Here is a 72,089-nt window from a genome sequence, read left to right on the forward strand (position 1 = left end):
CTGCATTACATGTTACGTTGTTTAATGTGATAATCCTTTTTCTACATTCTTATCAGCTTGTGAATTTATCGGCAGTGAATTCTGCACACAAATCTATAAAATAATAGAGAGCAAAAAGATAATAATGATTACAACTCTATTACGAAAAATACTTATAAACAATCGATTTAAGTTAGCATCTATACACATGGAAACTTCCCCAAGTTTCAGTAACACAAAATGCCAGGAAGTGTAAGAGCTTAATGCAAGCATGTCAAACTCGCGACCCACAATAAATATTTTTGCGGCCCGGCGAGCTGCGAATTTGAGACATGCTTACTAAGGCAGAGTAGGCACCTGCTCTCCTCACATTGCAGGTGCCTACTCTGCTAAAATGTACCCGGCCGGGGAGGAGAGGTCCCTGGCGTTAGCTCAGTCTTCCTGCTCCTCACTGCTCCCTCTGTAGTGATGCCGGGTGCCAGAATATGACGTTATTCCTGCACCCGGCATTACTAAACTGCGCACGTAAGGGAGCAGTGAGGAGCAGGAAGACTGTAGCCCCATGTAGCCAAAGCGCAGCTAAGCGGAAAAGGGCCTTGACAGGAGTTAGGAGGCGGGCATAGGAGGAGGAAAGGAAGTATGGAGTTATGGGTAAGTGGGATGGGATATTTAAATAGGCAGCCATTTTGAGTGAATTCACTTTTAATTTCCTATCTGACCGAGTTTGTGTGCACTTCTGTGCGCACGGATTGGGTCTGGTAGGGTCTTTTCTTTCATTTCTGCAGGGCCATGGACGATGTGGAGATGCTGCTGGAGGGGATCAGGTTGGCGGCGCGAGGTCGTGGAGCAGACTGGCTGCGTGCCCAACTCGGACCATCCCTGGCGGGGATGGCGGCCCAGGAGGGCGAACGGGACCGTCCGATTCGGGCCAGGAGGCCACCACGGAGGCTAAGCCCGGGCGCGAGGCCCGGTGAAGATGGAGCCGTTGGAAGCATGGTGGCGGCAGGAGGCCGCAGCAGACCCTGTGGCCGCGTGGTCGAGGCCCCGTCTCCCATCGCGCTACTGGTGCCTTGGGGACGTGCTGAGCGGCAGGGGGCTGCCTGGGACGGCGGCGGTCCGGCTCCCAGGTCGGAGGGGGCCGCAACAGGAGCGGGGGTTGCGGCATTGGTCGGGCCCCCTGGAGTCACGGACGGCGTGGGGTCGCGGCCCAGGAGGGCGCCCACTCGATCTGCGGATGCAGCTGGCGGAGCCGGAGCCGTGAGGCCAACGGGGAGGCCTCTGGACGGACAGGCAAGTGCAGGGGGCCCCGCAAGGGGCCCTCTTGGCGTGCAAGGGGAGGGGAGCGAGTTGCCTAGGGGTAGTGGGAATGGTGGGGCGGGGGGAACAGGCCGGGCCCTCTATAGTTACAGGGGGTGGGGAAGGGGATTCCTGGGGGGCTCTAAGTAACCCCAGCGAGGAAGAAGGGGTTGGGGTCGCCTGAGGGGTCTCTGGGCTTGATGGGAGGGGAGGGGGGTTCTCCTCTGGGATTATGGGTAGGCCTGGACCCGTGGGGCAGTCAGGGCTCCTGGGGGTGGGTGGGGAGGATACTCAGGTGGTGGCTAGGTGGGGGGGCCGGGCAGGTGAAGGTTCTGAGGGCCAGGGGGCCCGCCCTGGTGTCAGAGGGAGGTCTGTTCACACAGGCGGGCAGTTGCCGGGGCACAGTGGTAGGCAGGGGGTGTCCAGTTCGGGGTCCAGCTGTACCAGCACTTCCCCAGTTTGGGCGCAGGGGTCTGGGGGGGCGAGGGGTGGGTCTAGGCGGGACAGGTCATCCTCAGGGGGTCAGAAGGGGACGGGGTCAGAGACCCCAGGCATGGTCGGCGGGGGGGACCTCACGCTGGGACGGGAGGAGCCGTAGCCTTCGGGGCGGGGCTGTCAAGGCCTCAGGAGCACAGAGTGCAGGGGCCACACCGCGGGAGGCTTTGGAGACTAGTAGGTGCTCTCTGGGGCGGGAAGGGAGGGTAGTGGGTGGTCGGTGCACCCTACCCAGGACATCTTCTCTTCGTTACAGGTCTCGGAGCCGTTCTTCCTCTTTACTGGCTGGGCACCGGGTTGGCTCCCCAGTTGGCGAGACATTCACGGATGTCGCTCATCCCAGGCGGATGGCAGTTGACGATGCAGCCCCGAGCGCTCGTAGGACAGGGGGCTTGGCCGGTGAGTCCTGTGCATCATTGCAATCCAGTACGCTGGTTCACACACTACAAGCACTTCTCCACTCGCTGGGAGCGGGGGGTGACACTGGGGGCGGTGTAGGTCAGGTATGGGCACAGGGGACAGGGGTCACGGGTGCTGTCTCAGCGGAACCGGGCTCGAGCGGGGGGACAGGGGTCACGGGTGCGGTCTCCACGGAACCGGGCTCGAGCGGGGATCATGGAGCGGCGGGAAGTATGGTGGACACGACGAGTGAACGGGCGGAGTTGGCTGGGGGGGCCCCGATTCAACAAGGCAACACGCATATGTGTCGTTTGCGGGTCCGCTGGGGGTACACCTCAAGCAGGAGGTGAAGGAAAAGATATGGAAAGGCGAATACTGTGAAATCTTTTCCCTCCTCCCTTTGGAGGATTTTATCGACCTCAGGGAGGAGGATAAGAAGGACGAGAAAAAAGAGGAGGAGGAGAAAAAGAAGCGGTATCGTGCTTGAGGTGTCCCTGTTCCGGGCAGCATTTCTGTTGGCCTTCTTCAGGGCTTTCAGGATTGGCGAGTTGGTGAGTGACCGGGTGGCGACCGGGGGCCTACAGGTCTCGGGAGTTCGGGTTCGGGAGGGGAAATTGGTGGTTCACCTGGCCAAATCCAAGACGGATGTCCTGGGGGCGGGCCGTGATGTGACACTACGGGCCCTGCCGGGCTCCCCCCCTCAGAACCTGGTGGGGTAGGGGTATCCGGGTATACCCCTGCCATGGTTAATTTATGTTGGCACTTTAAGTTGGTATGTTGGAATAATGTTGGTATATGTTATATATATGTGTTATTTATATGGGGGTCATTGCCTTTTATATTAACAGAAGGATTCGGATGCGAGGGCGGAGTATGGGGGGCAATGGCCCATGTTTATTTGTTAAGTTATTATTGTGATTATTATTATTAATTTATAATTAATATATTGTTATTATTATTCAAGATTGTTTAATAAAGCTGTGGACAAATTTTCCCATATACTAGAGTGTCAGTGCGTTATTGGGTTAGGTATGTGGGAGGGTTGTCCTGGAGTCCGACTGCCCATATGGCCACTATACACCGGTCATGAGCTCCCGAGAGAAGATCCCCACTGGACCTGAGGAAGAGGCCCCACACCAGCTACCAAAGGTAAGGAACAATAAAGAATATTATGTTAGTGTGTGTAAGAATGTGGAAATGTGTGTGTGTCGGTCAGTGTGCGTGTGTCTGTCAGTGAGTGTGTGTCTGTCAGTGAGTGTGTGCCTTTCTGTCAGAGAGTGTTTGTGTCTGTTTTTTAGAGAGTGAGTGTGTGTGTGTCAGAGTGTGTGTGTGTCAGAGAGTGTGTGTGTGTGTGTGTGTGTGTCAGAGAGTGTGTGTGTCTGTCAGATAGTGAGAATGTGTGTCTGTCAGAGAGTGAGTGTGTGTGTGTCTGTCAGTGAATGTGTGTGTGTCTGTCAGTGAATGTGTGTGTGTCTGTCAGAGAGTGAGTGTATGTGTCTGTCAGTGAGTGAATGTGTGTATCTTTCAGTGAGTGTGTCTGTTAGTGAGTGTAACGGATCACCTGGCACCCCGACAAAAGGGGACCGTTTGTGCACATTGTAAATTTTGTATTCATTACTCTTCCAGGGTAGCCCATGTACAAGCTCTGCTAAAAAGTTTAATGCACAGTGCTGCGGCTTGTCTCTGTTGTTTCCATAAGTGGGATACCAGAGGACAAAAAGGCCAGGAGAGAATAATATGTGTGCATTTGGTGGCTTATTGTGGTATTTGAGTATGTGTAGAGTAAGCTGTTGTGTTTCAGGGATGTTCTGTGTGTGTCTGTAGTGGATCTAGCATATTCGTAATGGAGTCATAGTGTGTATATGGGATGTACTCTTTGTGTCGGAATGTTGTAGGTTGTGTGTCTGTAGGAGATCTAGTGTGTGCGTAAATAACCCATACGGTATATATGGGATGTACTGAGTATGTCAGCGATGTTGTGTGTTTGTGTATGTAGGGGATTGAGTGTGTATGTAAACAATCCATAGTGTGTATATGGGATGTACCAGGGATGAGCTGTGTGTGTCAGGGATGTGCTGTGTGTTCCAGGGATGTGGGGTATGTCAGGAATGTACTGTGTGTGCCAGGGATGTGCTGTGTGTGTCATGGGTGTGCTGTGTGTGTCAGGGATGTGCTGTGTGTGTCAGGGGTGTGCTGTGTGTGTCCGGGATATGGGGTACGTCAGGGATGTGCTGTGTGTGTCAGGAATGTACTGTGTGTGTGTCAGGAATGTACTGTGTGTGCCAGGAATGTACTGTGTGTGCCAGGGATGTGCTGTGTGCGCCACTAATGTACTGTGTGTGCCAGGAATGTGCTGTGTATGCCAGGGATGTGCTGTGTGTGTCAGGAATGTACTGTGTGTGCCAGAGATGTGTGGTGTGTGCCAGGAATGTACTGTGTGTGCCAGAGATGTGCGGTGTGTGCCAGGAATGTACTGTGTGTGTCAGGAATGTACTGTGTGTGCCAGGAATGTACTGTGTGTGCCAGGGATGTGCTGTGTGTGTCAGAAATGTGCTGTGTGTGCCACGAATGTACTGTGTGTGCCAGGGATGTTCTGTGTGTGCCAGGGATGTGTGGTGTGTGTCAGGAATGTACTGTGTGTGCCAGGGATGTGCTGTGTGTGTCAGGGATGTGCTGTGTGTGTCAGGAATGTACTGTGTGTGTCAGGGATGTGCGGTGTGTGCCAGGAATGTACTGTGTGTGCCAGGGATGTGATGTGTGTGTCAGGAATGTACTGTGTGTTCCAGGGATATGCTGTGTGTGCCAGGAATGTACTGTGTGTGCCAGGGATGTGCTGTGTGTGTCAGGAATGTACTGTGTGTGCCAGGGATGTGCTGTGTGCCAGGAATGTACTGTGTGTGCCAGGGATGTGCTGTGTGTGTCAGGAATGTACTGTGTGTGCCAGGGATGTGCTGTGTGTGCCACGAATGTACTGTGTGTGCCAGGGATGTGCTGTGTGTGTCAGGAATGTACTGTGTGTGCCAGGGATATGCTGTGTGTGTCAGGAATGTACTGTGTGTGCCAGGGATGTGCTGTGTGTGTCAGGAATGTACTGTGTGTGCCAGGGATGTGCTGTGTGTGTCAGGAATGTACTGTGTGTGCCAGGGATGTGCTGTGTGTGTCAGAAATGTACTGTGTGTGCCAGGGATGTGCTGTGTGTGCCAGGGATGTGCTGTGTGTGCCAGGGATGTGCTGTGTGTGTCAGGGATGTAGTGTGGCATTTGCCAAGTTTGCCTGAAGACCAGACTGGGCCTGCGCTTTGTATCTTTTTTTTGTGTTTTTTAAGGTGCTTGCAAGTGTACACTAAATATAGTTGACATTTCAGCAGCATCGGATCCTAGATATACAGAACCTTTTTCATAGTTATATTGGTCCTTTATGCTGTTTTTAGCAGTATTTATCCATATTGAAGGAATTTCTATGTGGTGTATGACCATATATTTTATTGTGGTAACATGTTAGTTTTGATATTAAGGGCATGATGTGTCAGGGATGTGCGGTGTGTGCCAGGAATGTACTGTGTGTGCCAGGAATGTGCTGTGTGTGCCAGGAATGTACTGTGTGTGCCAGGGATATGATGTGTGTGTCAAGAATGTACTGTGTGTGCCAGGGATGTGCTGTGTGTGTCAGGAATGTACTGTGTGTGCCAGGGATGTGCTGTGTGTGTCAGGAATGTACTGTGTGTGCCAGGGATGTGCTGTGTGTGTCAGGAATGTACTTTGTGTGCCAGGGATGTGCTGTGTGTGTCAGGAATGTACTGTGTGTGCCAGGGATGTGCTGTGTGTGTCAGGAATGTACTGTGTGTGCCAGGGATGTGCTGTTGTGTCAGGAATGTACTGTGTGTGCCAGGGATGTGCTGTGTGTGCCAGGGATGTGCTGTGTGTGCCAGGGATGTGCTGTGTGTGTCAGGGATGTAGTGTGGCATTTGCCAAGTTTGCCTGAAGACCAGACTGGGCCTGCGCTTTGTATCTTTTTTTGTGTTTTTTAAGGTGCTTGCAAGTGTACACTAAATATAGTTGACATTTCAGCAGCATCGGATCCTAGATATACAGAACCTTTTTCATAGTTTTATTGGTCCTTTATGCTGTTTTTAGCAGTATTTATCCATATTGAAGGAATTTCTATGTGGTGTATGACCATATATTTTATTGTGGTAACATGTTAGTTTTGATATTAAGGGCATCGTGCTTACACTTGCTCTCTGGCATTGCAGTGAAGTATGGGTGGTATCTTGCCTGTCAGAGAAAGTAACTGACCGTTATTCCTAGGGATGTAGTTTGGGAGGAAAGCTGCAGAATTGTGATGCAATGGGTGTGCTTGGGAAGCATGATCTTCAAAACTGGGCGTTCTCTCTAATTTCCATGTGGTAGACGTTTGTTATAGTTACCTCTGATGTGTGTTTAATCTCAGTACTCCGTATGAGTATACTCATCGTAGTAAGTGAGCATCTCTAGCTAGTTTTCATACTCTGCTCGACATATAAAGGTAATAGGACAGTTTTGTGATGTTGTGGCATGTTCACAGAGTACGTCTTTTATCACCTAGCAGCTCTTTGGATGGATCTGAATGTTGTTGCAGGACCAAGCCCCCCTCCCCCTGTCAGTCCTAATCAAATATACTTTTCCGGTGCAACAAGTTCATCTCCTGGTTGAAGCAGTGGTTACTGGGTGCTGGGCGTACTGAACAAAATCTCAATTTTGGGAAAAGTTAGTTGTCTGAGGTGAAACATCCTGCTGTGTACAACTCCAGCACACAATAATCACTGCATGCAGTAGAATGGCTTGTACTGTATAGTTCAGTAAATATTTATTTGGCCTGTTGTAGAATGCCACCTATCCATTAGGTTGCTCTGTCCAGTATCTGCCCTGCCCAGTACTAAGTGAGATAACTGTGAATTAGAACATTTGATTTTCTTGTGAAGTGGTAACACACAGAAGCTCTCAGGCTGCTGACCACCAGGTGCTCATGAGCATGACGTTAACATAGTGTGTCTTGGGTTTCAGCACTCTCTGCTGGGTTTCATACTGACTCCGGAAACACTGTGTGTGCCAGAGATGTGCGGTGTGTGCCAGGAATGTACTGTATGTGTCAGGAATGTACTGTGTGTGCCAGGAATGTACTGTGTGTGCCAGGAATGTACTGTGTGTGCCAGGGATGTACTGTGTGTGCCAGGAATGTACTGTGTGTGCCAGGGATGTACTGTGTGTGCCAGGGATGTACTGTGTGTGCCAGGGATGTGCTGTGTGTGCCACAAATGTACTGTGTGTGCCAGGGATGTGCTGTGTGTGCCAGGAATGTACTGTGTGTGCCAGGGATGTGCTGTGTGTGTCAGGGATGTGCTGTGTGTGCCAAGAAGTACTTAACCTGTACTACAAAAGCAGCATTCTATCTCTAGAACGTACATAGCACATCACACACAAACATTTCCTCACCACATTAGGTATCTCTCTTCTTCTCTTTCCCTACCTCTCACTAAAATTCGCAATCTCTCTCTCTCCTCTGGCATATTTCCATCGCCCTTCAAACATGCAACTATAACCCCAATTCTAAAGAAGCCCAACCTTAACCCTAACTCCCCATCCAACTATCGTCCTATCTCGCTACTGCCTTTTGCATCCAAAATCCTTGAAAGAGTTGTGTATGCAAGAGTGACAGATTTCCTCGAGTCCAACTCTCTGCTACACCCACTTCAGTTTCCACGCTAAGCACTCTGTAGAAACAGCACTGACCAAAGTATCCAATGATCTACTCGCTGCAAAATCTCATGGTCACTACTCTATCCTAATTCTCCTTGAATTGTCTGCGGCTTTTGACACTGTTGATCATCAACAGCTTCTTCTCATACTCCGCATAATATCGGTCTACAAGATATTGCTCTCTCCTGGTGCTCCTTCTACCTCTCCCAGCGCTCTTTCAGTGCTTCTTTCTCTGGCTCTGCTTCTTCTCCCCAACTCCTCTCTGTTGGTGTCCCCCAAGGTTCAGTCCTTGGTCCCCTACTGTCCTCCATCTATACTGCCTCCCTCGGTAAACTCATTAGTTCCTTTGGCTTACAATATCAATTCTATGCGGATGACACGCCAATCTATCTGTCCTCTCCTGATCTCTCCCCGTCCCTCTTGACTAGTGTCTCTGACTGCCTCTCTGCTATTTCTAACTGGATGGCTGCCCACTTCCTTAAACTCAACTTGACCAAAACTGAAATTCTGGTCTTTCCTCCCTCAAGTGTTGCTACTCCTGTGTCTGTCTCCCTCCAAGTCAATGGTGCTACCATCAGCTACACCACGTAGGCTCGCTGCCTAGGTGTTCTCTTTCCTGCCGCTTCCATCTCAAAAACATTGCACACATCCGACCCTACTTAAAGGACCACTATAGGCACCCAGACCACTTCAGCTCAATGAAGTGGTGTGGGTGCCAGGTCCAGCTAGGTTTAACCCTTTTTGCTGTAAACATAGCAGTTTCAGAGAAACTGCTATGTTTACCTATGGGTTAATCCAGCCTCTAGTGGCTGTCTCATTGACAGCTGCTAGAGGCGCTTCTCACTGTGATTTTCACAGTGAGAAGACGCCAGCGTCCATAGGAAAGCATTGAGGTTGCTTTCCTATGGACTGGTTGAATGCTCGCGCGGCTCTTGCCGTGCATGCGCATTCAGCCAGGGACGTCAGAAGAGGGAGGAGAGTACCAGCGCCGAGGGAGACCGGCGCTGGAAAAAAGGTAAGGGATTAACCACTTCCTCCCCCTTCAGCACCACGGGAGTGGGACCGTGAGGGTGGGGCACTACTGTAATCTGCTTCACAGTTGTCTTACGTGCTCCAAACTTGCGCCGTTACAGTCCATAATGATTGCTGCGACGAGGCTCATCTTCCTGTCCGCCCGCACCTCCTACACCTCACCCTTCTGTCAGTCCCTACCTTGGCTTCCTGTAAGATATAGAGCTCAATTTAAAATTCTGGTTCTTGCTTTCAAATCTCTACATAATGCTGCTCCCACATATCTATCCGCCTTAATACACAAGTATGTCCCGTCTAGGCCCTTACGATCTGCTGAAGACTTACGTCTATCTTCTGTCCGTACTCCCACCTCTGATGCTCGTCTTCAAGACTTCTTGAGGGCTGCACCATTTGTTGGCGCTATATAAATTATAACATAATAATAAAAAAATAAAAAAATTAACAGTGGGTAGGGAGGTTGTCTGACAGGGACTGGGGAGAATTTACTATTTGCATTACAGGGAGGGAGGGAGAGAAGCACATATGGGCTTCAGCCTTATCTCTGTAATGCAGACTGTGCTGTGAGCATTCCTTACACTAGATTAGACACGCCTCTATTTTCATTGGCTGAAAAAGGTACGTTTCTTTTAGAGACTGGGAATCAGGAACATATTGAAATGTGAGAGGGGAGTGGCTAAAGAGGCTGGGTTACACAGCTGAAAACAGCAACACATTTTACAGCACTGTAGGAAAACTACACAGAGTTGAAAGAGAAGAAACTAACCACAGGTATTTGAGCTTACTGCTTTAATTTAAAGGACCACTATAGAGTCTGGAACACAAACATGTATTTCTGACCCTATACTGTTAAAACCACCATTTAGGTGGCTTGGCCTCCCTTCCCCCTTAGAAAGAGTTAAAACGTACCTTTATCCAGTTCTCCACAGGTCTGCAGTCGCTAGCTACACCCTCGATCAGCCTCTTTGTCTGTCTGACATCAGAACTGATGATCTCAATCAATCCAATGATTGGCTGAGATCGACAAAGAGGTATGGCAGAGGCAGGGCTAAACGCCACACTGACCAATCAGCATCACCTCGTTGATTCACTGCATCTCTATGCAGAGCGTTGATATGCTAAACAGCTGTGCTGCACACTGTCCCAGGAAGCACCACCAGTGACCATCTGAGGAGTGGCTACTGGAGGTGTCCCTATGCTGTAATGTAAACACTGCCTTTTCACTGAAAAGACAGTCTTTGCATGAAAATGCATGCAAGGGCTGTCTATACTCACCAGAACAACTACAATGAGATGTAGTTGTTTTGGTGACTATAGTGTACCTTTAAGCTGAAACTGGTTTAGTTGCCTTGAGTGTCCCTTTAATTTTTGCATTTCAGATTTCTAGTAGTTACCTCCCTAATTTGGGATTATCATATTTAAGGATACAGAATTAGGGGGCTGTTTAGCAGATCCGTATATCAAATTAGGGGTCTACTTTACAGCTGAAAGATCTAAATTAAGACATAAAAAGTGTTTTTAAATTGTGAATTTTTTAACTGTGCTTAGTAGAAAGCTCACCAATTTTGTATCTTCATGCGGTTACTATATATAAGAATACCAAATTAGGGAGCTATCTGATAAGCACTCCCGCATATAGAGACTAGTGGTAATAAAGGCATCTGAATTTCAAAAGCAAACATTTTTTTCCTCGAATTTCCGAATTCATTTTCAAAAATATTTTTCTCCCATTCACAGCCTTACTAACTCTCAGTTTCCTGTGTGGGAAAAACAAGAATGCTTTGTATTAACTGGTAATGCTGCCTGCCCAACGTGGCCAAGAAAAGGCAAATACATTACAGAGAAATATTTTCTTATCAACGTTCTTATTAAAATAACAAACACTATCTATACATTTTATTTCTTAAAATGCAACACGATGGGTGAATCAGGTAATCAGGAATACGTGATTTGCAATTTTTAAAACAAAAGCTTGGGGCAGATGATATTGAATTTTTTTTTTAAATTGATCTTTCAAATTCTGTTGAAATGCTAAAAGGTGTGTGACTCTGGATATTTGCTTAGGGGCAGGGTTAGTCTAAGTTTACATGTTATATCCATGGGAAGAATGTACAGCTTGCTATAGCAATATCTTGTTGCACAGAACATAACACACAAATTAATTCAGAAATCACACTCTCTTACCTGCTAATATCGGGACAATAAAGATCTGCCTCAAGCCAGCTGTATTCAAATAATATTTTATTAAATATACTAATATTGATATTGAAAAATGACATTGGTTAAAGCCATGGAAAGCTTGGTTCTTGTCCCTCTAGACAGTAGACCACCAGTACAAAAATCACAACCGAGTGTTTTATCACTAAGCAGATTATTGTATAGGTATGCAAAGTGAATAAAACACGTAACATCAAGGTTTAACTTAATACATACCTCCAAACATTTTAAATGGACAAAGATAGACACTTTAATTGTAGGGGTGTGACCTGGTGCTGGGCTGTTCTGAGTGTGAGTGAGGGTGTGATCAGATACTGGGCTGTTCCGGATGTGAGTGGGGTGGCCCTGTTCTGAGAAATTTTACTTAATAATAACAATTTGAACAACTAAAATGTAATTTAGAAGAACAATGTATCTTATTTACACAGACTGATTTCTAAACACATTTATTGTAGTTTGAAGTCACATTACTGTGAGTATTATTGCTGTTATATGCTCAGACACACCAACAATATGGAGCTCCTAGAAAAGAGGGACAGACGAATTTAGGCATAAAATATGGACTGTCCCTCCTAAATAGGGACACTTGGGAGCTTTGCTCACCAGCGAGTAAGAGAGCAGTGTCCAGTTTACGTGAAGACATTAAGTCTTGTGGTGAAACAAATCATTTTGCTAAGTATGCAGGTCAAGCAAGATACATTCATTAGGAGGCTTCTCACATTGAAGAAAACTTCTTCAGATGAGGAAGAATCACATTTCAGATGCAATTTACAGCATTGAAAGCATTGAGGCTCTGAAATCCAAAGGAAAAAATTGTTACCTTAACTCTCCATAATAAGCCCGAACCGTTCCAACTTAATTCCACTGCTACTTGTAATGCACTTGACAGACACAATGAAATGGACACCTGGACCCTCACTACTGTCAAGTGATGTCAAACTAAACTTGCATCCAAGTGATGAAAGGGCTGGCGCTCGGTATAGGGGACTTAGGCAGTCGCCTAGGGCGCCCCTTAGGAAAGGGTGCTGCCAGGAGTGCCGGACCCTCAAATGCTGCAGCCGCCTGAGCGCTCTTTAGAGAGCGCTCCCTCCTGCTAGTCCCTCAGTGTAGCGGGCCGAGCTCCGGTCCGGTCCACGGCAGAAAGACATATTGCACTAGTGACTGGATCAACTGGACCACAGATCCCAAATGTTTAAACTAGGCACTGACACATTCTCATTACATTATGACTACACTTGAGGATGTCCTGAACAAGCTTCCTAAAGCATGGGCATTCACTCTTGCCGATGGGTACATTTTTGCTATATAAGTAGGATGATGAAAGCAGTAACTTCAAAAATCCTGGACCCAGTGGGGCAAGAAGAAGAGGCTAAAAATACCTCTGTGGCACCTAAAGTATATCAACATAAGCAACACAAACTCCTATGAGGACTCAATGGTATCAAACCAATAGCTGATGATATACTAGTAGCTGGCTGTGGAGATACAGATGCTAAAGCGGAGAATGATCATGACAGTAAGCTGTTGGTATTGATGGATCATTATAGGCAATCGATCAATGCCAGCAACTTACTGTCGTGATCATGATCTGAGTCTAAGCTTGAAAAACTTCAATATAATGCCAGAAATTAGCTTCCATGGGCACATATCATCCTCCAAGGGTTTGAGATCTGACCCAGAGTAGATCAGAGCCATAGAGGATATGCCACCATCATTCAATGTAAAATTTCTGCTGTGCTTTACTGGACTTGTTACTTACCTTGCCAAATTGCCATTGTGGAAGTTTATCATAGGCGTCAAAAGCATGACAGTACAGTGCACAATGAGGATGATTTCAATGAGGTGAATACACTATGCAGTGAATCTGAGACCCGCACACGGAGAGCTACAGCAGTCTGCTGGCAAAATCCCCTTTATCACTCGTAGAGGTCAATTTCTGGATCTCCAGCGAGTCTCTGTAACAGATTAAACAGCATTTCAGGTTATTTAAGGCATAAGACACTTCTAGTGTGATGGGATTCCAGCATGGTTAAATTTTAGTAGGCTGAAATCTCCACATGGCATAGGCTAATTAATATCTGGTTACAAACAGTTGGATGAGTCATCAGTATACTGAGCATGTGCAGGAATGCAGGAACTGAAAGGAACTGAAATTGCACTTATTTCCTTTGTCTTGGATGAGCCATGTGGTCTGACCAGATGTACAAGTCTATATTCTGCTCATTGATTGGTTAAAGGTATATGTGGGTGTAGCTATTGATGGGATGAGTTATAGTGCTATATAAGGAATGTACACCATGTGTTGGTCTCTCAGATATTTTTGGAACAGGAGTTCATCTGAGACCCGATCGGTATGTGAATAAAGGCCTTGTACTTTCTGAAGACCTGTGTCCATATTTCTACGTGTGGCTTCTGCAGTTTGTTCCTGTTACTTCCCCTGTAACACTAGTTTTCTAGTTGCAGATTTAGAAATGAATAAAATAAAGGATGTGGAGATACAAAGTGTTATTACTTTGTGTGTTCATTCTTTACGCTATACAGCCTAGTACTTCCTATTTCCTGCTTATTTCTGACCTGGTTTTTAGTCTCTGTTCCAACATGGTTCTTAATAGCTATGGGCTGGATTGTCTTCAGTTCTACATATGACACATGGTTTGTACTAACTTAGTGTCCACAATTAGAGTATAGAATTAGGCCCTGGGGAGATAGCGCAGCTAAGCGGACAAGCGCACATGTAGGAGTGTGGGGATAGATGCATGGGAGTGGTTGGGAAAGAGTCTGTGGGTGGGATTATGTTCTGTGTAAGTTAGTGTGGGGGAGGTCTTACCTCAGTGCCACTTGGGATTCGGGCCAGCAAACAGCTTCCCTCCCGCCCGCCCTATTAGTATATTTAGTCACAGCTAGCCGGGGGTATGGCCTTGCCAATTGAGTTTGAGGTTACGTTTAAGTATATGGAATAAGATGAACAAGTTTTTTAAGGTCTCAAACCTCCCCTGCTTAAAAGGTTAAACTTTAGGTTGCCTGAGGTCTCGTGCCCATCGAGCGTGGATAAGGTCGGCTGATGGCAGGCATTGGAAATATATGATTTTTATGACGAGGGGGGAGGTGAGAGAGAGTGGTGATTAGGAACCACTCCATGTTTTTATTGGCAAGGACGGTTGGGTCACTGTATAACACTATGTGTGGAGTTATATATGTATATATGTTAATTTATGCTTATTTATGTCTAACGTTTTGGTTACAGAAAAGAAGAGATTTAACAAATAAAGTTATGGATGTGTTATGCAGTAATTTGGTTTGTGATAATAAATGCTGTGGCCTGTTTTATCCATACTAAGTGGTCTGTCGTTACTGGGGGGTTGATTGGGGTTAGATTTTGTTCTAGGCTGCATCGCGATTCCCCACTACGTACATACAAGGAATGTGCAATGAATGTCCCCTCCTGTGGGCTCAGTAATTAAGGCTGTCACCAGACGGCTGTTTTTAGATCGCCCACTCATTAATCAACTATTCTGCAAACAGAGCAGTTAAAAAAAAGTACATCTTGCGTGGATCTCACTGTTAAAATAATTTCCTAGAAGTTGAATATTCATTAGAAAATATTAGCTTGTTTAGCTGCATTCATGGGGCCGCCTTGGGGTTAAAGCTGGTATTTTCCCGCAAGCCGAAACACTTAAAGCATCTAATCAGTGATCTACCATTTCTCAGCATTTACAATGCTAGCATAAACTACATGAAATGCATTCCAACTGTGTTAAAACACAACCTCTTATTCCTTTGTAGTGTAACAGGACATTAGCATTAATAATAAACACTGATAACATTCAGTGCTGACACTATTCAATGCACCACATCAGACACCCATGATCAAGGCACTAACAAATATAGAATCTGCATTCTTGTTACATTTGTCACAGCAATAGTTAGCATGCACAGCACAAGCTATGGCACCAGATTGCACCCTCAACTTCATATTGCACCCACAACAATTTTTACATCATAGCACGAGATTGCACCCACAGAACTTTTCATATCACAGCACCAGATTGCACCCAGAGCCCCAGAATGCGCACAAAGTTAATGCCACAGTACTAGGAGACACTCACATCGCCAGCCACAGCAACAGAATGTGCCCACAGAACCAGAGTGCACCCACAGCACCAGATGTTGTGCCACCAGCCCACAGCACCAGATTGCACCTACAACATGTTCCACACCACCTTAAAATACCAGTAATCATAATGCTCTCTCTAACACTCTGGTCCCTGCTCACAATATAGTAATATAACAGAGCTGTCTGATGCCCAGACCAAGTTGGCTCCTCTCACCTTAACTACTGTTGCTGGCTGCTGTGACTGGCAAGCGTCACACTGAGGCAGCTGACAGAAATGTAGGTGTGCCACACAGACACGACCGGTGCAAGAATCTTTGACTTCTAGCTGTAATTATACGTCTGTCACCTCTTTAGCCTAGAGGGACTAGTGAGATATTACAATCTTGATTTAAACATATGACATATCTCAAAGGTATTTTTTTACATGCATGGCCATTTTTATTCTACAGTAATTTTTGACTACTCAGGCGAAGATGCATTTTGCTGCCCTCCCCCCCCAAAAAAAAATTCATCTTCACTTACTTGTGTGTCTCTTAACACCCATTTTGAATTTCTTACCCCCTTTTGTGTTTTTTATATCATATCTTTTGAATGTCTTACCCCTTTTTGTGTCTTATCCACCATTTATCCCCTTTGTGTCTTATACCCCTGTTGTGTCTCTTTCTCCTTCCAGCCCCTTTGTGTGCCATTGTCCACTTCCCCAGCCCTTCTGTGTGTGTCATTTTCCCCTTCTTAGCCCCTCTGTGTGTCATTGTTCCCTTCACATGCCTCTCTGTGTTTTATTGTCCCCTTCTCAGCCCCTCAGTGTAGGTCTCTTGTTCCCCTTCCTCAACCCCTCTGTCTCTCTTTACCCAACCTCACCCCATCTGTGTGTCTCACATTTCCCTACCTTTGCACATCTGTCCCCCCCCCCAGTCCCTCTGTGTGTGTCTTCTACCCCTCCCCCCCCCCCAACCCCTGTGTGTCTTTTACTCTCCCTGAAGCTATACCAGCTTACTGGAAAATTTCAAGGTATCACAGTCGTCCAGCTACTAGCACCGTCCCTACACATGGCTGGGTAGCGGGCCATCAGAGCATGCACAACAACTCTGTCTGCCCCATGCACATAATGAATCTTTGGTAACAGAAGCAGATAAATTCATCAATACCTGTAGATTATAAGCTTGTTTGAGCCAAACCTGTTGTTCCTGCAAGATTATGTAATTGTTTCATATTCCAACAGGTGTTGACAAAATGCTGTTTTCAGATTCTTGTGGTTTCCATTTTATTATCCAGTATAACAGGAGAGCTACTGATCTATGTTAACCTCTGTGAATTATGGTAACTTTGTGTGTGCTTGTTTATTTCTTTCTTGAAGTTAGGCAGTTGTCAAGATTACCGATCGGCAACTCCCTTGGAGTCACTTCTGGGTTTTGCTGATCAGGCCTCACCTATTCATCTGGTGTTACACGCTTCCACGTTAAAGGGAAGCCATGGGTACTCCAAAATGGCTCAGTCAATTTGTTACAAATTCTTACCAAGTGCCGTCTGAGCTCCCAGTGATATCTGCCTGTACCGAACCTCTGATCTTCGGTACACCAATCAGTGGTGTACCGAACCTCTGATCTTCCAAATTGACTTTGCTGAACTTTATTGTAACAGATCCCCTACTCCAACTGAGTATATCCGTTGAAGTCTCCCAGGTCCTGAAGTGAAGCAGTGATTATAACTCTGAGCTACCCCAAACAACAACCTAGACTTGATGAAGGGTACACATTAACTAGTTTATTACGGCCAAGTTGCCTGCTTATATCCCTAGCAGGGGGTCTCCACACAATACAATGCAAGTCCCTCTCAAACATCTGTGCCTGGGAGAAAATGCGTTAAAGACCGGAAAGCTAATTATCTCCAAGGAACAGAGAGGCAAACAAACATAAAAATACCCCAAAACATAATAAAAATATATAATAACCCCACAAAATATATAATAACCCCAAATAGCCCTGATCTAAGTGCCCAAGTTCTCCAAATAGCACTCAGATCCATGCAGTGTAGGGGAAACGCCACTGTGTTAAAGTTCTGACCAGCCGCACACATGGTCCTATGCCCAAAACAGTTCCAGGGTGTTTGGTGCTTTGGCCGGTCAACTTTCGGAAGCTCCTGTGGCCGCAATATGGAGTGCTCCACCTGGGTATTGGGTAGTGTTTGTTCCTCTTAGTCGTAGGCACCTTCCCTTCAAAAAGCGCTCTCCTGGCGTGTTGCAAAGTCATTCAAAACCGCGGATCAATTTGTCCGGGAGCCGTGCGGTCACCTCATGCAGAAAACAGTTGCATAACATTCTCGGCTAAGTCCCGCTAAGGTGACCGGGAACCCACGAAGTCCTCATGACGAATTTAGTTCCATAATGATCACGGCAAAGTACCACTGATTTGTGGGTTTCTTAATGCGAATGGGAGCTAGAGTTCGGTTCCATTCAAATGAGGGGAAGTGCCGAACCAGGGGCACCCAGGGAAAGTTGCCAATGGCGGCTGGGGAGATTTAACTCCCAAACAGTGTCTTTGGACATGTCTTATAGTCCTTGGGCAGGAGGCTAGCTGTCAGGCTCCTCCAGGAGCTCATGGCATTGGCCACATATCTCCCCCCCCCCCCAAGGGAAGACTAACCAGGTACCAGACCTCCTGTTAGTCTGTACATGAGTTAGTCGAGAAGTCCACCCACAAAACACCCAGCTAACCTGGTAGCCTCCTGTGCCATGCTCTGTCCTGGCAGTTTTACGTGCTTTGTGGGTAACGTCCGTCAACCCCAGTGTCTCCTGATAACAGACACTGCCCTGTAACTCTCGCTGCTGTTGGGGAGAGGGACCGATCATCTCCTCTGTAACTCCGGCGGCCGCTGGGGAGTGAGACCAACTGTGACGCTGCTGGGCAGTGAGACTGACTATCTCCACTCCCAGTGATGCCTGCTGGTGCTGAGGAGAGGGACCGATCTTCTCCTTTCCCTGTAACTCCAGGTGTCGCTGTGGAGAGAGACCAGTTGTCTTTTCTCCCTTTAACTCATACTGCCGCTGGGGAGAGGGACCGATCATCTCCTCTCCCGTAGTTACCCAGCTCATTCCTTGCTTTGTGTTGAGGTCCTGCTGCTGCACCGATTTTCGTAGGTTCTAGTATACTTGCTCCAGTTCCCATTCAATAGCGACCGGACGGGTGATATCTGGTCCCAGGCCTGTAGTATCTCGGAGCTCCAGTGTGTCCATACGGTATTCCCAGATTTCCCAATATCTAGACTCCTCTGTGCTGACAAAGTCACTGTCCTCCCATAGCAGACCAGGGCCATTGTAGTCATCACCCTCTGGTCTTTCGTTCTCAGCCATCCATGAGCACCTTTGGACCGAGTACCACCGTAGCGCCCGGTATGCCTCGTCCAGCCACATTTCTTTCTTGATCAGACCCTAGAGTTCTATGACCCCCTTTTCCAGTGGCAGATTCTTTAGTAAAGGCATCCTCAGCACTGCTTGCTTCTGCCTGCGCTGTTTTGAACTGGGAAGGGTCTCTCTCCCTGGAGCTCGAGTTTGCTCCAGGGCCTCATGCCAGAGATCTCACCATTGTCAGGGTACCTGAAGTCTCTACCTCGGAGGAGGTTAGACTTCCCGACGGCCGTTCTCTCAGGGGGGCTGATTCATCCAATCCTCACAGCTCTTTTAGTCATTCCCACGCCGGCCGCGATAGCCCCGCTTCCTTTTATGACACAACGCTCAGGAGCCGACGTCATGACGGCAATCACATCCCGACCTGTCAATCTAGTTCGGAACAACGAATCAGGCCTCGGCAAGGGCGGAGTCATCAATTAGAGTTCCAGGGTATAAAAGAGGGATGTGTGTAATGGTTCATTGCCCTGTCGTGGTTCTAGCTTGTCTGGTTCCTCAGTGCTCTTATGTCTATTGTTCTATTTGGTTTTGACTCGGCTTGTACTATCGTTCCTGTTTACCTCTCGTGTCCTTTGACCTCGGCTTGTCTCTCGCTTACCTGTTCTCTCGGTCCCTCGACCTTGGCTTGTCTCTGACCATTCTTTGCTTTCTCCTTACGTTAGTCCGGCCATTCTAAGGTCCGGTATACGTACTCTTCTCCTGTTCGTACTCTGCGTGTTGGATCCCTGTCCCGATCCTGACATTACGACAGGGCCATGGCTCCTGCAGGTACAAACGCTCAGCTTGGTCCGCCTGACTCGAGGTTTGAAGCCATGGACCATAGAATGGACCAAATGGCCCTAGCGCTGCAAGCATTACTATCCCATCCGAGTAATCAAGCAGAGGAGATGCGTACTCCATCTATCTCTCTTGCTAACTCAGGCCTAGAGGTAGCCACAGTGGGAACTTCTTCCCGTGTTACTTCCCCTTTACGGTATGGCGGTGCTCCGGATACCTGTCGAGGTTTCCTAAACCAGATAGGAATTCATTTTGAATTACAACCCCGCGCCTACCCTACTGACAGGGCGAAGGTTGGATTCATAATCTCGCTACTCATTGACAAAGCTCTTAGATGGGCTAACCCTCTGTGGGAAAATGATAATCCAGTAGTCTATAACTATAATGTGTTTATTACTACTTTTAGGAGGACTTTTGATCCCCCAGGGAGAAAGGCCAGTGCAGCTAGATTACTATTACGTCTTAGACAGCATAATCTAACCCTTGTGGATTATGCGCTAGAGTTCAGATCCTTGGCGCAATGAGTGGAATGAACAAGCCTATATGGACGTATTTCTGAACGGATTATCTGATGCGATCTTAGACGAGGTTGCCACAAGGGATCTTCCTGAAAATTTAGAGGAATTAATTTCATTTATTTCTCGTATAGATGAACGTATGAGACAGAGGCAGAACACTCGTGATAATGGTTATAGACCTTCCTTAAGACTAACTCCCGCATTTCAGAATTCTGAATCTACTATACTAGCTCTCCCAGAACCTATGCAAATTGGTAACACTCGCCTTTCAGAGAATGAAAGACAATATAGGAGAAGGGAGGGTCGGTGTATGTATTGTGGAGTAGGCGGGCATTTACGCCTAAATTGCCCTAACCGTCCGGGAAACGCTCGCACCTAAGTTTCTCCAGAGGACAGGCCTTGGGTGTTTCTATTTTGTCCTCTACATATGATTACAGGGATCATAGGTTACTACTACAGGTTTCTTTAACTTGGGAAAAGGGAGTACTTAAAGCTATGGCATTAATAGATTCCGGAGCAGCTGAAAGCTTTATTGATCAAACTTTTGTCAAAAACCACTCTATCCCATCTCAGCTAAAGGAGACTCCATTGGCCGTTGAGGCCATAGATGGTAGACCTTTATCAGATCCTGTGATTTCTCGTGAAACTATACCAGTTAAGTTAACCATTGGTATTTTACACGAGGAGGAGATTTCTCTCATGCTTATCTCATCCCCTTCAGTTCCTATAGTTTTGGGGTATCCCTGGCTTAAAAAGCATAACCCTACTATTGATTGGGAGCAAGGTGAAATAGTCTCTTGGGGTCAGGGTTGCCAGAAAGGTTGTGTACAGAAAGTCTCACCATTGTGCGTAGTGGACACACCTAGTAACTCTAACAAGCCCACAGAATTACAGATACCTTCCCAGTACCAGGATTTAAAGGCAGTCTTTGATAAGAGGAAGGCTGATACTTTACCCCCACACAGGTCCTTTGATTGTAAGATTAATCTCCTACCTGGTACTATGCCTCCGAGGGGCAATGTATATCCTCTATCCACTAAGGAGAACTTAGTCTTAGAAGAGTACATTCAGGAGAATCTAGACAAAGGATTTATTAGAAGATCCTCTTCTCCAGCCGGAGCCGGTTTCTTTTTTGTAGATAAAAAAGACGGTACACTACGGCCTTGCATTGATTATCGGGGCTTGAATAAGATAACTATCAGAAATGCTTATCCGATTCCCCTAATTACTGAGCTATTTGATCGCCTTAAAGGCTCTATGATTTTTACCAAGTTAGATCTGAGGGGAGCTTATAACTTGGTGAGAATTCAGCAGGGCGATGAATGGAAAACGGCTTTCAATACCCGGTATGGCCACTACGAGTACACGGTAATGCCCTTCGGGCTTTGCAATGCCCCTGCTGTATTCCAGGACTTGATTAATGAGGTTCTTAGGGAATTTCAACATGAATGTGTTATAGTTTATTTGGATGATATACTAATACACTCTAAAGAGCCTGAGGTTCATCACAAACAAGTCAGAAGGGTATTGCACAAACTCCTACAGCATGGGTTGTATTGCAAATTGGAGAAGTGTAGCTTCGACCAATCTCAGGTAAACTTTCTTGGTTACGTTATTTCTGGTGAGGGGTTTAAGATGGATCCTGTTAAACTCCAATCTATCTTGGATTGGCCATTGCCCAAGGGACTCAAGGCCATTCAGAGGTTTATCGGATTCTCGAATTACTACAGGCGCTTCATTAAGGGGTACTCGTCTATTATTGCTCCTATTACCAACATGACTAAACAGGGTGCTGATACTAAGACATGGTCCCCGGAGGCGCTTGTTGCTTTCAGTACTCTCAAGGAACAGTTTGCCTCAGTACCGATATTAGTTCATCCAGACACATCTTTGCCTTTCTTACTCGAGGTAGACGCCTCAGAGACAGGTGTAGGCGCTATTCTGTCCCAAAGGTTAAGTTTGAATAAACCACTGCATCCTTGTGGTTTTTTTTCCAGGAAATTGTCTGGGCCTGAGAGCAGGTATGATATTGGTGACAGGGAACTGTTAGCGGTAATTTTGGCTTTAACCCCTTAATGACCAAACTTCTGGAATAAAAGGGAATTATGACATGTCACACATGTCATGTGTCCTTAAGGGGTTAAAGGAGTGGAGACATCTGTTGGAAGGGACTTTACACCCGGTTACTATTTTGACGGATCACAAGAATTTGTCATATATAGGGGAAGCCAAGCGATTATCTGCCAGGCAGGCTCGTTGGTCTTTGTTCCTTACTCATTTCAACTATGTTCTCACTTATAGACCTGGTTCTAAGAATTCTAAGGCCGATGCATTGTCCCGCCAACATGAACCTTCTACTATGCCTGATGTGTTTTTTTCTTCTATAGTTCCCAAGCGTAATATTATTGCCAGCACTAGCATCAAGATTCACTCTCCGTTGCTGGATGAGATCAAGAAGTTACAACATCTGGCACCCGGACCTATTCCAGGGGACCGTTACTTCGTTCCTCCTAAACTCCAACTGGAACTTATGCAGTGTTTTCATAACAGTAAATTTGCCGGACATCCTGGCATACGCAAGTCATGTTCTCTGATTTCTAAAGATTTCTGGTGGCCTTCATTACGTAAGGATCTTAAGGAATTCGTCGGGGCATGTGATGTCTGTATGAGGACTAAACAACCTCATACGCTTCCATGTGGGCTTTTGCACCCCCTAGAAATTCCTGTGAAACCATGGTCTTGTCTGGCTATGGACTTCATCGTTGATTTACCGGTTTCTAAAAAACATACGGTTATCCTCACAGTAATTGACAGGTTTACCAAAATGGCTCATTTTGTACCTCTGATCAAATTGCCCTCTTCTCCCGAATTGGCTGAAATTTTCGCGAGGGAGATTTTTCGTTTACATGGGATTCCTTCTGAAATCGTTTCTGATAGAGGTTCCCAATTTGTTTCCCGGTTTTGGAGATCCTTCTGTTCTCAGCTTGGTATCAAATTAAATTTTTCCTCTGCCTATCATCCCCAGTCCAATGGGGCTGCCGAACGCACCAACCAAAAGGTTGAACAGTTCTTGCGTTGTTTTGTTTCTGAACACCAGGACGATTGGGTCGGTCTGATTCCTTGGGCGGAGTTTGCGCACAACAACAGTGTTTGCGATTCTACTCGTTCTAGCCCCATTTTCATGAATTATGGCTTTCATCCTTCCGTTCTTCCGTCGGCCTCCCCCTCCCAGGGGATACCGTTGGTTGATATTCATGTTGCCAATCTGAGAAAGTTGTGGGATCAGACTCGACAAATTCTTATTCATAATTCCATGGTGTCCAAACGACACGCTGACAAACGCAGAAGGCTGGCTCCGGTATTCTCTCCGGGTGATAGGGTATGGTTGAGTACCAGGAACATCCGCTTGAAAGTTCCTTCCATGAAATTTGCTCCTCGTTACATAGGTCCTTACAGGGTTCTGTGTCGTATAAATCCTGTTGCATATCGTCTGGCTCTTCCGCCTGCTTTACGCATCCCGAACTCCTTTCATGTTTCTTTATTGAAGCCTTTGGTGTGTAACAGATTTTCCTCCACTGTGCCTTCCCCTCGTTCTGTCCAGGTTGAGGGTCAGGAGGAGTATGAGATCAATTCCATCCTCGATTCTCGGATTTCTCGGGGGAAGGTGCAATATCTTGTTGACTGGAAAGGATATGGTCCTGAGGAAAGATATTGGGTGGTCCAGGAGGATGTGCATGCTCCTCGCCTTCTCAGGGCTTTTCATGCTCGCTTTCCGTCTCGCCCCGGTTCCTTCCGCCCGGTGGGCGTTTCTGAGGGGGGGGGGGGTACTGTCAGGGTACCTGAAGTCTCTACCTCGGAGGAGGTTAGACTTCCCGACGGCCGTTCTCTCAGGGGGGCTGATTCATCCAATCCTCACAGCTCTCTTAGTCATTCCCACGCTGGCCGCGATAGCCCCGCTTCCTTTTATGACACGACGCTCAGGAGCCGACGTCATGACGGCAATCACATCCCGACCTGTCAATCTAGTTCGGAACAACGAATCAGGCCTCGGCAAGGGCGGAGTCATCAATTAGAGAACCAGGGTATAAAAGAGGGATGTGTGTAATGGTTCATTGCCCTGTCGTGGTTCTAGCTTGTCTGGTTCCTCAGTGCTCTTATGTCTATTGTTCTATTTGGTTTTGACTCGGCTTGTACTATCGTTCCTGTTTACCTCTCGTGTCCTTTGACCTCGGCTTGTCTCTCGCTTACCTGTTCTCTCGTTCCCTCGACCTCGGCTTGTCTCTGACCATTCTTTGCTTTCTCCTTACGTTAGTCCGGCCATTCTAAGGTCCGGTATACGTACTCTTCTCCTGTTCGTACTCTGCGTGTTGGATCCCTGTCCCGATCCTGACAACCATATACCCTCTCTCCAGGCCAGCTCTTCCTCGGCTGAAATAGGGCCATGCTTTTGGGCCAGTGCGCTTTGCAGTCTCCACTGGAACTCCTCCTCATATGGGGACGCTGCCCGAGGGCTCCATTCTCCCGAACTCCTCTTCAGACTGGAACGCTGCTGGGCTGTTCACTGCATTTCCTGGTTCAGGATATCAATTTGGGAGAAAAATCCTGCTGCTTGCCACCAATGTAATGGATCCCCTATTGTCTCACCGGTCCTGAAGTGAAGCAGTGATTATAACTCTGAGCTACCCCAAACATTAGCCTATACTTGATTAAGGGTACAAATTAACTGGTTTATTATGGCCAAGTTGCCTGCTTATATACACAATCCCTAGCAGGGGGTGTCCACACACTACTATGTAAGCCCCTCCCAAAGATCTCTGTGCCTGGGAGATAATTGCGTTAAAGACCGGTAAGCTAATTATCTCGAAGGAACATAGAGGCAAACATAAAAATATAATGCATAAAAATACCAAAATATATCATAAAAATATATAATAACTCCACAAAAAATACATCCCCAAATAGGCCTGACCTGAGTGTCCAAGTTCTCCAAATATCACTCAGATCCATGCAGTGTAAGGGTAATGCCACTGTGTTCTGACCATCCGCACACGTGGTCCTATGCCTAAAACAGTTCCAGGGCATCTGGTGCTTTGGCGGGTCACCTTTCGGTAGCTCCTGTGGCCGCTTATGGGGTGCTCCGCCTGAGACTCGGGTAATGTTTGTTCCCCTTAGTCTCAGGCACCTTCCCTCCAAAAATCACTCTCCTGCTGCGTTGCAAAGTCATTCAAAACCCCGCACGGTCACCTCATGCCGAAAAAAGTTCCATAACATTTGCGGCTAAGTCCCGCTGAGGTGACAGTCAACCCACAAAGTCCTCGTGCCGAATTTAGTTCCATAATGATCGCGGCTAAGCACTGCTGAGGACAATTTGTGGGTTTCTTCATGTGAACGGCCGCCAGGAAGCTAGTGTTTGGTTCCATTCGAATGAGGAGAAAGTGCTGAATCAGGGGCACCCAGGGAAAGCTGCTAGTGGAGGCTGGGGAAATTGTGGCATCAGCACGTTTGCCACATCTATACTCCCTGGACACGGAACGGACTCTGACTATTATTACCTCTGATCTTCCAAACCAACTTTGCTGAACTCCATATTCCCTGGACACGGAACGGACTGTGACTATTATTACCTCTGATCTTCCAAACCCACTTTGCTGAACTCCATATTCCCTGGACACGGAACGGACTGTGACTATTATTACCTCTGATCTTCCAAACCAACTTTGCTGAACTCCATATTCCCTGGACACGGAACGGACTGTGACTATTATTACCTCTGATCTTCCAAACCCACTTTGCTGAACTCCATATTCCCTGGACACGGAACGGACTGTGACTATTCTTCAACCTCCTGAAACAAGCTCTTTGATTATTGTACTACAAGGAAGTTGCTACTTTGTTTTAAAACATCAGTTACCTCCTTCCAAAGGGAGATCTCGGCCATTAATTAAGTTAGTTCACTTTGGTTTCAGTTAAACCTGCATTTCATTTGTATCCTGAATTCATCCTGCACAACTCCTGCATTAATCAGCTTGCTTAAACACCGCATCTATTCCACACTGGAACATTGTTTAAATTAATCCAAATAAGGAACTGTATTACTTCCACTGTATTTAACCTTTCTAATTGAATTGCTGTTGGAAGCTTTTTCTGGACTCTCAAGACCTGATCAACTAAGCACAATTTTTCCCCATTAAAGTGTCAGCACATTTTCATTTTAAATCTGCAATTGAGTTCCAACAAACTTTATTTTCTTGAGTATTACAGCAGTAAGGGAAGATGGTTAAGTGGATATTTACCTTTTTTTTTTTTATATATATATATAAATAAAAAGTACAAATACAATATGTACTGTTTAAAGATTTATAATAAAAGCTTCCACATTTAAAGATATAATAATAAAAGTTATCAATTAAAAGAACATGAGTCAGACTGGCAACAAAACCACATTGATTTAGAAAGCACATTTATTTTATTGCCTGATTTGCAACAGGAGTTGAAATAGATACGATCGAAAGATGCTGATAGTGTCTAAGTTTGTGATCACTAGAATGAATGTGAAATTGTGAATCATTAACATTTAATTTTGCAAAAACATGTCATATCTGTGGGCAAGGGAAAGCTGGTAGGATGGGCAGGGGAGCGATTGCTTTCTGGGCCACTGGCATAGTCAAATGTGAAACTCACTGAACCAATATTTCACTGTGAAAGCCGCGAGAGATGTGTTGGAATGTCTATTGACAGCGTAGAAGGAAGGTTGTCGGGTCTTTGATAGCCAAGCACTATGTGAGTTTGTGCCCTGCAGTCCTGGACTGGCCCAGTGAGATATTTCCCAGGAGTCTGCATTATCTAGAGCTGGCCAGGCTGCCATACTATAATGAAAATGGTGCTCCTGGAGGTGTTTGCATGTGACCGTACGTTGAGTTTAGACAGTGCTCAAGACACTCACCACACAGTCTGGTAATCATTGATGGAAATGGAACGCATTCTGAGTAGGCACCCACAGATCTCTGTGTACACTCCCCCAAACTGTATACAACATTGTGATGGAAAGTGCATGGATGTCAGAATAGTCTAATACCCAACATGCAGAACTTGAGTTAACTACTATAATATTAACCAGAAATCCTAAAACATATTACCGGACCTTAGAATGACTGGAGTTAACGTTAATAAATAGAATAGTATAGAGCAGGCCAAGGTCAGGGAATTAGAAGGTGCATAGACAAGCCAAAGATCAAGGAATACAGAAGTCAGAATAGTGAAAGTACAAGCCAAGGTCAAAATACACAAGAATCAATACAAATAACACACTCAGATAACCAGACAGGAAACCACAGTTGCTAAGGCCAGTAAGGTTTTGTCATGTATAAATAGGGGCATAAATTCTCGAGATGAAAATATAATTTTGCCTCTTTATAAATCGCTGGTAAGACCACACCTTGAATATGCAATTTTGGGCACCTGTTCTAAAGAAGGATATCATGGCACTAGAAAAAGTGCAGAGACGAGCTACAAATTTGATAAAAGGAATGGAGCATTTTAGTTACGAAGAAAGTTTAAAAAAGTTAAATCTCTTTAAAAACGGCGCCTGAGATGGTATATGATAACATTATACAAATATATTCGGGGCCAATACAAACCATTATCTGGAAATCTATTCATAAACAGGGCTATACATAGGACACGAGGTCACACATTTAGGCTGGAAGAAAGGAGATTTCCTCTAAGGCAAAGAAAAGGTTTTTTTACAGTAAGAGCAATACGGATATGGAATTCATTGCCTGAAGAGGTGGTTTTATCAGAGTCCATACAGATGTTTAAACTGCAATTGGATAAATACTTGCAAAAACATAACATACAGGGATATAATTTCTAATTAGTGGGGTAATAGCTGCTTGATACAAGGAGACATCTGACTGCTATTTTGGTGTCAAGAAGGAATTTTTTCCTAGTTTGTTGCAAAATTGGAAGAGCTTCAGACTAGGGTTTTTTTGCCTTCTTTTGGATCAACAGCAAAAACATATGTGAGGGAGGCTGAACTTGATGTATGTAACTATGTAATGCATCTTAACGTGGAATGTTCAGTGCCTCCATGCAGAGCGCGGAGATGCTGAATGTCAGAAGCACCTCTGAGGGACTGTTACAGGAGGTGTCACTAGGCAGCAATGTAAACACTGCCTTTTCATGAAAATGCCTGCAGGGACAGCCACAACAACTACATTAAGCTGTAGTTCTGGAGACTTTAGTGTCCCTTTAAGGCAGCTATGCTCTTAGTTCGGCTATTCTGGCTTGATCTAAATTAATTTTAAATTATCACCTAAATAAAACTGAACGTCTAAAATAGCCAAGTAATGACAACAGTTGAGTTGGACAATTTTTCCAAACCTGCTATTTTTTCCTAAATGTGTAAGTTTTTATTTCACTACGACCTATTGTTTCCCGTTTGATAGGGAAGCCCATTTGGGTGATGAATGTAGACTGTGGGCTCTAGTGCTGCATGAGACAGTCCTGCATCCGGGAACACCAGGGAACTCAATCAGGGAAGGCATTACAGAACCCCCAAATTTAAAACTGTTGGGTGGGCCTGCAATAACAATTCCACCTCGTTATTGTTGTTACAGTAAAAACCCCTCTCTACTGCTGGAGTCCTAATGGGTGGCTATCAATATGGTGTCATTTTTAGAAGAGCCCTTCTTTCTGACACTCAGAGAGTTAAGATTCCATTATATAAAACAGGCAATTAGTATTAAAGACCAAATATGAGAATATTTTATACAATCTGATAACAGTATTAGTAGCTGAGGCAGCGTTACCTGTGATCAGGACTTGTCTGTACGCATTGTACATCTATACTCTACAATTTAAACTGCCCCAGGGAAGTAAATACTCTCGATATCAGAGTATGCTATCCAGGGAACACATGCAGACTAGTGAGAATGAAGAGCACTAAAGTCACCAAGATCATTGCATCTCAATGATGTTGTTTTAACCCCTCAAAGTAAAATATAGCCATTTTGCAGACATGACAAGGTTTACCTTGATGGGTTAAACATGCATCTTGCATGTAAAACTCGGTCTCATGACTTGGAAGCTCATAGGAAAGCATTGGTTTCCTATGAAAATCACAAGAAGCACACATGACACTCGCCGCGCATGCATGTTAGGTTCACAATGCTCCTGTACGAGGATCTTTGGTTTGGACTATTGGCGGAGGAGACCATGCCTCGCCAATGATGTAATAATAGGTGAAGTTGTGAGCAGTGCCGGGGGTGGCTCGGTGATGGAAGAGGCAAGTAAAATATTTAAAAAAATATATATATTTTGTCAAACAGTGGGGACTACTATAGAAAAGGACTCTATAGCATTAGGAATACAGATTTGTATAACTAACATTATAGTGTTCCTTTAAGGACTAGCAATATTTTGGACAGCAATGATAGGATGCCAGAGGTGATAGGCTAAGCCACCAAGCCACGTACAAACTATCACTACTGTCCTAGTCATATATACATCAGGCTGCATGATACAATTTCAAATGGCAGTCAATGAGTTAAAAGCAAGTGTGAAATAAACTACATAGGCAAAAAAAGGGTTTGTTTTATAGACAGGAAGATAATTTTTTTATGTTGTGTTTTATTAGTTAAATGGGAATTGTGAAGAACTGACAAGGGACAGCGGGGGCTTGTCTATAGGCGCAATTGGGGCAGCACCTATGATTACAATTATATGTGTATATAGCACCAACATATTCCACAACGCTGTACATTAGAACCAGCTTTTATGTGGGGGAAAAATAATAATAAAAAATGATGTGTATATATGTAGCCAGGGAAGCCCACCGAGCAATGGAAGAAAGGTAAAATGGCAGACATTTCTGACAGTAGAATGTCAGAAAAAAAACAAGTGAACAAAGGCACTTATGAATTAAAATATACAAATTAAATCAAGCAGCACCTATCAAAGTGCCATGACCGCAAAATAAACACTCAACTGCAAAAATAAAAGGTGCGCTGTGTCTTTAAGACAAAAATGTTTCCTTCAATGTGATAATTATATTAGTATTGAAGTGCAATGTAAATACAAAAAGTGCTCATTTTCTGAGTCTAAATAAAGTTATAATAACAAAGTAGGTTGTAGCAGATGTCGTTGAAACATTTTATTCACTCAAACATTGAATTTTTTATTCAATCAAACATTGAGGCAAATGGACTCTCTTATAAACTATCCCTTTTGGTGAAGCTTTCCGATTGATTGGTCGGTAGTGTATAGCCAGGGAAGGTTCAAGATTGTTTTGTGACCTAGGCAAAACCAGAGACTTGCACCTCCCCAACCCTGAAAGAACAAAAATGGTCAACTTTGTGTGTCTTTTTCTTCTTCTAGCCCCGTTGTGTCTTTCTTTCGCCCCAAACTCCTTTGTGCGTCTCTTTTCCTGTTCCCTAGACTCTCTGTGTCTCTTCCTCCTCAGCATCCTCATCTTTGTCCCCCCAAGCCCTCTATGTCTCTTTTTAACCCAGCCCCTCTGTGTGTAACCTCCAGTCCTCTGTGTGCCTCTTCCTATTCCCCAGGCCCTCTATGTCTCCCCTCCTCAGCCACGTGCGTGCCTTCCACTCCCCAGTACTATGAGTGCTTCTCCTCTGAGAGCACTTCCCTTCAGACCGGGTAAAGGGAAGAGGAGACTCCTTTACAAAGGTCTGCGGCTTCGTCACGCTACATACATTGACGGCAGGAGGGGAGCACTGTGATATGCGCTTCCTGCCAGTCACCTGAGCTTGCGCCCCTGGGATGGTACACCATGGGTGGACGCCTTATCAACCCAGGATTTTGATTATACGGGGTTCACACATCCCGACATTGTACCCAACTACACCACTGCATTGACACACATTGACACTAAACAGAAATACTCTCCTGCATTCACACACTGAGAAAACAAAAAAAGAAACATCTTTGAATACACACAAACTGACACAGTGCACTTCTTCATTCACAAAGATATAATCTCTGCATAAAAACACTGTGAATCAGGCCCCATCCACTGCTGCATACTCAGAGAGATCATTTGGTCAGTAATACACTGCCTTATAATGCTGTGAAGTTTCTCTCGCTAAAAGCGTTGCTTTTGAGAACTGAGCAGGAATTTTGCAAGTTTACACAATGAACAAAATCTGCACTGGCCACTTTAATCTGTGAAATATTATACCAGATTGTATCTGTTCTAACTCTGCTGTCAGCCTGGGGCCAGACATTACAAGTTTAATAGTCTTGGAAGTTTGCAAACAGATTAACATTTTACTGGACGCGGGCATCATTCGAAAATTAAGGGGAAAAAAACAAACAAAAACAAACAAATGTTTGAGTGTCAATAATAGGTATTCTTACAGACCGAGTGATATAGAATTTGACATACTACAGGGCCCTGCTGTGGCTTTAGAGTAACATCTGTATCACATTTTATATAGAATACCACGTAACACCTGCCAGAGAGCTTACAATCTAAAATGAACAGATGCAATGACACAGAAGGTAACAAAGTAAAGCCAATATGAGGGATATTACATAGTTACATAGTTACATAGTTAGATAGCTGAAAAGAGACTTGCGTCCATCAAGTTCAGCCTTCCTCACACCTGTTTTTTGCTGTTGATCCAAAAGAAAAAAAAAAAAAAACAAAAAAAAAAAAAAAAAAAAAAACCCAGTTTGAAGCACAATTTTGCAACAAGCTAGGACAAAAAAATTCCTTCTTGACCCCAGAATGGCAGTCAGATTTATCCTTGAATCAAGCAGTTATTACCCTACATTGAAAGATTATATCCTTGAATATTCTGTCTTTGCAAGTATGCATCTAGTAGCTGTTTGAACATCTGTATGGACTCTGATAAAACCACTTCTTCAGGCAGAGAATTCCACATCCTGATTGTTCTTACAGTAAAAAAACCTTTCCTTTGCCTTAGACGAAATCTTCTTTCTTCCAGTCTAAACGCATGGCCTCGTGTCCTATGTAAAGTCCGGTTTGTGAATAGATTTCCACACAATGGTTTGTATTGGCCCCGAATATATTTGTATAATGTTATCATATCCCCTCTCAGGCGACGTTTTTCTAAACTAAATAGGTTTAAATTTGTTAACCTTTCTTCATAGCTGATATGTTCCATTCCTTTTATTAATTTTGTAGCCCGCCTCTGCACTTTTTCTAGTGCCATGATATCCTTCTTTAGAACAGGTGCCCAAAATTGCACAGCATATTCAATATGTGGTCTTACCAGTGATTTATAGAGAGGCAAAATGATATTCTCGTCCCGAGAATGAATGCCCTTTTTCATGCATGACAATACCTTACTGGCCTTGGCCACTGCTGATTGACATTGCACATTGTTGCATAGTTTGTTGTCTATAACAATTCCCAAGTCCTTTTCGTGTGTTGTTATCCCTAATTCACTTCCATTAAGGGTATACGTTGCTTTTGTATTCTTTACGCCGAAGTGCATAACTTTGCATTTTTCAACATTAAATTTCATCTGCCATTTGAGTGCCCAGTCCTCCAGTCTATCTAAATCCTTCTGCAGCAAAGTAATATCTTGCTCACATTGTATTATTTTACAAAGTTTTGTGTCATCTGCAAACACTGAAACATGACTTTCAATGCTGTCTTCAAGATCATTTATAAAAATGTTAAATAGAAGGGGTCCCAGAACAGACCCCTGAGGGACACCACTTGCCACCTCTGTCCAGCTTGAAAATTTACCATTAACGACAACTCTTTGTATTCTGTTTTTAAGCCAATGTTCTACCCAAGAACAAGCATTTTCATCGAGACCGATTTCCTTGAGTTTGAACACTAATCTTTTGTGTGGAACTGTATCAAATGCCTTGGCAAAATCCAAATAGATCACATCCACTGCAACGCCCTGATCTATACTTCTACTTACTTCTTCGTAGAACGCAATCAAGTTAGTTTGACATGACCTGTGCTTCATAAAACCGTGCTGATTTTTGCTGATAACCATATTCTTCTCAAGGAATTCTTGAATATTATCCCTTAATAACCTTTCAAATATTTTACCAGCCACAGAAGTTAAGCTCACAGGTCTATAATTTCCAGGCAAGGATTTTGAACCCTTTTTGAATATAGGAACCACATCTGCCTTCCTCCAATCCTCCGGAACACTTCCTGAAAGAAAAGAATCTTGAAAGATTAAAAACAGAGGTTCACTTATTTCTACACTTAGTTCCTTAAGTACACGTGGATGGATACCGTCAGGCCCTGGAGCTTTGTTTATATTAACTTTCTTTAGTTGCTGCAGCACATTGTCTTGAGTTAACCAATTACAATTATTCTGCAAGTTTTTAGTAGCAATCATTTGCACATCTATTGCCATGGGTTCTTCTTTAATATATACGGAGGAGAAATAGTTATTTAGAATTCCTGCCTTTTCTTGGTCTTCATTAACTAACACCCCCGTTTCAGTTTTAAGTGTACCTATACTTTCATTTTTGGGTTTTTTTGAATTTATGTACTTAAAAAATGCTTTGGGGTTGGTTTTGCTCTCTTTAGCTATCATTTTTTCATTTTGAAGTTTAGCAAGTTTAATTGCCTTTTTGCACGCATTATTTGCTTTCTTATATCTTTTATAAGATGCATCTGATTTGTCTGATTTAAATGCTTTAAATGCCCTTTTCTTATTTTTAATCTCTTGTTTTACTTCTCTACTAAGCCACATTGGTTTTAATTTGTTTCTTTTATACTTATTTCCCAATGGTACATACTGAGAAATGTACCTTTCTAATATTTGTTGGAAGATGATCCACTTATCCTCAGTGTTCTTTTCACTAAAGAGTTTATGCCAGTCAATATATTGTAAAGCTTCCCTTATCTTATTGAAATTGGCCTTTTTAAAATTATATGTTTTAGTATACCCCATGTGCTTTTGTTTTTTTGAGTTTATTTCAAAGGACACTATATTGTGATCACTATTTCCCAAGTGCTCACCTACTTGAATGTTGGTCAAAAGATCAACGTTGTTTGTTAAAACCAGGTCCAGACAAGCGTCCATTCTAGTTGGTGCTTGTACAAGTTGTGACATGAAGTTGTCATTTAACAAGTTTAAAAACCTAATTCCCTTTGCTGAGCTACTAGTCCCTATGTCCCAATTTATGTCTGGGTAATTAAAATCTCCAATAATTAAAGTGTTACCAAGATTTGCAGCTTTCTCAATTTGCTCAAACAGCTGTTGTTCCTCGTCAATATTAACATTAGGTGGTTTATAACATATCCCAACCAATAGTTGGTTTCCCTTCTTTTCCCCCAAGCAGATATTTACCCATAAAGCTTCCACATTTTCCTCATCGCATTCAATTTGCTTAAGATTTGGCTTTAAATCATGGTTGACATACAAACATACCCCACCACCCTTCTTGTTTTTCCTATCCTTCCTAAATAATGTGTACCCATTTAAGTTAACTGCCCAGTCATGTGTCTCATCCCACCATGTTTCAGTTATGCCTATTATATCATATTGTTTAGTGTATGCTAATGCCTCATAGTAAAAAACATCATATATCATAGTAAAAAAACATGATTTCAGATGTGGAAAGTTGAAGAGTTGGTGAAATCCTGAATTTGCTAATGGGTTACACTGATAAGGAAGTATGGTCTAAAGAGGAGGGAGCGTGACGAAATCTAGGCAGAATGTTGCTCTGTGTGGGGAAAGAGTCTGGTTCCATTCACCATTTCCTCGCTCCATTCCTGGTCCTTGTGGCTTTCGTTGCCTGGTCTGCCATCCACCAGTGTGTCGCTGCCTGGGTTTCGATCGGGCTCCGTTTTTCCGGCTCTCCTCTCAACCCAAGCTGCTGCCATACGTCCTGTCGAATTGTTCAAACTGCTGCATCCTCCTCGGCCCACGCAGATGCGGGAGAAGACCCAAGTGGCGCTGACCCCTCTGATGTACACTCCATGTTGTCTTCCCTTGTGGCATCATACGGCAGATCAACCAGAGGTTGGACAGACTGGAAACTGCCTCTCAGACAGAGTCGCCGGCCAGTCTTCCCACTCCAGTTCTGGCTGAACCTCCTGTGGCTGGCCAGGGTAATTTGTTGTGTAGTGTTGATACTCTGCTGGACATCGACCAAGCTCACATGGTTCCAGCCAATATTAGGAAGGATATCTTGGACGGCAAGGACGTGGACCTGGTTTCGCTCCTCATTGCCTCTCAAGATATCGTTGAGAACAAGTCTTACGCATATGGGGATTTGTCAGTCGTGACCCCAGGCTTATTAGGAAACTATCTGTCCCAGAGTTTGTCCTGGTGTTTGGGCTATTCAGAGATGTTTTGTGCTCAGTCTACCCTGCTAGGAGGAAGGAGTTGGACCTTTACATGCACAAGCTGCTGGACTTGGGCCACAAGTACGGCGGTATGTCCTTTTACGACTACCACAGGTCTTTCTCCGCCATGCAGTCTGCAGCGTTCACTCAGTTTGGTGCCAGATTGAACTGGAGTAAACTGGAAACGGAACTGTTCTGCAGACACTTTGTGGGTCTAAGGACCCCAGCTTGTGCTGTTTGCTCCTCCACGTCTCATTTCATGAACCTCTGTCCCAATACGGCCAAGGCTTCCTCCAGCATTGTTGTTCCCTCCCCTTCTCCGCAGCCTGAAAAGGTCATCAAGGAGAAACTGGTTCACCCCATACTCTTCCTGGGGAAGTCCCAGGTAATCATTTTAATGCTGGTACCTGCAGTTTTAGTGCATGCAGGCTTCTGCAAGTTTGTTCCAAGTGCTTCTGGGGTCATGAGAAAACTATGTGCCCCAATAAATTGTATCCCAAACCCTACTTGACCTCTGTTAATGTGTCGGCCTTATCAGCTATGTTGTCTTCTCACCCATCCAGGCACTTGGTTGATTTCTTGGTCTCTGGTTTTTCCGAGGGTTTTCATACAGGCATCATACATTTGCGTCAGGTATCTTTGAGTGTAACAACCCTGGCACACCCGGAGGCAGTTGATTCTCTCTTTTAGGTCCTTTTCAAGCTCCTCCTTTTACTTCATGGAGGACTAACCCTATTGATCGGTAAGACCTCCATTAAACAGAGGTTGATAGTTGATCTCTCCACCCCTCGTGCGGCATCAATTCCTAATTTGAATTCCCTGTTTCCGTCCGAGGAATTTTCGCTACAATATTCCACAAATGACAATACCATTTCAGCCATCCTTATAGCTGGGATGGGTGCTTGGCTTACTAAAACGGACATTGTCAATGCTTTTAAGCTCTGGCATCTGTACGGTGTTAAATGGAAGGCCCTGTAATATTTTTTTCTTCCGGCTTACTTTCAGTTCCAAAAGTAGCCCGAAACTGTTTGACATCTTTGCTGAGACCCTGTGCTGGGTGCTCCTTAATGTTAATAGGTGTCCCACAGTCATCCACTACCTGGACGACTTCCTTATGATTGAGGAGAACACGTTCCCCCCCGTAGTCTGAAGGAAGCCATTGCCCTTTTTGAGTTATTGGGTGTACCCGTGTCTCCAGACAAAACGGAAGATCCAGACACCTTAATTACTTTTCTGGGTATTCAGCTTGATTCTGTTACCATGCAGGCCAGTCTGCCCAAAGAAAAGATAGTTAATTTACTGTCATGCGTTGATGGATATATTCGCACCAGGTCTTGCTGCCGGAGGGAATTACAATCTTTGCTGGGGTCCTTGAATTTTGCTATGAGGATTATCCCACAGTGTCGGGCATTTATATCTTGATTGCTTTCCCTGTTTCCCGCTCTCCCTCATAATGATAGCCGGATTACACTTGATGACCATGCCACAGCGGATCTGCTCATGTGGTGGAGGTTCTTGCTCTCCTGGAATGAAACATAGAAACATAGAAACATAGAATGTGATGGCAGATAAGAACCATTCGGCCCATCTAGTCTGCCCAGTTTTCTAAATACTTTCCTTAGTCCCTGGCCTTATCTTATAGTTTGGATAGCCTTATGCCTATCCCACGCATGCTTAAACTCCTTTACTGTGTTAACCTCTACCACTTCAGATGGAAGGCTATTCCATGCATCCACTACCCTCTCAGTAAAGTAATACTTCCTGGTATTATTTTTAAACCTTTGCCCATCTAATGTAAGACTATGTCCTCTTATTGTGGCAGTTTTTCTTCTTTTAAATATAGTCTCCTCCTTTACTGTGTTGATTCCCTTTATGTATTTAAATGTTTCTATCATATCCCCCCTGTTTCATCTTTCCTCCAAGCTATACATGTTAAGATCCTTTAACCTTTCCTGGTAAGTTTTATCCTGCAATCCATGAACCAGTTTAGTAGCCCTTCTTTGAACTCTCTCTAAGGTATCAATATCCTTCTGAAGATATGGTCTCCAGTACTGTGTACAGTACTCCAACTGAGGTCTCACCAGTGTTCTGTACAATGGCATGAGCACTTCCCTCTTTCTACTGCTAATACCTCTCCCTATACAACCAAGCATTCTGCTAGCATTTCCTGCTGCTCTATTACATTGTCTGCCTACCTTTAAGTCATCAGAAATAATCACCCCTAAATCCCTTTCCTCAGATGTTGAGGTTAGGAGTCTATCAAATATTCTGTACTCTGCCCTTGGGTTTTTACGTCCAAGATGCATTATCTTGCACTTATCCACATTAAATGTCAGTTGCCACAACTCTGACCATTTTTCTAGTTTACCTAAATCATTTGCCATTTGGCTTATCCCTCCTGGAACATCAACCCTGTTATGATACCGGAGAAACTGACGGAAGCCAAGCACAGAGAGATGGACACAGGTTTCTTCAGGAAGGAAGAGATTCTTTATTCGGTTCACCGATCGGGACTCAGAGGGACTAATGTCACCAAAATACAACAAGTTCTGAGCCCCGGACAATAGTGCAGGCTCCCTATATAGGCACATAACTCCTCCCATATTAAGCTCCACCCGCACATTCTCTTGACCAATCAATACAAATAAGAATTAACTTCCTGTTTGACCGCATGGCTTGTCCAGCACAATGGAGGAGGGGAATACTATATCCGGTATTCTCGCACATGCTCCGTACACTACTGATCGTATCTTGCCACGTGCAACCAACTGATCGATACGTCAGCATATGCACGTACACATGCCACGTGGTAATCTCGGCCTACTAAATTTATTTTTACCGAGATTCCACCACAGTTACATATCTTAGTATCATCCGCAAAAAGACACACCTTCTGCAAGACCTTCTGCAATATCACTAATAAAAATATTAAAGAGAATGGGTCCAAGTACAGATCCCTGAGGTACCCCACTGGTGACAAGCCCAAGCTTCGAATATACTCCATTGACTACAACCCTCTGTTGCCTGTCACTCAGCCACTGCCTTACCCATTCAACAATATTGGAATCCAAACTCAAAGATTGTAGTTTATTGATAAGCCTTCTATGTGCAACAGTGTCAAAAGCCTTACTGAAATCTAGGTAAGCAATGTCTACTGCACCACCCTGATCTATAATTTTAGTTACCCAATCAAAAAAATCAATACGATTAGTTTGGCATGATCTCCCTGAAATAAACCCATGTTGTCTCTGATCTTGAAATCCATGTGTTTTTAGATGTTCAACAATCCTATCCTTTAACATGGTTTCCATCACTTTCCCCACTACTGAAGTAAGGCTTACTGGCCTAGTTGCCAGACTCCTCCCTATTACCTTTCTTGTGAATGGGCACAACATTCGCTAACTTCCAATCTTCTGGGACTACTCCTGTTAACAATGATTGGTTAAATAAATCTGTTAATGGTTTTGCTAGTACACCACTAAGCTCTTTTAATAGCTTTGCGTGTATTCCATCAGGTCCCATTGACTTATTTGTCTTTAATTTTGACAGTTGAAATAGAACCTCTTCCAATGTAAACTCACGTGTAATAAATGACTAATTTATCCTTTTTCTTAAAGGACCACTCTAGGCACCCAGACCACTTCAGCTTAATGAGGTGGTCTGGGTGCCAGGTCCTTCTAGGGTTAACCCATTTTTTCATAAACGTAGCAGTTTCAGAGAAACTGCTATGTTTATGAATGGGTTAAGCCTTCCCCCTATGTCCTCTAGTGGCTGTCTCATTGACAGCCGCTAGAGGCGCTTGCGTGCTTCTCACTGTGATTTTCACAGTGAGAGCACGCCAGCGTCCATAGGAAAGCATTATGAATGCTTTCCTATGTGACCGGCTGAATGTGCGCGCAGCTCTTGCCGCGCATGCGCATTCAGCCGACGGGGAGGAGAAGAGGAGGATCGGAGGAGGAGAGCAGGAGGAGATCTCTCCGCCCAGCGCTGGAAAAAGGTAAGATTTAACCCCTTTCCCCTTTCCAGAGCCGGGCGGGAGGGGGTCCCTGAGGGTGGGGGCACCCTCAGGGCACTCTAGTGCCAGGAAAACGAGTATGCTTTCCTGGCACTAGAGTGGTCCTTTAACTGAGGTCCCTTTCCTTCATTTTCATCTGTAAATACCGAACAAAAATATTCATTGAGGCAGTCAGCTAGACCTTTTTCCTCATCTACATACCTTCCTTCTTTTGTTTTTAATCTAACTAATCCTTGTTTTACTTTTCTTTTCTCATTTATGTATCTAAAAAAAGTTGTGTCCCCCTTTTTTGCTAACTGTGCTATTTTCTCTTCTGTGTGTGATTTGGAAGCTCGTATAACTTGTTTAGCCTCGTTCTGCCTAATCTTATAGGTAATTCTGTCTTCCTCACTCTGGTTTTTTTATAATTACTAAATGCTAACTTTTAGTTTTTTACTATTTTGGCCACATCTGCAGGGCCGGTGCAAGGATTTTTGCCGCCCTAGGCAAAAGTAAAGTTTGCCGCCCCCCATCCCCCCCCCGATATGACATCACAATGCCCCATGTTAACTAACGCAAGTGCTGCAGTGCCACCGTGTTTACATTAAAAGGCCTGCAGGGACAGGCTATAGACACCAGAACCACTACATTAAGCTGCAGTGGTTCTGGGGACTAAAGTGTCCCTTTAATGTGAGGTAAATTAGAGATTAGTGCCACGAATAATATACTAGATTGCCTACTTACAATCAGATGAGGATGGTGATGGGCTCTACCTGCAGTCTGGCTCCACTGGTCTGGTGTAGAACAGGCTCTCTGGAGGCTGTTTGTGTTCTGGGAGAACAGGAAGAAGGCTCCATTTTTTTTAAGGCCCTTTGCACAGCTCAAGGTCTGGGCCCCAGGGTCCACCTTCATGTTCCACCAATTAGTTTGTTCACAGGAGTAGGGGATGTCCTGATATGTGTGTAAGGAATGCATTGTGTGAATCTGTGTTTGTATGTGTAAGGGCTGCAATGAGTGTTTCTGTGTATGTACGGGATGCAGTGTGTGCGTCTGTAAGGGGTGCATTGAGTGTGTGTAAGGAATGCATTGTGTGTTTCTGTGTGTGTAAGGGATGCATTGTGTGTAAGGGTTGAATTGCTTGTGTGTGTGTCTGTGTGTAATGCATTGTGTGTTTTTCTGTGTGCAAGGGGTGCATTGTGTGTGTGTGATGGATGTCAATCTCTCCCCCCTCCCTTGTCACTCTCTTCTCCCCCTCTCCCTCCCTCGTCACTCTCTTCTCAACCCCCCTTGTCCCTCTCTTCTCCTCCCCATGTCCCTCTCTTCTCCCTCCTCTTGTCCCTCTCTTCTCCCCCCTCCTCCCTTGTCACTCTCTTCTCCCCTGCGTGTCCCTCTCTTCTCCCCCTCCCTTGTCACTCTCGTCTCCCCCGCGTGTCCCTCTCTTCTCCCCCTCCCTTGTCACTCTCGTCTCCCCCGTTGTCACTCTCTTCTCCCCTCCCCACTCTCATTCCCCCTCCTAATCCCGTCAATTCCCCTCCCTGTCAATGTATCCCCCCCCTTTCAATTTATTCCCCCCACCCTGCCTGTCCATTTATTCCCCCACCCTGCCTGTCCATTTATTCCCCCACCCTGCCTGTCCATTTTCCCCCCCTCCCTGTCCATTTATCCCCCCCGTCCATTTATCCCCCCCCTCCCTGTCCATTTATTCCCTCCCCCTCCTGTCCATTTATTCCCTACCCCTCCATGTCCATTTATTTACCCCCTCCCTGTCCATTTATTTCCCCCCCCCTCCCTGTCCATTTATTTCCCCCCCTCCCTGTCCATTTATTCCCCCCCCCTGTCCATTTATCCCCCCCCCCTCCCTGTCCATTTATTCCCCCTTCCCTGTCTGTCCATTTATTCCCCCCTCCCTGTCTGTCCATTTATTCCCCCCACCCTGCCTGTCCATTTATTCCCCCCTCCCTGTCCTCCCCCCCTCCCTGTCCATTTATCCCCCCCCTGTCCATTTATTTCCCCCCCTCCCTGTCCATTTATTTCCCCCCCTCCCTGTCCATTTATTTCTCCCCCCTCCCTGTCCATTTATTTCTCCCCCCTCCCTGTCCATTTATTTCTCCCCCCCCTCCCTCTTCATTGATTTCTCCTCCTCCCCTCCCTGTCCATTTATTTCTCCCCCTCCCTGTCCATTTATTTCTCCCCCCTCCCTGTCCATTTATTTCTCCCCCCTCCCTGTCCATTTATTTCTCCCCCCCCCCTCCCTCTTCATTGATTTCTCCTCCTCCCCTCCCTGTCCATTTATTTCTCCCCCTCCCTGTCCATTTATTTCTCCCCCTTCCCTGTCCATTTATTTCCCCCCCCTTCATTGATTTCTCCTCCTCCCCTCCCTGTCCATTTATTTCTCCCCCTCCCTGTCCATTTATTTCTCCCCCTTCCCTCTCCATTTATTTCTCCTCCCCCCCCTCTCCATTTATTTCTCCCCCCCTCCCTCTTCATTGATTTCTCCTCCTCCCCTCCCTCTCCATTTATTTATCTCCCCCCCCCCTCTCTATTTATTCCCCCCACCCTCCCCTACCTCTATAGTAGCGTGGCCGAGCTCTGTATCATGGTCCGCGGGTACAGGGAGCTTTTGTTTCCTGTACCCGGCGGACTGACAGGAAGTGAACACCAGTGTTCACTTCCTGTAAGTCCGTCCGAGTACAGGAGACAGATGCTCCCTGTACCGGCGGACTATACTGCGCTCGGTCACGCTACAGAGAGGGAGTGACAGGAGGGAGCGCTGAGCGCTTCCCTCCTGTCAGCCCCCTCCCTCTCCTCATGCTGTGCCCGGGCGGTGCGCCCTCATGGACGCACCAGCCCGGGCAAAGCTGCAGCCGCCTGAGGCTCTCTGCAGAGCGCTCGGGCGGCTGCAGCATTAGGGGGGCCGGCGCTCCTGGCGGCGCCCCTTCCCAAGGGGCGCCCTAGGCGGCTGCCTAGTCCGCCTTACAGGTAGCGCCGGCCCTGCACATCTGCGGAGTACCACAGTGGTTTCTTGAATTTTTTGCTTTTACTGACAAGCCTAATGCAATTTTCTGTTGCCTTCAGTAGTGCAACTGTTAAATAATCCCATTTCTTTTGGACTCCATTTAAATTGCTCCAGTCTGATAATTACTCCTTTACACATATTCTAATTTTAGAAAAGTCTGTTTTTCTAAAGTCTAAAACTTTTGTTTTTGTGTGGTGTGACTGGGAAGAGTATATTCCTCCCTGAAATTTCAGAGGCATCAGCCACCATATGGACAGATGCGGCAGACACTACTGGCTTCACTGCCATTTACGGTTCTGAATGACTTTGGGGTGCTTGGCCAGCGGAGGGCATTGAGGGTTTTTACACTACCTCTGCTCTTTTTGAAATTTACCCAATTGTAGCGGCTGCTGTGGCTTGGGGTCGGGTTGTCCGGTTCGCTGTTTCTCTGACAACCAGGCCATGTGCCACATCATTAATAAAGTGCGTTTTTCATCTCTTGTTATTATGAGGTTCCTCAGGAAATGGACATGGCTGGCGGCTAGTCATCATTTCTTTGTGTCACGAATATTGCTGCTGACAGGCTGTCTCGGTTTCAATTTCAGGCCTTCCACGCAGCTCTGCCTACGGCCTCCCCCATTGCCACTGCAGGAGCTGATCATGGACTAACCGCCTTGTTGTCCCACGGCCATCACCTTGCCAGACTGTCTCTTTCCGCTAACACACGCAGGGCTTATGACAGGGCTTTCTCCTTGTTTAAGAGGTTTTTATCGGAATATGGTGTTACTGATTCTTTTGCTATGTTGACTGTGGTAGGTTTTGCTTCCTTTTTCCACCTCAAACTCACACTATCCCATAGTATCATCGAATTGTACCTATCAGGTATAAAACACCACATGCTGCTTTTATTTCCTATCAGGTATAAAACACCACATGCTGCTTTTATTTCCTAGCAAACACAGTTTCATGTCTTCATACCAGATCAAATCCATTCAGAAAACCGGACACGCCCCAATACATAGGAGATTACCCATTGATATACAATTGGTTCACACTCTTTCAGACCTTTTAGATGCTGGTCCTTTTGATCCTCGCACCGACCCAGTAATTAAAACTGCAATTTACCTGGCTTTCTACGGCTTTCTTAGACCCCGTGAATTTACCACAACTACCACGACCAACCTACAATATTGAGATACTAGTATCTGGTACACCTAATGTGATAACCAGGAGTGAGGGAGTAGGACTGGCACTGGGCCGCTCAAAAACTGGAAAAATAGGGATCCACTAAAACCAATAGAAGAAATACTATGGATAGACACCAATAGTGTGTGCAGATACCAGGAGCTGGCCTAGAATATGGCTGAGATTGGGTGAATATCTGGATACAAAAGCGGATATGTGTGCAATGGTACTTTGCCTTTAAGAGGGAACTAGTATTCACAAGAAAATATAAAAGCAAGATAGATAGATATAATCAAATAGCATAAATGAGATATATCTGGATGAAGAATAGATATCTTGTAGATAGATGATACATAAAATAAATAAATAAATGAATAAATTAATAAATAAATAAATAAATAAATAGAAAGATAAATCTGTGTCTGAAGTAAAAATGTGCAGTGCAAGTGCCTCTATTACTGCTATGGAACAGAATGGCTGGCACTTGTACCAAATAATATACTTTGTATCTTGTAAAGATGCAGATGGAAAAAGTACAGAATAGTAATATTATAGTGATACAGTATATGGAACTGTAGGCTAAAAAATGTTGCAGAGTGTAACAACAGTTAGTAAAAAGCAATGGTTCTGAAACTGGATCAGAATAAAAACCAGTTTATTAGACAAAAGATAAAATATATGGAAAAATGAATATTGTTAAAAAAATATGCATCAGGAGAAATTCATACAGATGTTACCAGTCAATATTGAAGTCAGAATTATTCAGAAACCTTCGGATTGTACTCGAATGGATGCAGATTGAATTCCTTGCCGCTTGTGATACTACCGCCGGTGAGGACAGCGTCTTCGTTCCGCATGCGTCCCTGCGGGAGCCTCACTCCGGAGGAACGCGTCCTGTGGACGGCTCCGATTCAGCAAAGAAAAAACCAACAGGTCCTGTAGGAGTACTGACTTCAAATGATGTACGGATGCTGGGTCTGTATCCTGATGTGTGTCCAATAGTCTTACGCATTTCGTAGGTGAACCCCTACTTCTTCAGAGACGGATGAAATTTACCACAATTACCATGACCAACCTACAATATTGCCTCAGGAGGTCTCACCTAGCTAAATTGGGACACTATTATGTACTTACCCTTCCACACACTAAAACTACACAGGATTGACAAGACGTAAACATACCCTATTACTGGACACATAACAAATGGTGCCTGGTTAAGATCCTAGATTCCTATTTACTGACTCTTAATATCAAAGCTTCCCAACCACAACTAAATTCATGACTTACTTCAGTTCATTGATCACGAATCTAGGTCTCAACCCATCCGACTATTCCGGCCACTCTTTCAGAATAGGGGTGGCTTCCGTGGCCTCTAGCAAGAACATACCTGTACATATAATCAAAACACTAGGTCATTGGAAGTCCTCTACATACTCCCTGTACATACCACAACCGGTACAAGAACTCAGACATACTTTTCATAATATGTCCATGTAATTCATGCTCTTCCCTTTGTTGATTGTAATAAATTCTAGCCTGTTTCTATTTTGCCCTCTTTATTTACAGGCCCACTGCTACGTCGGTTCCGGCACACCACAACCAACATTTCCTCTTCTTACACCTTGTTACACCTTGTTACTCTTCTTACACTCTTAATTCGGCTTTTATGCTCCTATCACAAATGCAAAGGGTTGGCCTACAGTTGTGGGAAGGGCATGGTCCTCTATTTAAGTCCCTACTCACCTCCCTCTGTCCTGTTCATACCTTAGCGTTGCATGACCCCACCTTCTTCTCCCTTTTTATACCTTTTCTTTACACCTTATTGGGTGGGCCCTCTTTATTTACAGACCTACAGCTACGTCGGTTCCGGCACACCACAACCAACTTTTCCTTTTCTTACACCATGCTACACGTTGTTACTCTCCTTAAACTCTTGATTCGGCTTGTATGCCCCTATCACAACTAAGTTTTGCAGACTTTTGCATTCAGCTTTAAAGAAAGAGCAATTAATTCACATACTGGGTGATTGGCGGGTTCTCAGAATTCTGTAACTCCAAAGCACCATATAGACAAATCACGAAACGGCCAAAGCAGTCAGTGAACCAACAGTTTAGTTTGTGTCGTGTTTTGGAGTCCGCTCGTACTGCCAAAAATCAGCTCAATGATAGGAAAAAAAACTTTTTTCTTTTAATGCTTACCACCAGCCGGCTTCTAGCTCGGTGGGCACGTCCAAGTCTTACCGACTTGGACGTGCCCACCGAGCTAGAAGCCGGCTGGTGGTAAGCATTAAAAGAAAAAGGGAATTTGGTTTGGACAAGGGGGGAAGCGAGAACCCTGTGGGCAAGTTGGTGCATAGGCACGTGGTCTCTTTCATTGGCAAGGACGCTTATGTAAGCTAAGTCTGTAGGGCACTAGGTGTTAATAATTATATGTTAAGTTATGGATTATTTATGTATTTATTTTTGGTTATAATTAAATGATAAAGTTAATAAATGTTGGATGAGTCCTACATTCTTAGGTTTTAATAAATGCTCTGGCCTGTTCCATCCAAATTCAGTGTCTGTCGTTATTGGGGGGTATTTGGGGTAGGCTCCATTATTCTTATTTGCATCACATTCCCCGCTACGTCCATACATGGGCTTCACAAACGTTATCATGCATTCCCTCCATGCATGCCACTACAGCTATATGCATCATCGCTTCTTCTATTTATATTTAAATAATAAACTTGTTAATGTAGCTACTTAGGCTGAAATAGCATTTTTCACTTCTGTCATCAGATTTTTGTTTAAAATAAAGTTGCTGTGCCCAAGGGAGTTTTATTATCATCTTCAAAGCAGCTTATAAAGTAGGCATAAAGTCACCCCAGGCAAAATAAAGCCCTTTCTGAGCTCTTTTCCCAAGGGACTCAGCTAGTTCTTACATGATTGATAACCTTTCTGACATATGTGCTTGCAAAATGACAGGTAATCCTTTATAGAGGTCACTTTCTAGATACGTTTCTTATCAAACTAATAAACACATATAAAACAGATGAAATCTGATCTGTGGACAGTGAAAAAGAAGCATTCACTTCTCGCTCAGAAATCTTCTGGATCTTCGTCCAATCATAGCGCGTTATTGCATCATCATGCATCTTTAATACATTGCATGCTGTGCATCTTGCACATTTAAAGAAGCTGTGTCACACCTCCCCTCCCCCCCAAAATAAAGAAATAAAAATGAATTGAGTGCTGAGTGTTTCATTAAGATAACATTTTCATGAAATACTTACACTGAAAGTGTTGAAATCTCACTAAAATTCCAGCACAGTCAAAAGGTATTATAAGGCAAACTAGGGACTACTTGGTCTTATACATTTTTGCTACTGTTGAAATAAGGTGACGATAGGCAGGGCTACCGCCATCAGGTGTTGTCAATTCCCCCAATCGTCATTACAAAACAGCAAGGTTTTACAACTAAAGGTTAAAAGACCATGTGTGCCGGTAGTGGTTACCGTGTAGTGCGACCAACCTTCTTTTACCATCCATTCTCCCCCCAATAAAAACCTGAGACATATTTGTGGTATAAAACAGGCCACAGCTTTATTTATAATTTAACAAATATATTTAACCAATAGATAACCATTTACTAACAATATCAACATGATATACAATTTAACCGCAGACTTGTCCTTGCCAATCCATTCCAGCACCAAACACAAGTACTCCTGGCTTCCTGCCCTTCCGCTTTGCCCTAACCACCACTTGGCCCCCAACTTGGGCTTACCTTACCACCATGCCAACCGCTAGCCGGCCTTTGGCTCAGTGGGCATGTCCGTTTGTCCAACCATTTATCAGAGGTTAGGGGAGGGATCAGTCTCCACCTTCCTTCTTTCCACCTGTACTCTTGATCCAACGCAGATTGGCAAGGACCTTACCCGCCACTAACTGCTTTACCCCTAAATCAGGGGGCGCAACCCCCCAACCACGCTATAATCTGCTCTAAAATGTCCTGTAACGCAAAATTATATAAATCGAGGCCCACAACGGTAAGGTGGACCCCGTCAGAGCAAAAATAGACCGCCGCCTCCCATTCAAATATGTGGTTCCACACAGAGAGACCCCCAGCACGCAGTACAAACTTCACAACCCTCTTATTCAATTTAATCCTGCAACGCTCCATTGCCTTCTGATCACGTGCGCACCTCCAATAATTCCGGGCCACCACCTCACACCACACTAAACAAACCTTTGGAAACAGAACCATTAATCGTGCCAAGTCTCGCTTGATCATATCCCCCCGACCCCACACTGGTAATGCACCCAAATCGTTACCACCAAGGAGTATCACCAAAACGTCCATGACACACAAGCAGCCGGAAGCAGCAGTACCCATCGCATGCCCTGAGTCCCAAACCATTTGACATCCACCAACTCCGGAGACAGGCTGAGATGAGTCCCACCAGGTCGAATCCCCGCACGGAGATGGGCCCAATAAACATAGGAATGCCCGACTAACCAGACCTGTCGGCTGGACCCTGCGGAGAAAGAAAGGGGAAAACGCAATCGGGACGCACATAGGACCGAAAACCTCCTAGACTCCCATGTAACAATTCTCTGGATAGCCTGCTCTGGAAAACCTAAACGAGAAGCCTCCATCACCGCCCCAATCCGGAATCAGTGACTCACAAATTTCTTCCCCGTGATGCTAAGTAATTCCGGCACTATCCGAAACCTGAACAAGTAACTCCCATCCCCATGGATTAACAAAGGGCCCATAGACTGTGGGTGAACAACACAATACCCCTGAAGCAGAATACCAGGCATGCCCTGGACCCAGGAACCTCCTGAATAGTAACCCAAGCCCCACGACCGAGGACATCGGTTTTAGAGCGCCGCAAGAGGAATCCATCCATGAAACATCCGTGAAGAGAAGCCCTGTGCCGGCTCCCCAGAGAAAGGACGGGAGGTCCCCTTGGTGGGAAGCCGGGTGAGTCATTATCGCCATCCAGAGCCTAATGTTCATTTGGTCCCACCCTGTGCTCGACATACCGCCACCATCCCAGTCCTCCATATACCCGGCACGCGTTCCAAATAATATCTTGGTAACAAAAGAGGGAGGAGCATTTCTCTGGTGCTTTCTCCCCAATTACACTGGCTGTGGCGGAACACCGCCACTAAATATCATGCCCACTGTATATGCTGATGTGTTTGCCTTATTTTGTGTCCCCAGTGTCTATTCCCACCAGTTCCCCTTGTACTCTATGGTTCTCCATGTATCTGTATGGAATTGTTTTATTTGTGTGTTTCCCCTTGTATTTTTACAATGTACAATGCATTTTAATTTTCAGCCACGTGGGGGCGATCTGGCGCATGAAGCCCCATGTGCTGGACCACCCCGATACTCCATTTAGAATGTGTGGTTAGAATGTTCACACCTTGCTAACGAGGTGTGAAAACTGCAGACCGCAAGGGAACAAGCGGCGCGTGCTTTCCCCTGGTGGCCGCTGGTTCGTATAGCCGAACGCCACCCAGGCACTACATGCTCGTGGCTGCCCAGGAGAGCGTTCTCTTTGGTGGATAACTGCGTGGGGATGACGGGTGGTGAAACTCTTTCCTCCCCTGAATGCTGAATGGCGCAATTTGGCTTACACCCTTTCAGCTGATTGGTTGTTGCTTGGTTTGGGCGCGAAGTTTGAATTCACCGGACTAAACCAAGCAACGCCATGGAACTAATTTCAGGGATGTACAGAGACTCGAGCCCCAGACTTTCGACGCTAATATCTCAGGCTCTATACATGCGATCACCGCGCTTTTTGCAGGGATCCCAGATGGGACCCGGGGCTATCTAGCAATGTAGAATTCAACCCTGTAACCTCTTCCCTTCCAGGGGCACCGAGCCCCAAAGTGTAGCCCCCCTTGAATTTAATATGGTTTAATGTGTATCCCTGTGTACTGTTTGGTATCTTCCAGGGTGGGAGATGGCTATCTGTAACCCAGCCCCCTCTTGCCTGGGACTAAGGGAGGTGTATTGTGTGGAATGGAGACACCCTATGGGGGTCTGTGAATAAAAGAAGCCTGTGTTTAATAAAGATTGTCAGTCAGTGCTTAAACCACCAATACTGTGTGTCGTCCTGTTATTGGAGGGAAGGAAGTCTGTGTCTGCTGTTCCAGCTTGCATGGGATGCAACGGGGAAAAGTCCTTGTAAGGACTAAGAGCCACCAGGACTGAGTGTCGTCTAACCATGCAAGAGTTCCTGATCGACTGAAGGAAGGGAACTAACGGGAGGTAACCGTTTGGGTTACCGGAAGAGGTCCCGTTACACTGGCCAAAACAGAAAAAGCACTAATCCAATTCCCAAAAGGTCTTCAGGATTTTCCTAAAAGGGAAGCGCTCCTTGTCTTTTTCCGATTCATTTGCATCCTTCTCTGCCAGGGGTAGGTCCTCCAGGGGGAGGAGGGAAAAAATTTCCACAAACTCCCCCTTCCAAATTTTTTCTCTTACTTCCAGCTTCAAGTGCAGGCCCATCACAGAATATTATTGTACAGATTCTGGCACATGCGACAGAAACACAGAACCCCCGAGTACAGATCACAACAAGGGTATGTGATATCACTACATAGATCCACAAATGGGCAGCCATGGAAAGTCAACTATGCTGCGTCCAAAGCGTTTACAGATGGTGAGATGGACATTGATAGTTATTTACAGGACTTTGAACAGCAGTGTGCGTTGGAGGACTTGGAGAAGGTTAACTGTGTGGCGATACTGAGCAGCAAGCTATCAAGCAGAGCAGCTGAAGCCTACCGAGCCGTGCCGGATGAGGAAATCCAAAACTATGACAAGATGAAAGAAACATAGTTGTCCAGATATGCGGTCATGCTGGAGGCATACTGGAGAAAATTCAGGGGTCTCAAGAAAGGAGGCAGAGACTCATATGCCGAATGGGCATTCCGTATGCACCGTGCCACCCGCAACATGATTCAGGAGTGCCAGGCAACCACCTGCAATAGTTACTAGTAGAACTATTTTTTTACCACAATCCACCTGAGGTCAGAGATTAGGTCCGAGACCGCAAGCCCCAGAGAATGGAAGAGGCAGCATGACTGGCCGACGAGTTCCATGAGGGCAGACGGACTGATGGCAACCGAGCACCGCTGGGGCATTGTCCTTCTTTGTATACTCCAGCACCCACGCTACCGCCTAGGACTACCCCACCTATCTCTACACCGACAGCAACCGGGTATCGGAAAGCAGCTCCAATGTGCTACGGGTGCAACCAAATAGGGCACATAAAGCCTAATTGCCTGCAATACGTTCCTTAAAATGGGGGCGACAACCAATACCACCAACAAGAGCAGCGGCACATTTCATCCAGGAGGGTTATATAAAAGAACAGCAGGGGGTCCGTATGTATAACCCTAATCAGGACATACCTGAACACTGGTCTGTACTCCATGAGGTTAACCCAGTACAGGCAGCCAGCGACAACAGGGCTCATCACCAACAAGAAGTATGGCTGAATGGATAAGAGGCCTGAGGAACTAGGGATTCCAGATCTTTGCCTATGCGTACCTGGATGATATCACTATATTCAGTCACACATGGGAAGCTCAACTGGAACACTTATCTGCAGAGCTCAAAAGAATTCAAGCCGCCGGTCTAACGTTGAAACCTGACAAATACCATGAAGGGATGGCAGAGGTTCAATACCTAGGGCATCGAATGGGCTCCGACAAGCAGCGACCCTAGCCAGCCAAAATTGAGGCCATAACCGATAACCCCATACCAAAACGCAAGTAATGGCGTTTTTAGGAATGGCCGGATATTACCGGACGTTGGTACAAGACTATAGCGCCATAACTAAGCCGCTTACTGACCTCACAAAAAAATCCCTGCCCAGACAAGTTTTATGGTCCCCAGAGTGTGTGGACTCCTTCCAGAAGTTGAAGACGGCACTAAGCGAAGCACCTGTATTAGCAGCATCTGACCACACTAAAAGATTTCTCGTTCATACAGATGCCTCAATGTTTGGACTGGGAGCTGTATTAAGTCAGGTCAGGGAAGATGGCATGGAGCACCTGGTGGCATATCTGAGCTGAAAGTTGCTACCCCTAGAAGTCAGCTATGCTACCATGGAAAAGGAGTGCTTAGCCTTAGTTTGGACACTAAAGAAACTGCAACCTTATTTGTATGGACACTCCTTCACCGTAATAACTGACCCCAACCGCCTGATTTGGCTTAACCGAGTGGCAGGAGACAACCCCAGACTGTTAAGTTGGAGCTTGGTGCTGCAGCCATACAACTTTACCATGCAGTAATCACCAGGAAAGCAGAACACCAATGCAGATGGGTTGTCTTGGCAAACCAAAACAAGAGAAATAACCCGTTCTTCCCGGACATCCCCAAGCCAACCCGTTGGGGTCTAGGCGGGTATGCCGTCCCATGGAACTGGGGGGAGCTATGTGACAAAACCCCTATTTTGCTTTCCCCAGAGTCATACTCCTACTCAGTTCGGACATTTACCTAATAATTTATTTCCCTATTCTACTACCATTCGAGGAGACTAAGTACCGAATACCGTCCACCCCCCCTGGCTCATTAAGTTCAAACAAACCACAAGAATTCATTGCTCTCTTTGTGTGGCCACCATTCATATAAATGGAGGCCATCTTGTCGCACGAAAGCAGGCAGCGGGACTTAGTTGTCGAGTGTCTGGAACTCTGAGGCGGCCACACGACGGCCTGAACAATGGTGAAAACATACGAACACCTGCTTCTGTTCACGGCAAGCCAGGAGAGCGCTGTTCAGCAGGTTTGTTCGACTGGATCTCCCGAACAAACACCCCCCAATGAACCATTCACCTTTTTATTAGTTTAAAAACTCTCGAACTAGACCGACCGCTACCTCTGAAACTATAGAACTATTTTGGGCAAGCCTCTCAAGAGTGGTTGGTCAAATCTTCACCCCAGTGGCGATTCGACTATGTTCGTGGGATCTGAGCGCTTTTCGGATATGTTGGGTGCTCAAATCCAAGCTATCTGGGGATGTATGGACTATTGGGGCTTCGGATATGCAAAATATGATTTTATGTATTTTAAAGTATTTTTTGAGTTGTGTAAAAAAGTTAATGTTTTCTGTACCTGGAGATAATTCAGTTTACTAACCCAATTATCTCCCAGGTGCAGACAAGGGATTACTCTATTTTATGTGGGAGTGCCCTGGACCTGAGAGCCAATCCCATTGTGTGATTGTTTGTACTGTAGTCTACTCTCAGGTCCAGGAGGGAGTTCCCCTCTGCGTGGGGACCTGCAGAAAAGGCCAGCTGTGGCTACCATTAAACACATTGCTTTACCCCTTCATGAAATCTTGGCTCATGTTTGGGGGATTGGGAGTTATATTCACTACATCTTCTTCTATGCTTGGATTTCAGGAGATTCTTCATGGATATACGCAGTTTTTTTTTACCCAAAAATGGTCAAATGCCAAATGACCTGGGCTGCATACGCTCTGGGCAAAAATCATTCTAAATCCTCACAGATTTGCATTACTATCATAGAAAATTCTTATAAACTCCTTCCACATTTACACCAAGCAAAACTCAAACCCATTTTTCAGGTTTATTCTCATTAAGTAAGATGTGCTTTAAATGGTGCATTTTTCCACATATAGCGCACATGTCCCGACATATTTACTTTACAACCAGAAGTATTTCACCTTCAAATAATTCCCACTACTCTTCACATCCACACTAAGATAAAATATATCTCCAGAAAGGAAAAGGTAATCGCACACCATCCAAAAGATTCTAAAGAACACCTGGGGTCGTTGCATATCTTACTCTGGGGACGTTGGCCCCCCACTCCTCATCTTGCTTATTCACATAACTTGGTTTAGTTCTTTTCTTTTAAGATCACAGGTCACCTGCACCCTTCCCGCTTTTTATTTCTCTGCCTCTTTAGTTGCAATTATGTTTTAAAAAAATCTCCAAATTAGATATTTTTCCTCAGCTTTTCCCTTCATATTTAATTTGCAAGTATTCAGAGTTTGGTAAATAACCCTGTTGTTATCATTTCCTCATCTTCTAAAGCGGCCTATAAGATCTGCTGCAAATCAGTATGTAGCATTCATATGCTGCCAGAGGAAAACATACTTACATCCACCATGTCCCTTTTTAGGTGGGACAGTTCCAATATTGTACCCAAATCCCTCTGTCCCTCTCTTCTAGGAGCTCTGTATTGTTGGTGTGTCTGAGTGTATAACAGAGCTCCACAGCAATAATACTCCCAGTAATGTGACTGAGTGTATAACAGAGCTCCACAGTAATAATACTCCCAGTAATGTGTATGTGTGTATAACGGAGCTCCACAGCAATAATACTCCCAGTAACGTGTCTGAGTGTATAACAGAGCTCCACAGCAATAATACTCCCAGTAATGTGTCTGAGTGTATAACAGAGCTCCACAGCAATAATACTCCCAGTAATGTGACTGAGTGTATAACAGAGCTCCACAGTAATAATACTCCCAGTAATGTGTCTGAGTGTATAACAGAGCTCCACAGCAATAATACTCCCAGTAATGTGTCCGAGTGTATAACAGAGCTCCACAGCAATAATACTCCCAGGAATGTGTCTGAGTGTATAACAGAGCTCCACAGCAATAATACTCCCAGTAATGTGTCCGAGTGTATAACAGAGCTCCACAGTAATAATACTCCCAGTAATGTGTCCGAGTGTATAACAGAGCTCCACAGTAATAATACTCCCAGTAATGTGTCTGAGTTTCTAACAGAGCTCCACAGCAATAATACTCCCAGTAATGTGTCCGAGTGTATAACAGAGCTCCACAGTAATAATACTCCCAGTAATGTGTCCGAGTGTATAACAGAGCTCTACAGTAATAATACTCCCAGTAATGTGTCTGAGTGTATAACAGAGCTCCACAGCAATAATACTCCCAGTAATGTGTCCGAGTGTATAACAGAGCTCCACAGTAATAATACTCCCAGTAATGTGTCTGAGTGTATAACAGAGCTCCACAGTAATAATACTCCCAGTAATGTGTCTGAGTGTATAACAGAGCTCCACAGTATTAATACTCCCAGTAATGTGTCCGAGTGTATAACAGAGCTCCACAGTAATAATACTCCCAGTAATGTGTCTGAGTGTATAACAGAGCTCCACAGCAATAATACTCCCAGTAATGTGTCTGAGTGTATAACAGAGCTCCACAGCAATAATACTCCCAGTAATGTGTCTGAGTGTATAACAGAGCTCCACCGCAATAATACTCCCAGTAATGTGTCTGAGTGTATAACAGAGCTCCACAGCAATAATACGCCCAGTAATGTGTCTGAGTGTATAACAGAGCTCCACAGCAATAATACTCCCAGTAATGTGTCCGAGTGTATAACAGAGCTCCACAGCAATAATACGCCCAGTAATGTGTCTGAGTGTATAACAGAGCTCCACAGTAATAATACTCCCAGTAATGTGACTTTATACTACAATAACTGTTTTAGATATCAGTCTGTGTAAATAAGATACATTGTTCTTCTCCTAAATGACATTTTAGTTGGATAAAATATTATTAGTAAGTCACCTAAAATGTCTCAGAACAGCTATGCCCCTGGCCACCCCCACTCAGTTCAGTCCCACCGCTGGCCACACCCCCACTCACACTCAGAACAGCCCCACCCCTGGTCACCCCCACTCACGTCCCTAAAATTAAAGTGTCCCTCTTTGTCCATTTGAAATGTTGGGAGGTGTGGAAAATATATTAGCTAACCACACTAATTCACAACTTCTCTTCAGTATATAAATTCTGCATACAACAGGCAGAGCTTTTCATGTGCCATCTAAGTGGTATTTCTCAAGGAAACCATGGTGGATTTGGCAGTTGTAAGCAGGAGAGCTCCTACCACAGTATGTTATGACATTTGCATTGAAATGTCCCTTTAAGACAGCAATGACTTGTCCCCAGGCATAGCTATGCACTAATGGGGAATACGTTGTACATACTTTACATGTAACTAGGATACATTAGAATTGCCTCTGGCTATGTATTCATACAGTTACCATTTACTTATAGCATGGGCGTAGAAACAAAAATGCAGTAAGGCAGCATTTTATTCAGAAAATATGTTGCTCCCTCTTACCAAGGAAGCATGTATCAACCAATATCATTTCACTAAACACAGCATTCTAGTGAATAGAAAACTGAAGTGTAAGGAAGGCGAAAATTGTAGATTATGCTAGCGCAGTGTACCTATAATCTTAATTTTATTAAGGACAGGAGGCGAGTATTTTGCATAATCTTTCTTTACTAAAACTCCAGCAGCACATGTTTAACAATAAAGTTTAGTGAAAAAAAAACATTGCCATAGGGTATAAAAGGCCCTTCCTCTTGCATCATTTCCTCTTTCTTTGGTGCGAGATAATCATAAACATATCCTGCTATTACAATAAATAAGGATAACGACGAAGAATCAGACTGTAAATGATCCAAATCCCGACTGGAAGATTGTCGTAGAGTTCAAAGACGATCCCATATATTGATCCATGAAGAAGAATCAAACTGAAAAGAAACAAAAGACATGAAAGGGATTTGGAAATGAACTGTTTGTCCTCATTATTATTATTATTAGCATAATCAATATTACTGTTTATAAAACGCCAGTTTATTCCGTAGTACTTTACATAAAAGGAATTTATCAGATGAGACAAGAATATTTTAACCGAAATAGGTAGCTATGAGAGACATTAATATAGTCAAATTGTATGTATTAGGAAATCATAACAGATAGCAGTCGTAATTTCAAGATGTGATATGAAATAAACCACATAATAAAGAGATAACCACACCCCCTGAATTCAAATCTTTTATTGAAGTACAACCCAAGGAATGATAATTAGGGAGGGAAAAAGCAGGGTGGGAAAATACTCGCCTCCTGTCCTTAATAAAATTAAGATTATAGGTACACTGCGCTAGCATAATCTACAATTTTATAACAGGACAGGAGGCTTCATATTTTGCATTTTTAACGCTATGGAACAACACAGGATGTGTGAAGAGTCCGAGGAAGTAGAACACCCTGAAATTCTCTTCTCGTGACTCGGCCAATGAACATCGGCGAAGGAAGATGCGTCGTGGATGGCTAAGACGCATCCATGACTCGAATGACTGATAACCAATCGATCACCGCAACCATATGAGCAATGGTCAACGTGCCCACTCGGTAAGGTGGTGGCCATAACTGGTGTGAAAGGTATAGCATACAAAGGGAGAGAGAGAGGCTGTCTCGATTGTGAGATTCCTCGAGGGTTAGTTGGAGTGAATATCCAAATCCCTAGGACAAACCCGTAGGAATAGAGAGAACCACAACTAAGACCCATAACCGAGTGTATTCCGATACTGGTTCTGGAGCGTATGACGCCTCACAGCATACGAAAAGTCCTGTCGTGGAGTATGAGCCGCCAAAGTCTCCGATGGTATCTTGTGGGTTGTCTGTAAAATGGGAGACAGCGGAAGGGCAGTGGATAGCCCAGAATGGAGTCAATAGGATCGGGAGCCCCTTCAATTCTGCTGTAGTGGCGAGGTGCGTGTCACCCAGATCTCCGTGATGCGATGGTGACCAAGGAGTCCCGTTGTCACGAAACCCAGTTCATGATATAGGTAATCTTCTGAGGGAACCCTAGTCATAGGGTAACCTTGCGTGTAATTTAGAAATGGTAAATGTCCTCCGATATTATTAGAGTCCGATACCAGACTCTGTCCAGGTGTTTTGTGTAGTCGGTTGCCGAGATATTGTCCAAATGTAGGAGAATACAACGATCGGATCTGTCCCAGGCTAGCTGTAGTTTGTCGGTAACCTCGACGCCGGCCGTCTCTTCTCCAGATCATGGTTCTCTGGTAGGGGTATGTGCAGCGAGCCTTCCAGCCCTAGAGACGGATTGTCGATTACGTGTGTAGTAAGTAACGTCTTGTAGTCTAGATAGGTGAGGTAGTGGATTCCCTTGTGGCAAAGGGCGCCATGACCGGTTATAAAAGTTTCTTGGGTACCATGGGTCGTACCTTAATGATAGACATGTGAATTGATTTGTTTGGTCCCGTCGATGAAAAAACTAAATGGACAAATGGGTCCCTGGTGTGACTATCTTGGACGGGTATGTGTCCGTCCAATCCTAATTATTGAACCCACCTAGGTGTGGGGAAGCTGTAGGATGGTGCCAGAATGGTAGTCTCCCGACTACTGTGAGCATAAAATTATCCCCGAGTTAATCAGTGACGTCTGGAGCGAATGCCCAGCGCTTCTTGGAAATAAGTAAGTTTCCTCATATGTGAGATTTGTGGTCCTCCAGTACCCGTAGAGGGGTGGTATTGGAAGATGTGGACTTCGACCCCCAATGGTCGACCAAGTATCCAGATTAAGCATTAGTTCATGGAGCTAAGTTACCCTACTGGGACGTTCAGCCCAGGAGTATAGAGGAATCCTATGTCCTATCCTTCGGCCATCCGGAGTAATCTAACCTACCTACTCGAGTAGAGGTAGCTTCCTTATTTCATTACAAGGTAGACCGCTGCCCATGGTTACACCATGAGAGCGTTGAAACCGGAGAAATGTAAGAGTATAGCTGTTTCTCAGTAATATGCTGTTGTTGGGGTGAAGTGAGCGAGGGCGTGCGACCCGGAGTCGAACACACAGTCTCCTTTTCCTCGGTTTTGTGGCTACAATTGTATGGATCGTGGATGAAGGCCTGGCAACCCCCATTTCGTCGATCTCTGTGTGTTGACTGACCGTGCAGCGGTCAAATCCGTGGAGTCTCCGGAGATTTCCTTAATATGTTGTTTGGATAACTTTCCGGCACATCGAGGTTCTGTTCTCAGGCTTGATGTAATTATTTGGAGGGTCCGTGATGGAATACTTGCACTTGTCCTTTGTATATAGGTGCTTGGCCCCAGGCCTAGTAGCTCATGAATTCATAGGCAGATGGGGTACCATGGTTCACAGTCTCTGCAAGACCCTGACCCAGCCTATTGGGGATTGTTGTCTGCATTGAGGTTGCCACTGCAATTAACCTAGGCTGAAAGTCTTGAGTGAGAGGTCGTCTGTTGACCTTTCCGTCTGTTGAGTATATATATCTATATATATGGACTAGGTACATGTGTAAATGTGTTAGGACACCTAGAGCACCTCCGGCCATAGTTCCATGTGGAATGCGCATCTGCGAGTGGGGGAATAACCCCAGTAGTAAAGGGGTTCATCCCAATAATAAAGTGCACAGAAGTCCGCAGACGAGTGTTGGAGCCTGATTACTGCAAAATTTTCCCCCTTCCCCAGTGAGGAGTATGTGGATCACCCTAGTCGTATTGTGGGTACCATGCATAGAGTCATATATACATATGATATAGCAGGGGGTGAGCCTGCGTGCACTCTGACTCTTAATGATATAGCAGGGGATGAGCCTGCTTGCACTGTGACTCTTAATGATATAGCAGGGGATGAGCCTGCTTGTACTCTGACTCTTAATTGTATAGCAGGGGATGAGCCTGCTTGCACTGTGACTCTTAATTGTATAGCAGGGGATGAGCCTGCTTGCACTGTGACTCTTAATGATGTAGCAGGGGATAAGCCTGCTTGCACTGTGACTCTTAATTGTATAGCAGGGGATGAGCCTGCTTGCACTGTGACTCTTAATGATATAGCAGGGGATGAGCCTGCTTGTACTGTGACTCTTAATTGTATAGCAGGGGATGAGCCTGCTTGCACTGTGACACTTGAGCCTGTGGGGGTCGCCTCCTATAAAGGGGTCACCCCAATAAAAAAGTGCACAGTAATCCATTGGTGAATGCACATCTTTGAGTGTGGGGGTCACCCCGGTAGTAAGGGGGGTTGCCCCAATAATAAAGTGCACAGAAAATAACGTTTGGATAGTTTTATTCTGGGGACTTCTCTAAGGAAGTCAGTGTCTTCCGTTTCAGTGGCCGTCGCGGTGTCGGTGTCTGTTTTCGGGATCTGCACCAGTGGCAATAGCCTTCTCCACTGAGGCAGCCACCGCCAAATTTATCATTGACTGGAAGTCAGATGGTGGTGATTGTGGTGAGTCACTCAACATGAAGTAGTGGAGTATTCCTCTCTGTGAAAGACAGGAGAATGTCAGGTACTGAAGTACATGAGTAGTAGTACAGTCGGCTTCCACTAATGACTGGCCTGACCAGTGTTATCTGACCCGAGACCCTCAGGTCGCAAGGGGTCGAGTGGCCTGAAGAGGGGGTCACCCTCTGTGCGACCGGGATGAGCGGTCGTATAAGTGGGCCGCACCCGTCAAGGGTGGAGGGCCTGTTTGGTTTGGGGTTCACCCAACGATATATGAATTGTGGAGCCTGTACATTTGCAATTTCCTCACTCCTTGGTAAGGAGGTGCGTGGATCACCCCATTCGTAGTGTGGGTGTCCGATATTCACTGCATAGAGTCATTTTGTTAGTGTATGGCAGGATGTTGAACCTGCGTGCACTGTGTCTCTTTGAGCCTGTGGGGGGTCACCCCATCTGAAAGGGGGTCACCCCTGAATAAATCCTGCACCAAGTGCTGTATGGCTCCGCTTGGGGGTCACCCAGCATAGGGGGTCACTCCTGTTATGGTATTGGCAGGAGCGTGAGTGGGGTTCACCCCCAACTGAGAGGGGTCACCTCTGTATAGACACTCTGCAGCAGTGTAATGGTTAATGTACAGTGCAGTTTGTTGTCAGCAATGTTCCACAGTAAATTATTGTTTAATGGAAATACTTAACTATACATATCCAACGTTTTTGATTCATAACCGCTAGGGGCGCAAATGGCAGTCGTGGGTCTCGCAGGTGCGAGATCTAAGATGGCCGCCGTTCGCGCCAAAACGACAGCGCGGCTAGCAGTTGCGGCCCGCCAGCGTGGATACGAAAAATACACAGAAATTAATAGATCACAAGATATAAAATCGTGAACCCATTCTCTGGTTACCCAAATAGGTGATTCCTATTTTATCTACTTCAGTGGGGATAGAGCCTGTGAACCATAAGATATGGACAGTGTACTGCTAGTGTATTAGCCCATTGAGCTAACCTAATGCATGAAATACATTGTGAAACATCTATATATACACATATATATATATATATACACACACATACATATATACATACACATATATGTACATACATACATACATACATATATATATATATATACACACATATACACATGGTGCTATGTATATCACAGCTCCTGACAGGCATTGAAAAACCCTGTAGGAGAAATGAGAGCATTCCAGACCGTGTGAATCACGGTCTGGGAAGGTGGCTGGCCGCCCTGGATCTCGCGGTCTGCGATACCCAAAATGGCCGCCGTTCGCGTGCAAATCTTAATGCCGGTAACGCGGATTCCCACACTCCCCCTCCCGCTGACCCTAACCAATGCCCCAGTCCCTGGTTTGATAAGCGCGATCTTGGTAACTTGCCGCGATCGCGAAATGAATGACAGGGAGATAGTGAGAGGGAAGCAAAGGTAGTACAGGTGGGGATATGGGGGAGAAAGGGAAAAATTTAAGAAAATAAATAGTGATAATCAAATATAGAGACAATCCATCAAACCCAGTGTGAATGTAAAACCATAGTAAGAATGGGCAGAGAATACAAGATTCTGACAGAGTAAATATAAATTCCATAGTAAGAATGGGCAGAGAATACAAGATTCTGACAGAGTAAATATAAATTCCATAGTAAGAATGGGCAGAGAATACAAGATTCTGACAGAGTAAATATAAATTCCATAGTAAGAATAAGCAGAGAAAGGAAGCTCTGACAGAGTAAATGTAAATTCCATAGTAAGAATGAGCAGAGAAAGGAAGCTCTGACAGAGTAAATGTAAATTCAGTAGTATGTATGAGCAGAGAAAGGAAGCTCTGACAGAGTAAATGTAAATTCAACAGTAAGTATGAGCAGAGAAAAGAAGCTCTGACAGTGTAAATGTAAATTCCATAGTAAGAATGAGCAGAGAAAGGAAGCTCTGACAGAGTAAATGTAAATTCAGTAGTATGTATGAGCAGAGAAAGGAAGCTCTGACAGAGTAAATGTAAATTCAGTAGTAAGAATGAGCAGAGAAAAGAAGCTCTGACAGAGTAAATGTAAATTCAGTAGTAAGAATGAGCAGAGAAAAGAAGCTCTGACAGAGTAAATGTAAATTCAATAGTAAGTATGAGCAGAGAAAGGACACTCTGACAGTGTAAATGTAAATTCAATAGCAGAGAATAAAATACTCTGACCTGTCTGACTGGAGCAGCAAAGAAAGAGGAAATGATGCAAGAGGAAGGGCCTTTTATACCCTATGGCAATGTTTTTTTTTCACTAAACTTTATTGTTAAACCTGTGCTGCTGGAGTTTTAGTAAAGAAAGATTATGCAAAATATGAAGCCTCCTGTCCTGTTATAAAATTGCTGGTGTACAATAATTCTCCAAAATTGTTTTTAGAGAATTAAACTCTGTATATTTGTAAAGGCTCATATCATCCTGGCACACGTGCCCCAGAGAACCCCAGCTGCTCAGGGGTGAAGCCCGGCCGGCTGAAGTGCTCTCTTATGGAAGAAATATCCTGGATCAGATTAGTGTCGCTGGGGGCCATGTTTAATGCCGCGTTTCTCCAGATCTTTATGGGAAACTTTTCATTGCTGTCAAGAGAAGTTTGATCTGAAGAAAGCAGCAGAATATTTCCCATTTACTAATATATGGGCTCAGCAGGAACAAATGTGAGCACATCCTCCTACAGGCTCACTCATAGATTTACAAGTGAGACTTTCTTCCAACCACAAATGTGAAGGAAGTAGTAGGAGTAGACATCCTCTGGCCTTCACTATCCTGCACAGCAGCTTCACGTTTCTACATAAATGAAATTACTGCAGAGTGTGGAACCATATAACCCATACGTTCTAGCTTGACAGGTTCAGTAAGTTCTCAGATAAAAAATTTGAGAGCACCTGGACTAGCTCAGGAAGTTCAACTATTTTCTGGTGTACGAAGATCAGAAGCTGCAACTTGTGAACATTTGCAACAAAGTGAAGTTTTGGATAGAGAAGCACAAAAAATATGGTGGACAGCCACACCTTAATAAGGAAAAAAAATCATCAATATAAAACATGCATGAATAAATAAATATACAAAGCATCTTCTGTAGATGTGCAGGCTAAAAACTCATGACATATACATACAGATAAGTATAGGAAATATTGTATGGTCATTTGCATATCATATAGAGGAAGGTTTAAATAAATCCAATCTCTGTCATCGTATTTGGTAATGGGCGACTTTCTTTACAGACTCACGTAGTATAGTGCCAGTTAGTATCCAATAAATATAGGACAAGAAAAGAAACACCAATACGTGTAGTATAGAAGAATATATAAAATATAGTACAAATACAAGTTTCCCACATACAAACTCCAGAGCACCGACTTGAAGAGCGCACAGCCGTACAATCCCCACTTTAACCCCTTAAGGACCAAACTTCTGGAATAAAAGGGAATCATGACATGTCACACATGTCATGTGTCCTTAAGGGGTTAAAGGATATGTGGTTGGACTCCATTTATACTGTATTTATTATTGCTATTTTTACAGTTTATTTACTTAGCACAGCCCTTTTTCTTTTATCCTTTGTAGAGCATGGAGAAGACCTGGCACAGAGAGCAGGAAGTGATGTCACTTCCCATCCACAAGACACACCTCTTCCCCTCACACAGTGCACCGTGCCAGGTCTCACTGAGAAGAAGGGAGTCTCTTACAGCTCTATAGGTTGCAGGGCCCCAATCTATGGGTGGAATATATGATTGGAATTTAATCTTTCTAGTTACTCGGCCAAAGCATGGCTGTTCAGCCAGAGCCCTGACTGCCTCTGGTCCTAGATCGATGACTGATCTACCCGAGAGGTCAAGAAAACAGAGAGGCAGCACTTCAAAATGCAAGTGGTAACACTATCTTTTAGAGGGTAAGCATACTTGCCAACAGTCCTGTTTTTGCAGGAAACAGCCCCGGCAAGTACACTTTTCAGCGAGGGCCAGTAGAGCGGTACATGCTCAGCCTTAGGGCGCACTGTCTCTGTGGGTGCAATATTACAGTGGATGGCAGGAGGGAAGGACAGAGAGTTCCGTCCTACCAGTCACTCAGTGTAGCATTGCCGAGCGGAGCGGACCTCGGTACAGGAGCTTCTGTTTCCTGTACCCGGCCAAACTGACAGGAAGACGGGAAAAGAACACTAAGGAGGGGGTACCAACAAGAAGGGGAGGAAAGGAGTAGCACCAAGGAGGGGATTGGGGTGTGAGGACCACTATGGAGAGGTGTTGGGGGAGATGACCACTAAGGGACAAGGGGAGGGAGAGGAGAGAGCACTAAGGGACAGGGAGGGAAGAGAGGAGAAACCATTAAGGGATGGGGGGAACCACCAAAGGATGGGTGAGAGGAGAGACCACTAAGGGTTAGGTGATGCAAGATGGAGAGCACTAATGAGCAGGGGGTAGGGAGAGCTTTAAGGGACAGGAGGGGAAGGAAGAGCTCAGAGGGACAGAAGGTACCTGAGTGGAGCGCACTAAGGGTACCTGAGGGGAGCGCACTAAGGGTACCTGAGGGGAGCTGTCAGGATCGGGACAGGGATCCAACACGCAGAGTACAAATAGGTAGTAGGTACGTATACCGGACCTTAGAATGGCCGGACTAACGTAAGGAGTAAGCAAAGAATGGTCTAGAGACAAGCCGAGGTCGAGGGAACGAGAGAGCAGGTAAACGAGAGACAAGCCGGGTCAAAAGGGTAACAGAGGTAAGCAGAGTAGAATAAACAAGCCTGGTCAGAACCAAAGAGTAAAATAGAGGTAAGAGCGCTGAGTGACTAGACTAGCTAGAACCACGACAGGGCAATGAACCAATACACAAAACCTCATTATATACCCTGGTTCCAGATAGATGATCACGCCCCCGACGAGTCCTGATTCGAGCTCAGGACTGATTGACAGGTCGGAACGGCTAATTGTCATGACGTCGGCTACTAGAGCCGCGTCATAAAAGGAGGCGGATCAGAGGCGTCCGGCGTGTAAACGGCCGAAATGACCGCGAGGAACGAGTGAGTCAGTTCTTCTGAGAGGACGGAATTCTCAGTATCTCACCTCCTCTGAGGTAGAGACAACAGGTACCCTGACAGTACCCCCCCTCTCAGAAACGCCCACCGGGCGGAAGGAACCGGGACGAGACGGAAACCGGGAATAAAAAGCCCTGTGGAGGCGAGGAGCATGCACCTCCTCCTGGGCCACCCAGGACCTCTCTTCCGGACCATATCCTTTCCAGTCCACAAGATATTGTAACCTCCCCCGAGAAATTCGAGAATCGAGGATGGAGTTGATTTCATACTCCTCCTGGCCCTCAACCTGAACAGAGCGAGGGGAGGGTACAGCGGAGGAAAACCTGTTACAAACTAGAGGCTTCAACAAGGAAACATGAAAGGAGTTGGGGATGCGCAAGCCAGGTGGAAGAGCAAGGCGATACGCAACGGGATTAATTTGAGTCAGAACCTTGTAAGGACCAATGAAACGAGGCGCAAATTTCATAGAGGGAACCTTCAAGCGAATATTTCTGGTACTCAGCCACACCCTATCCCTTGGAATAAAAACCGGAGCCGCCCTTCTACGCTTGTCTGCGTGTCGTTTGAACAACGTGGAATTATGAAGGAGAATTTGTCGAGTCTGATCCCACAACTTCTTCAAATTGGCAACATGGACATCAACCGACGGTACCCCTTGGGAAGGGGAAACCGAGGTAAGAATAGGAGGATGAAAGCCATAGTTCATGAAGAAGGGGCTAGAACGAGTAGAACGAGCTAGAACGAGTCACAAACGAGATTGTTGTGTGCAAACTCCGCCCAAGGAATCAGACCGACCCAATCATCCTGGTGTTCGGAAACAAAACAACGCAAATATTGCTCAATCTTTTGGTTGGTGCGTTCAGCAGCTCCGTTAGACTGGGGATGATATGCAGTAGAGAAATTCAGTTTGATACCCAATTGAGAACAAAAGGACTTCCAAAAATGGGAAACAAATTGGGAACCTCTATCAGAGACAATTTCGGAGGGTATACCATGTAAACGAAAAATCTCTCTTGCGAATATCTCAGCCAATTCGGGAGAAGACGGAAGTTTAGGCAATGGTACGAAATGAGCCATCTTAGTAAACCTGTCAACCACCGTGAGAATAACAGTCTGTTTTTTAGAAATAGGTAAATCGACAATGAAATCCATAGCCAGACAAGACCATGGTCTCTCGGGGATCTCCAAGGGGTGCAAGAGCCCACAAGGAAGCGTATGAGGTTGTTTAGTCTTCATACAGACCTCACATGCCCCGACGAAATCCTTAAGATCCTTACGTAACGAAGGCCACCAGAAATCTTTAGAAATCAAGGAACACGTCTTACGTATGCCAGGATGCCCAGCCACTTTGCTGTTGTGAAAGCATTGCAACAGTTCCGGTTGAAGTTCAGGAGGAACGAAGTGCCTTGCCCCGGGAACCTGTCTGGGGGCCAGATGCTGCACTTTCATGATCTCGGCAAGCAACGGAGAGTGTATCCTGAGATTCGTGTTGGCGATAATATTGCACTTGGGAACTACAGATGACAAAACCGCCTCAGATACAGTAGAAGGTTCATGTTGGCGAGACAAAGCATCGGCCTTAGAGTTCTTAGAACCAGGTCTATAGGTGAGCACATAATTGAAATGAGTGAGAAATAAGGACCAACGAGCTTGCCTGGCGGATAAGCGCTTGGCTTCCCCAATATAAGACAAGTTTTTGTGATCCGTTAGAATAGTAACAGGGTGCAAGGTCCCTTCCAATAAATGTCTCCACTCCTTTAAGGCCATATTAACCGCTAATAGTTCCCTGTCACCAATGTCATATCTGCTTTCAGGCCCAGACAATTTTTTGGAAAAAAAACCACATGGATGTAATGGTTTATCCACACCTAATCTTTGAGACAAGATAGCACCTATACCCGTCTCCGAGGCGTCTACCTCGAGTAGAAAAGGCAAAGACGTGTCAGGGTGAACCAAAATCGGTGCTGAAGAGAAACGAACCTTGAGTGTTTTGAAAGCAACGAGAGCTTCAGTAGACCAAGTCTTAGTGTCAGCCCCTTGTCTAGTCATATTAGTAATAGGCGCAATAATAGACGAGTAACCTTTAATGAAGCGCCTATAATAATTAGAGAATCCAATAAACCTCTGAATGGCCTTGAGTCCCCTGGGCAAAGGCCAATCTAAAATAGACTGGAGTTTAACCGGATCCATCTTAAACCCGTCCCCAGAAATAACGTACCCAAGGAAGTTTATCTGAGACTGGTCAAAACTACACTTCTCCAATTTGCAGTATAATCCATGTTGTAGAAGTTTGCGCAATACCCTTCTGACTTGTCTGTGATGAGTCTCAATCTCACTAGAATGTATAAGTATATCATCTAGGTATACGATAACGCAATCATGTTGAAACTCCCTAAGAACCTCATTAATCAGATCCTGAAATACTGCTGGTGCATTACAGAGACCAAAAGGCATTACCGTGTACTCATAGTGCCCGTAACGGGTATTGAAAGCTGTTTTCCACTCGTCTCCCTGTTGGATTCTCACCAAGTTATACGCCCCTCTGAGATCTAACTTGGTGAAAATTTTGGAGCCCTTTAAACGATCAAAGAGCTCAGTAATCAAAGGAATCGGATAGGCATTTCTAATAGTTATTTTATTCAATCCCCGATAATCAATACAAGGCCTTAATGTACCATCTTTCTTATTCACAAAAAAGAATCCGGCCCCGGCAGGGGAGGAGGATCTCCTAATGAATCCCTTGTCCAGGTTCTCACGAATATACTCCTCTAAGACTAGGTTCTCCTTAGTAGATAAAGGATATACCGTGCCCCTCGGAGGCATGGTACCGGGCAAGAGTCTGATCTTGCAGTCAAAGGACCTGTGTGAAGGTAGAGTGTCAGCATTCTTCTTGTCAAAGACTGCCCTTAAATCCAGGTATAGGGGTGGTATTTGTAAGTCAGAAGACTGGGTAGAATTAACCAGTGTGTCAGCTACGCAAACCGGTGAGACCTTCTGTAAGCACCTGTCTCGGCAACCCTGGCCCCAAGAGATTATTTCACCCAATTCCCAATCGATAATGGGGTTATGTTTCTTAAGCCAAGGATACCCTAAGACTATAGGAACAGAAGAACACTAAGAAATGAGCATAAGAGATATACCCTCCTCGTGTAGGATACCAACAGTTAAGTTAACAGGTAAGGTCTCATGAGAAATAACAGGTTCAGATAATGGTCTACCATCTATGGCCTCAACGGCCAAGGGTGTATCCCTTAGCTGGGATGGGATAGAGTGTTTAGTGACGAAGGTTCGGTCAATGAAGCTTTCAGCAGCTCCGGAGTCTATCAACGCCATGGTATTAAGTACTCCCTTCTCCCAAACTAAAGAAACAGGTAGTAGAAGCCTATGATCTTTATAGTCATGTATAGAGGACAAGATAGAAACACCCAAGGCCTGTCCTCTGGAGGAACTTAGGTGCGAGCGTTTCCCGGGCGGTTAGGACAATTTAGGCGTAGGTGACCTCTTGCTCCACAATACATGCACAACCCCTCCCTTCTCCTGTACTGTCTCTCCTCCTCTGAGAGACGAGTATTGCCTATCTGCATAGGTTCTGGAAGCGCTAAAGTTGTAGATTCAGGACTTTGAAATGTGGGAGCTAGTCTAAAGGAAGGTCTACGGGTTCTATCTCGAGTGTTCTGTCTCTGTCTTAACCGTTCATCAATTCGTGAAATAAAAGAAATTAAATCTTCCAAATTTTCAGGAAGCTCTCTTGTGGCAACCTCATCTAGAATTTGGTCTGATAGTCCGTTTAGAAATACGTCCATGTAAGCCTGTTCATTCCACCTGACTTCTGCTGCCAGGGATCTGAACTCTAAGGCATAATCAACAAGGGTTTGGTTATGTTGTCTAAGACGTAACAGTAGTCTAGCAGCATTAACCTTTCTACCTGGAGGATCAAAAGTCCTTCTAAAAGCAGTAACAAAGGCATTATAATTATAGACTAACGGATTATCATTCTCCCACAAAGGGTTAGCCCATCTCAAAGCTTTATCAATGAGTAGTGTGATTATAAATCCAACTTTCGCCCTATCTGTAGGGTAGGAGCGGGGTTGTAATTCGAAATGAATACCTATCTGGTTTAAAAAACCTCGACACGTATCCGGAGAGCCACCATAACGTACAGGAGGAGTTATACGAGATGAAGCACCTACTGTGGCTACCTCTAGGCCTGAACTTACAGGAGAGACGGAAGCAGTACGCATCTCTTCTGATTGGTTACTAGAACGAGATAGTAAGGCTTGCAATGCTAGAGCCATCTGGTCCATTCTATGATCCATAGCCTCAAATCTAGAGTCAGGAGAACCGACCTGAGTGTTTGTACCTGCAGGATCCATGGCCCTGTCGTAATGTCAGAATCGGGACAGGGATCCAACAGGCAGAGTACAAATAGGTAGTAGGTACGTATACCGGACCTTAGAATGGCCGGACTAACGTAAGGAGTAAGCAAAGAATGGTCTAGAGACAAGCCGAGGTCGAGGGAACGAGAGAGCAGGTAAACGAGAGACAAGCCGGGTCAAAAGGGTAACAGAGGTAAGCAGAGTAGAATAAACAAGCCTGGTCAGAACCAAAGAGTAAAATAGAGGTAAGAGCGCTGAGTGACTAGACTAGCTAGAACCACGACAGGGCAATGAACCAATACACAAAACCTCATTATATACCCTGGTTCCAGATAGATGATCACGCCCCCGATGAGTCCTGATTGGAGCTCAGGACTGATTGACAGGTCGGAACGGCTAATCGTCATGACGTCGGCTACTAGAGCCGCGTCATAAAAGGAGGCGGATCAGAGGCGTCCGGCGTGTAAACGGCCGAAATGACCGCGAGGAACGAGTGAGTCAGTTCTTCTGAGAGGACGGAATTCTCAGTATCTCACCTCCTCTGAGGTAGAGACAACAGGTACCCTGACAGGAGCGCACTAAGGGACGTGAGATGAGAGCACTAAGGGACACGAGGGGAGAGCACTAAGGGAGGGGAGAGAATAGCACCAAGGGACGGGGGCAGGGGAGAGCACAAAGAGAGAGCACTAAGGGACAGTGAGGCAGGGGAGAGCACTAAGGGACAGTGGGGCAGGGAGATCACTAAGGGACAGTGGGGCAGGGAGATCACTAAGTAACAGTGGGGCAGAGGAGAGCACTAATGGGCAGGGGGCAGGGAGATCACTAAGTAACAGTGGGTCAGGGGCGAGCACTAATGGGCAGGGGAGATCACTAAGGGGCAGGGGAGAGCAATAAGGGACAGGAGGGGAAAACTCAAAGGGATAGGAGGGGAGGGGAGAGCACTACATAACAAGAGGGGAGAACTCTAAGGGAGACAGGTGAGAAGAGGAGACCACTAAGGGACAGAGGGAGGAGAGGAGACCACTAAGGGACTGGGGGGGGGAATGAAAGAGATAATTAGGGCAGAGGGGGGGTGGAAGAGACACACAGAGAGACTGAGGAAGGGGTGAAAGAGAAGCGCAAAGGGGTTGGTAGGGGAGAAAGAGACACACAGAGGGAGACACACCAAGGGGCCTGGGAAGGAAAATACACACAGAGGGGCCTGGGGGTGAAAGAGACACACACAACGGAGCTGGGAAGAGTAAAAGACACAAAGGGGCTGGGGGGAGTAAGACGTGCAAAGGGGTTGGGAGGGTGTAGGAGACATACAAAGAGGGGGGATAAGAGGCACTCAAGGGGCCTTTAAGAGATACACTAAAGGGGATGTAAAACACAAAAATTAAAAGAAAAATACATTATATTAAAGGAACACTATAGTCACCTAAATTACTTTAGCTAAATAAAGCAAGTTTAGTGTATAGATAATTCCCCTGCAATTTCACTGCTCAATTCACTGTCATTTAGGAGTTAAATTACTTTGTTTCTGTTTATGCAGCCCTAGCCACACCTCCTCTGGCTATGATTGACAGAGCCTGCATGAAAAAAAAACTGGTTTCACTTCCTAACAGATGTAATTTACCTTAAATAATTGTATCTCAATCTCTAAATTGAACTTTAATCACATACAGGAGGCTCTTGGAGGGTCTAGCAAGCTATTAACATAGCAGTGGATATGAAAATCTTAATTAAACAGAACTTGCAATAAAGAGCCTAAATAGGGCTCTCTTTACAGGAAGTGTTTATGGAAGGCTGTGCAAGTCACATGCAGGGAGGTGTGACTAAGGTTCATAAACAAAGAGATTTAACTCCTAAATGGCAGAGGATTGAGCAGTGAGGCTGCAGGGGCATGTTCTATACACCAAAACTGCTTCATTAAGCTAAAGTTGTTCAGGTGACTATAGTATCCCTTTAACAAAATAATTTTAATAATAAAAATAAAGAGATGCTCCCCTCTCAGCCCCGGCAAGACTGACCCACAAACTTTCTCTTTTACATAACAAACACACATACACAATGCATCCCTACACATACACAAAAACACACACACGCACATAAACATGCAATGCATCCCTACCCACACACACACACACACACAGAAACACCCAATACATCCCTACAAATACACACAGAAACACACAATGCATCCCTACACACACTGACAGAAACAGACAATGCATCCCTACACACACACAGAAACATAAAATGCATTCCTACACACACACAGAAACACACAGAAACACACCATGCTTCCCTTGCACACAGAAACACACAATGCATCTTACACACACAAACACAATGCATATCTTACACACACACCCTGCATCCCTTACATACACAGAAATACACCTTGCATCCCTTAGACATCTATTTTCAGATTTTTTTTTTTTACTGTATTCACTTCTCAATATAATTTGTGTGTACTAATGTATGTTCTATGGTAGAGACACAACTTGTATCCTGGAGTACAGCCTGTTCTTCTGTTCCTGGACGGATTTGTGGTGTCCGTTTATGCACAGAGCACCTCCAAAGATAGTGACTGGAGATAGTGACCGGATCCTGCTACCCGAGAGGTCAGTCCCCTGAGCAGAGGACAAAACTGTTGAGGGGAAAAATGTGGTGTATTGGTGCAAACAGAAAATGCAACAAACGTTGGCTTGAAAACAGCTGCAACACTTTTCATAGATAACTCCCATTTTACCCCAATACATGCTTCCCACATCTGCAAAAATACATCTCCCTCAGCCGCACCCTCCTCCAAGTTCATCGCCTTCCGAAGCCTGAGACATGGTTGTGACATTGTAGCTCTGTCTCTTCCCTGGGAGCTGGTCCGTAGAGCCAGAGTAAGTACAGAGACTGGTCTCACCATACCAACAATATAAAGAGCTGCCTGGGATCAAAGGAACTGTGTATAAACTCATAAACCCACAATGTGTTCACGCATTGCACCAAATATATATTAACCCTTCCTTCTAATAATTTGTTTAACAATCTGCCACTCAGAGAGTTAAGATTCAGCGATAAAGACTTAGTCCTTTCCAATACAGCACTGAAAGATTTATATAATAACAAGAGAACTCTATTGAAAAA

The sequence above is a fragment of the Pelobates fuscus genome, chromosome 5 (assembly GCF_036172605.1).
Source record: "Pelobates fuscus isolate aPelFus1 chromosome 5, aPelFus1.pri, whole genome shotgun sequence".
NCBI lineage: Eukaryota > Metazoa > Chordata > Amphibia > Anura > Pelobatidae > Pelobates > Pelobates fuscus.